The following is a 72,089-nucleotide window of genomic DNA, read 5'->3' on the forward strand; positions in this document are numbered from 1 at the left end:
AAAAATTTTTTTAAAAGAAGGGGGTGGGCCATGGTGGCTCAGCAGGCAGAGTTCTCGCCTGCCATGCAGGAGACCCAGGTTTGATTCCCAGTGCCTGCCCATGAAAAAAAAAAAAAAAGAAAGGAAAAAAACATCTTCCATCCCTTTACTCCACCTGCCCCATGGAAAAGGTGATATGAAGTCAGAAATCTGAGTTCCTGGGAAGACAAGATTGAAGGCTTCACTTACATTTTTCTCAGTTTCACCATACCTTGCTTCAAAAGCCTGACTTTATAACTGCAGAGAGCAACAGAGCAGCTTTTTCCTATACTGAACAATTTTATTTTGAGACTGCTTTTGCACTGACTAATACTCTCTAGGATTCCAGTAAAATTTAAGTTTGCCAAATATCCCAAAGGTATTAAAGAGCTCGTTTTAGAGGAGATAGAAAGTACATTCTCAGAGCAACTGGGAGTTACCATCCTTAACTATGAAAGACAAGGAGAAGGCAGCAGTGGCCCATTTGCTCAGCCTCAAAGAGCAGTGTCTTTATGAAAAATGAGCTGGGCTGTAACAGCCGGTGGAGAGACCACTATCCACCACATCACAGCCAGCGCATAAGAACAGGATGTTATTAGTACAGTGTAAACCTCTGCACTGGAGACAAAACCATACTTGGTGCTTCTCAGATGTGCATTTACTTCTTTTCTTCTGTTCTCAAGACAGAACTCTTCTGTTCTATGTGTAAGCAATCTTACCTGAAGGAGGGGCAGTGCAGAACCCATAAATCTCTTCACTTTTATTTTATTAATGAAAAGAAAGCTCACTCTGGGTTTCTAACAACATATCACCAATGTAACCTTGTCTCTCTATCCTGATTCTTAAAGGACCTGTGCTTTATCTTCACATTTGTACCATTTGTAGCTGAAGTACATCAGGCAGCTTAGAGTTTCCCCAGACCTAGGTGTGTTCCACTGGTATAATGAAGACAGAGAAGTTGGTTGGTATTATTCTGTTAAGCACTATCTGGTGCTCAAAACGCAAACCAAAATAATGGCAGAAGTACTGACAAGGAAACTGAAGGTGAAGAGAGTTTAACTCCTAAAATTGGCCCTGCTGAATAAATAATCATGTATTATCCTTGGGGCATCCCTTTCTAAATCACAATTAAAAATGAATGCTTGTGATGAACAGTCCACCAGTTGTCAGGCTTAACTTTCATCTTGTATCATTGCTTGATTGATAACATGCTGGTTAAGAGCACAGGGTTTTAGAATCAGGCATAATCTGGCTTTGAACCCAAGATCCACTAATACTTGAGGGATCTTAAGTAAGTTACTGAATCCTAGCCTTCCCCCTGCACCCCCATCACTTGCCTTCTCCTGTTTCCTGACTCTGCATGGCTATTTTGTCTTCATTCTTCTACAGATTCTTTCCATACCATGATCATCAGCTTGGAAATCTTGGCTCCAGAAATCTCTATTAAAAGTTACCTCGGGTGCACAGGTGGTTCAGTTGTAGAATGCTTGCTTTCTATGCGGTAGACCCGGCTTCGATTCCTGGACCATGCACCCAAAAAAAAAAAGTCACCTCTTCGGTGGCAGCAACGACACTGGTGGGAGCCACTGGGAAGGCGAAGAAGAAGACGAGGATGCAAAGGATAACTGAGATGACCATGATGAAGAAAAAAAGAGGAAGCAGAAGTAAAAGTTTCCGAGAAGAAAAAAATAGTAGAGAAGATCAAAGCTAAAGAACAGCAGCAGCAGAAAAGGCAAGAAGAAATTAAAAAAGAGAGGTTAAAAGAGCCCAAAGAACCTTAAGTGCTAACACCAGAAGAACAATTAGCAGATAAACTGCAGCTAAAAAGTTGCAGGAAGAGTCAGACCTCAAATTAGCAAAAGAAACTTTTGTTGTTAATTATATAATTTATGGAATACATGCCATGAACCCGCCTTCAAGAGATGAATTCAGAGAGTTTGGAAAGTTACTGAAAGATAAAATTACACAATATGAAAAAAAATCACTGTCTTATGCCAGTGTTTTTGAAGCCTTAGTTCGAGATGTCTGTATGTCATTGGAAATTGATGATTTGGAAAACATTGCCAATTCATTGACGGTGCTTTGCAGTGAAAAATAGAAGCAGGAAAAGCCAAGCCAAGCCAAGAAAGGTGTGGTTCCTGGAGGGGGCTTAGAGAGCACCATGGAAGATGGTCTGGCAGAACATGGTGGTTATGTTGGAGGAGATGTACAAGACAATGAAGATTTCATGTGACATTTTATCTTCTCCTGATGTCTTCTTTCTGTTGCCCACAATCCCTTCAACATGTAGCACTTCCTTTCCTTTCAGTTCTGCCAAATGCTACAATCAGAAGTGCAGAATCTTTGTGCTGGTTATTCAACCCCTTGATACTTAGGTGCTAATTTGCGTAGTTGCTTCTAAATCATAGTAAAAAAAAAAAATCCTAATAAAGTTGACATTGTTGCTGTCTGATTCCATAGCAGCAGTCACTAAGTTGGAAACAAGGTTGCAACACGACAAAAAAATTGTGTAGTATGTACCAGCACAAATCAGTAATACAGCCTTAACCGTACCTCCTTGAACTACTTCATAACTTGTCAAGGAAGCAGTTTGCAGCAAGGGCATATGCTGTGCACTAGTATTAAAATTGTTTTGTTTTAAAGTTGAGTGTGAGGATATTAAAAATGCATTGTAAAGAGGACGGCTTATCTCAGAGTGAAGATCCTGAAAAACCATTACAAGTTTGAACTTAAAAATTAAATTACCAAAACCCTCCAACCTGAAGCTGAAGAAGGTAAGCCTCTCCATTATTGCATTACAAGTTGTGGAATCTCCTGAGTACACAGACTGTCCAGTTTATATTTATCAGAATCTTTCTACTCATGGGGTACTTCAGATAGGGGAGGGAAACTCTTTACCTGTTTTAAGTGTCTGAGAAACAAACCTTCTTTGTTCTCCTAGGCTGCCATGGAACAACTTTAACAGGGTTTTGGCATTTCTTTTCCTTTATAAAACATGATCTGCAAACTGCACCAGTTAACTACAGTTTGGTAACTCACTTTGTTAACAACTATGACATCTGCAGTGTTTTATAAAGCAACTAGTTTAATAAAATCACTATTGTGAGGACTCAAAAAAAAAAAGTTACCTCTTTGTATAACATTACTTGGATCACATGTTCACCCTCAAACCAAGCACTGTGGCCTAAGAGAGTAAACACTCTAACTGACCAGACCTGAGGCACATGTGCATCCTGCAGCCAGAGGGTCCTGCCAGTCCTGCTGGAGCCACAGAGAAAGGAGTTCCCTAAAAAAAGAATGAGGATGCTATGTTACCCAAGAAAAGAGTCATGGACACTGTGCTAGATTAGAAACACACCCCAGAAAACACATGTTCTTAATCTGAACCCACATCTCTGTGAGTAGGAACCCATTGTAAATAGGACCTCTTAAAGATGTTTTTTTTAGTTAAGGTATGGCCCAACTGCATGAGGGTGGGCCTTAATTGATATTACTGGGGGCTTTATAAAGAGGAGGAACCCAATGTTAGAACTCAGAGAAACCAACACATGAAGAAGCCAGACGTCACTGGAAGCCAGAAGAGTAGAAGAAAGGAGAGTCAGATACAAGCCAGTGCATGTCAAGGGTTTCTGGCAGCCAACACCAGAACATAAAACTCCAGGAGAAAGCAAATCTTGCTGATATCTTCATTTTGGACTCCTTCCAGCCTCAAAGTCATAGGCCAATAAATTCTTGTTGCTTAAGCCAATCCATTGTGTGGTATTTTTTTATAGCAGCCTGGCAAACTAAGAAACATGCCAAGAAGATATTTCCACAGTCTGAAAATTAACTTCTCTTTTCTAAAAGACACTCAGTAATAAATAGAAGAAATGCAAATTTCAGTCTCAAATGGAAGGAACAAGGACAGCAAAGGTGGCACAATTTCTCCCAGGCTTCTCATGAGGTAAAGGAAATAGGTCTACCACAGTCAGTCAGGTCCATGAACCATGGACACTGAGCCACCACAGACACCTGTGCAAGTTTGAAATTGTCATGTACCCCAGGAAAGCCATGTTCTTTAATCCTCATTCAATATTGCTGAGTGGGATCCTTTTTATTGTTTCCATGGAGATGTGACCCACCCAACTGTGGGTGGCAACTTTTGATTAGATGGTTTCCGTGGAGATGTGTCTCCACCCTTTCAAGGTGGGGTTGCTACTGGAACCCTTTAAGAGGGAGTCATTTTGAGAAAAGCTTAGGATCCCATGTAGCCAGAGACCTTTGGAGATGAAGAAGGAAAATGTTTCCCAGGAAGCCTTATGAAATGAGGAAAGAAAGCTAGCAGACATTGCCATGTGCCTTCCCAGCTGAGAGAGCTGTTCTGGACCCATCAGCCCTTCTTGAATCAAGGCAATCATCCTTGGATGCCTTGGTTTAGACATTTTCATAGCCTTCGAACTGTAAACTTGCAAATGAATAAATTCCCTTTTTTAAAAGCCACTCCATTTCTGGTATATTGCATTCTGGCAGCTTTAACAAACTAAAACAACACCCTAACAGTCCAAGAGTGGAAATGCTGTAGTGCTTGATAGCAAGCTAAAGGTTAGCTGTAGTTAAGCTTTTCTTGGTTGCCATGTATGGTTCTGGCATTTATGAATTGGCTCCAATTCATTTTGAATTTTTTATGTATATGTTTATCTACATTTCATGTTGAAAAGAAGTCTATTGATCCACCTTATATGGGATCCTAATTAAATCTCACTCAGAAATAGTGTCCCCTCATCCTAATGCCCTTCATCCTATTATTTCATCATTTGGTAACTAAAGAGGGGTGGTATAAATATCCCCAATTTCTGTAACACATTTGCCAAAATTGACCCTTTCTTTTTAGTTAAAACTAACTTGCAGGGCCAGTTACTTGTTATAAAAATGATTTATGCTTAGTCATAGAGAAGGTAGAAATACAAATAATCAAACCATTAAGGAAAAGAGAAGAGAGTGAAGAAGGAAGAAAGGATGGCAAGAAGGCAAAAGGAAAAGAGAGAGGAGGGAATGGGAGGACAGAAGAAAAGGGAAAAAAGAAGACATGCAGGGAAACCATCATACTGGCCCCAGAGAAAACCATTGTCAGTGCCTTTCCTTTACACATATGGTTACCTTTTTACAAAAATGGCATTTTATTGTTTTATCACCTACATGTTCTACTACTCAGTATATCTGATTATTAAACATAATTTTTACTGATTTCCTTAGTACAAAGTTTTCTTAACCCATGAGCGATCGACAAGTTCATGATGAGATCCTCTGATATTATATGGAAAGTGTTGAGCATAAAGGCATTTTTCTGGGGAGTTGATTTGACAGCTTTCATCAAGTTTTCCAGGAGCATCTATAATCTAAAATTTAAAAAAAAGTTTTACATTCTCATTTTAAATGGGAGATAAAGGTCTATCGGGTAGAGAGAGAAAGAGAGGGAGGCATAGAGATAGACCTACTGACTTATTTAACCAAATTCATCTTGTTGGACATTTAGGTCCACTCCAGTTTAGAGCTATTGTAAACAATATGCAGTGAACATACCCACCCGAAGCTTTAAAGCTTTAACCACGTAACTATTTCCCTTCAAGATTCTAGCAAGCACTGAAACTGCTGGGGCAAAAACAGTATGCATTTTCAAAATGGTGACTAACACAGATTGTCACAGCTCTTAAAAGGCAGCTTTTTACCCCACAGAATTCTCACTATTCAGGCACCATAACTGAAAGGTTTAGAACTGACAGTGGGAGCACTCATCTTCCTGCAAGTCAGAAATGCAGGTGGGGAAGGAATAACACTTCCTGCATGTGTTTGGGTTTGTTACTGACTCAAAGCTCGGCCCTCAGCCCTTAGGCAGAGTTGCAGGGCCTCTGTTTACATTTTTGCAAAGACACGTGGGCAAGCCCAGGCAATGGCGAACAGCTCACTGCACAGTGATCACAGTCCGAGCATCTGGTGAGATTCCCTTTGGGGAAATAGAATGATTCTGAGAGCTGGGGCTCTGCCAATGGGAAATTCACACAGTGAAAGCAACAGGTCTTGTCTGAGTAGTTTCAAGGCAGTGGAGGAGGGAAGAGAACAAAAGTGAGCAAGCAAGGAGATGACTGGAAATAGGGGTTCCACTGAGTTTGGCTTGTAGGTATGAAAAGGGTTAAACTAGTTCTTCAAAATATGGAAATGGGAAGCTGGGGAAGCAAAACTGCTGATTTCAGATGTGTTTCTATCCCAGGGTCTCTTTAAGGAGTTTATAGGAAAGTTTTCATCACCTGCAAAAATAAATACCGGTTACTTCTAGTCTGAGAGATCAAGGGCAATCTAGATCATAATGGAGGACTTCAAAATCAAAGAATTCTCACCTCCATGTTTTCAAGGAGTTGACAACATGTTCCTATTGCTAACACATAGTGTGTGAAAAGCAGCCATAGGCTGTCTTCAGTATCAAGCCCCCCCACCCCACCCTGAGCAAAAGAACAAAACTACCAAGATATTATCAGCAACCTAGAATCTGAAGTTGAGCACATAAAAATCTTTATTTTCATCTATAAGTAAATTAAACGTGGACTCTCAAATGTTGTTCTCATGATTTTAGTTTTCCTCTTAGATCAACTACAAAACTAACAAGGCTTTGTCAGAAGTTACCTCCAAATTGCATAAAATGTCCCCCAGATCTGTTTCTCCTTGGCAAGGATTTTTTCTGACTAATTCACCATGAAGTTGCTATAACACCTTAAGATTACACTCTTTCTAAAAAAAAAAAAAGTGATAAATAGTTCTTTGGTAAAAGTCTGAGTCCCTCAAGTGACACACTTTATACGTTCTTAATAGCACTTTCCTTAGAAGCCCAAAGTGTGTTATCATGCTTTCACAGATGGAGAAACTAAAACACCAAAGATTAAACGACCTATCTGAGATGACCTAGCAAATCATCCACCGAACGCATGACTTCAGATGCCTTGTGATACACAAATAATCACACCGACGACTAGACCTCACATTACTTATGTGCAGAATAACAAGGGAAAATGTTTATTGGCCCAGAAGACCTCACCATGTTTTGAAGATGGCAAACTCAGTCAGACCCTCATTCACTAGATCCAAATCGGGGTTTTCATTACATCTAAAAGCTCTGCCTGCTCCAGTTCTGTGTCCCCTGATTTGTTTATGTCATTGTAAATAGGCCACCAGGGCCCTCAACAAAATGCTTGAGGATGACGATCGGCTCATGTAAAATACAAAGGCAAAATTCCATAGGGTGGGAAAAGGCACCTTTTGAAATGGGTTGGAAATGGACAAAAGGAAAAACCAATTATTTAAACAAACTAAAAAAAAAAAAGAGGGGTAAGAGAGGTAAGAGAAGGGGAGGGCAAGAAGGAAGAGGAAAAGGAGCAAGAGAAAACATTGACCTGATTCCATCATGGAGTCAAATGTAAAGTTCTCTTTTGAAGCTAAATTTCAGGTCCGTAAGTTCCATTCATCAATTTTATGCTCCAGGTTAGAAATATGGTATCCTTTAGATCTGAAAGAATTCATCTAGCTCTGACAAACAATTTTCTTTTTCTTCTTACAATGAAATCAAACCCCATCCTTTTTTTTTCAAAGTGGTGCCAGCAAGACCAGCTGTTCAGATAAGCAGAGTCAATGACCATTAAGGTAACATGACTTGAGAGGTGCCAAACAGCATGTTTGCCAAGGCTTCTACCATTAAAGCCCCTGCAGTCAATGGGCATTGCACTTCCAAAATGGCCCTGTCACAAATGCTAATGGAGGCTTTGCCCAGTCCTCAGGCCATCATAATCATCCAATATTGGGTGAATAAAAGAATCATTGTTGCCTGCAAAGGGTAATAAATTGTGATTACACTGGTAAGATTTTATGCCCAAAATATGTAGGTATCTAAAACATTTCAAAGCATTTTCTCCCACTGTATGTAGTTGTGAAGTAGGTTCTCAGACTGACCATTTGCCAACAAACCCGAGCTGGCTCTTAAAGTCATGGAACACTGGAAAGGAAAGTCTGTGATGGGAGCAATGGGATACAAGAACAGAGTACTGGAAAGGTCCCGAGGTTCGAGGCATTGCCAGAGTGAGACAAAACCCAACAGGTAAGCTCAGCACTCTTGGCAGCCAGCACCATATGGAGGCTTAGATCATTCTCCCAGGGATCTGGAAGAAAAGTTTTCCCATCTAGAGGTATTACTGCTTAGTGGTTAATTACACAAGTTCGGGAGTTCAAATTCCTGCTCTAAGACATTTGACTTGGAGCAAAGTATTTAGCTTATTTCTGCCTTGGATATTGTTGTTCTGAAATGAGTGCAATAATAATAACTCTCACTTGGGCTATTGTGAGGGTTAGATAAGCAAATATACATAAAGTTCTTCATAGAGAGCCTGGCCTGGCCTAGGAAGCACTCTGTTAATGGTAGTTATTATTATTATCATTATCATCATTCATAGCTCCATTATTTACTATCTGTATAACCATGGACACATTGCCAGACCTCTCCTTGCCTCAATTGCCCCACAGAAAATTTGGATAATACCAGTAAGTGCATCACTCTATTGCTGGGGAGGGGTGATAAATGAGTTAGCAGATAGGGTCCAGAATGGTGCCAAGCACATAACTACAAATAGGATTATTGTTATTTCACATTATTGTGTGTATATGTGTGCGTGTTCCTCAGTTATTTTAGGGAATACAAAATTGACAACCAATTTTCAGTTGAAGAAAAAAGCTGGAAACACATGGGAATTGAGTGTACACGGTGCTTTTGCAGTATGGAGCACAGCTGCAACTGGCATGCTAAGGCTATGGAGACCATTTCTGCAGTTGTGCATTCACACTGATCCGGCCTGAGGACTAAGTCCCTGTCCAAACCACGGCTCTGTGGTGGAAGTGCCATTTAATGCTGTAAGGGTGGTTAGGACTACCTAAAAATTATTAAAACCATTATGCAGGGTTTGTCAAAGAGGATTAGCCGTGAGCTCTCAACAGGCCCTCAGTGGCCTATGGACCAGGGCATATAACATGCCATTCATTTCTAAGTCAGTAAAACAGAAGACCTAGCTCCAACTCCAGCAAAATGCATAGTTGGGGATAGGATGATAGACAGAGAAAACAGCCTTTCTTTTTCCCCTTTAAATGTTAAAGTCAGAGTTCCCCGTGTAGGCAATGCTATTTTTTCATTCTTTTTTAAGCCCACCTCATCCAATGCATCCAGCTTGGAAAACACAAAATGGTTGTTCATGGCATACTTCTGCAAGAGAAATATACACATATGTGTTCAAAAGACATCAGTGGGTGGGCAATTTATTTAGCCTCGCAATGTCTACAAATACACAATAGAGAACTGTCTAACTGCCTCAACAGCTGTTGCTTATGCTTAGAATATGTATGTCTGCATGAAGGAGATAGACATGTGCATTTCACATTTGCAGTTCTCAACAACAAGGATGCGCAAAAAAGACACATCTGCACATTGATATGCTAATGACAATAGCAGACATTCTGCTATATTTAAGGAATCCCACCACTGGTTTGAACACAAGCAGTTTTCACATGAAGCAAGGCCATTTTGTCCATTATGAAAAGCACAGACTTTTCCTAGTAAGCAGTAAATACAGAGCTACTTACATTTCAAAAAACAAACAATAGTAAGTCGACATAAACATTCCTTCCAATCCATTTTCTTTTTGGAAGAACAACAATTTGTTCAAAATCTTGTGGTTACACAAGAATCTGAATCAAGCAGTAATAATCAAAAATCCAACATTTGGTCAATCTTAAGTACATTATATCATTTATAGGTAAAACCTTCAGAACCTAGAGCAGTGTTCAAAGAAGCCTCATTTTGCAGCTCCAGAAATTGAGACTCAATGTTAGTAAAATAATAAGAACAAGAAGCTATATGGACTGAGTATGATTGTGTAATATATTTATTAAATATTCACTATGTTGCAGAAAATACCATGTGCAAGTATTTGCTATTGAGACATGCATATTGCATGCATTACATCATTCGATCTTCATGACAATCCAGTGAGGCACACACCCACTTTAAAGATACCTATTTTAAAGATAAAGAAACTGAGGTATAAAGATATTCAGTACCTTTCCCAAGACTAGAAGCCCAATACATGGAAAAGCCCATATTTTAATCCAGGATTCTGACTTGCATTGGAATAGAGTTTTCACCATCACCCACACCTCCTCATCACAGAGATTCAATAATGAAAACTGGATTACATGAAGTGAAATATCTTGGGGCTTCAGGCACAGTTTGTTCAAACTCTGGCTTTGGTTCTCTGAGATTCAAACTGGCCTTCTAAATTTTATATGTTGGTTTCATTATCTTGGTTTCTAGCATATTAATGTTCACAGGTTTCTAGCATGGTAATTATCACCTTCAGGGAAAGAAACAGGGAGGTCTTTCTTTATGCTGATTGGGCCACCCCAAACCAATCATTCTAGTCAGTGGATTTCTTGCTGGTTGGCCTAGGTCATGGTTAACTAAACCGAACATTGTGGTAAGGAGAATGGAATTTCACAAATTCCACTTGGATTTATGAAACTTTTGGATTCTAGACTGGGTCTGTACCATCCAAACAATATGACTGCTGAGCAAAGTTGGCATATACGTTGAAGAGGAATGGTGGTCTGCAGCTGCATATACTCCAGAAAAAGACGTTCTTAAATCTAATCCATTCCTGTGGATCTGAACTCATTGTCGTAGGACCTTTTGATGAGGTTACTTTAGTTAATGTGTGGCCCAGCCAAGAATAGATCTTAATCCTATTACTGGAGTCCTTTAGAAGAAGAATGCAATTCAGAGAGAATCAGAATCAGATACAGAAGGGAGAGGCCAGGTGACACTACCATGTATGTGCCTTGCCATGTGGCAGAAGAAACAAGGATTCCCAAAAGCCAGCCCTAGAATACCAGTCTTTGGGGTGAAAGCATCACCTTGACATCTTGATTTGGACTTATTTTTAGCTTCAAAACTATAAGCTAATAAATTCCCATTGTTTAACCCAACCCATTCTATGGTATTTGCTTGAGTAGACTAGGAACCTAAAACAGGAGGCAACTACAATTTCTATTCCAGGAAAAGATTATTCTGGTTGAAGAAAAAAATATGTGTGAAGAACCTCAGGAAATAAGATTAGATATTTGAAAATCTGAAGTCCAGAGTGAAATACAGAGAATGAAGAAGATAATGGGATGAAACAAGGTTGCACAGTCAGGGCGTGGCCAGATAAGGCAGGACCTGAAGTCCATGTTAAAATTTTTGAGCATTATCCCAAAGTTAATTCCGAGCTTCTGTTGCATATTACAATCCAATTTATATCTTTAAAACATACCTGTATAGAAGAAAACCAATATATCAAATATATGCATGGGCATATATGTATGTGTGCATATACGTGTGTGTGTGTTTGTATATATGCATTATCTCTGAAAAATATACAAGAAGTTCATCGATGTGGTGGCTTATAGAAAGAGGCCCTTGGGGACTAGAGGTCTGACACAAGAGAGATTTACTTTTCACTGCATGTCCCTTTGAACTGATCCTTTTTTTTTCTTACTATATTCATATGCTGTTTTTTTACTTTTAAAAATAATAAATTAACTGTTTTAAGTGATTACTCTATCCACTGTATTCAGAGAAAAAAATGGAAGGGAGAAAAGTTGCACAGATATTGCAACTGGCCAGGCAGGAGACGATGGTGGCTTGACTTTGGATGATGGAGAAAGAGGATTTGAATACCACTTTGCCCTCTTGGGAAAATAAAATAACCCTTGTCCTATTCACGCCTGGAAATGGAATGTATTTCAAGAGGCAAATACAAGAATTTCATGTGCTATAAATAGACTCCATCAATTCAAGGCGTGGGTGTTGAAACTGAAACATTGACAGGTAATTATCAAAAGTACCTTAGAAAAGCAAGTTTCTGTGGACAATAGCTGCAATTTGTTATTATTATTGTTGCTAGCCTCCTGATATTCTCCATTTATGATTCGAGTAATCTTGTCTTTTTTGATGAATCTACCTTTGATTTTTCATCAAGGTGTCAATGCATTAGACAAAAGGCCTGCTGAGCACGACAAACCCATAGTCACCTGACAGAGGAAAAACACAGCTTTAAACCGGTGAGCTGAAAAACAACTAGCCTTGCAGGAGGGAAATGTATAAGCACAAACACACGTGCATACACACCCGTGCACGCACGTAAAATGTTGTTGACAGTCCTGGAGATTCAGTTAGGAATCTTTTAGCTAGGTTAAAGGAGAATGTGTCAGAGCTGACAGTTTTAGACTGAGCTTTCCCATGCGTAACCGAGAGCAGCAACCCTGTGCTCCTACTGGCATCTTTATCCCCCACCTTTTGTTGACATCCTGCTCAGCTGAAAGAAGGAATGAGAATGTCTCTCCTTCAAAAATTCTCAGGCCCTTCCCTCCAAGCTGGAGATCTTGAGCTGCCTGTTCTGTGCCTCAAAGCACTAGATATTCCTAGAATGTCCACGCTAATGCTTTTCAAAATCTTCCCAGATGCTAAGGGGGGCAGTGATTGAGCAGTCCGAGGGAGGTGGGAGAGAGAGTGATGCACCATCTGAGCAAACCAGGCCTAGCTTTGTGTGTTAAGGTGAGCATGTCAATGAGCCGTTCTTAAGAAGTCAACCCACTCCTTCTGAGATGTGTTCGGTTTTATTAGCCAACCACCCAAGGTCAGTGACATAGTCCTGAAGTATTTTCAAGGGTAATAATCTTTTATCATAATGTCCTCATCAGGGAAAGGGGAATGGAATTTTTCCAGTCTTAAGGCCAAGTGACTGTAAAATAAATAAAAAGTAATAACAATTTTAAAAATACTTAGAATTAAAAGAAAAAACTAAATTATACTCCCCACACCTCTAACAGAGGAAATCTTTTAAGTCTATGTGTCCCAGAAAGGAAAGAAACTTTAAAAAGCTCAGATTTTTTAACATTTAGGAAGTAATTAGGAAAGGCTTTTTTCTATTTGTCAAAAATCAAAGATATGTGTATTCTGGGTTAAAATTTTGCTACCATACTATAAATAGCCATGGCATAAGATATTGCTACTGTTTCTTGATATTCATGTTATGTAGCTCTTTACAACCTAGCCAGTCCCTATAAAAAAGTTAAACATGGAAAATAGGTTTTAAAAAGAAACTGAGATTTGAGCGGCGCCGTCCCGCTCGAGGTTTGGCGGCCGAAGGCTGCTTCGCGGGCTGCCGCCGCCGCCGCCGCCCTCCTCACTCCACGGTCGAGAGAAAATGGTGGGTCGGAACAGTGCCATCGCCGCCGGTGTTTGCGGGGCCCTTTTCATCGGGTATTGCATTTACTTCGACCGCAAGAGACGGAGTGACCCCAATTTCAAGAACAGGCTGCGAGAGCGAAGAAAGAAACAGAAACTTGCCAAGGAGAGAGCTGGGCTTTCCAAGTTGCCTGACCTTAAAGATGCTGAAGCTGTTCAGAAATTTTTCCTTGAAGAAATACAGCTTGGTGAAGAGTTACTAGCCCAAGGTGAATATGAGAAGGGTGTGGACCATTTGACAAATGCAATTGCTGTGTGTGGACAGCCACAGCAGTTACTGCAAGTGTTACAGCAAACTCTTCCACCACCAGTGTTCCAGATGCTTCTGACTAAGCTCCCAACAATTAGTCAGAGAATTGTAAGTGCTCAGAGCTTGGCTGAAGATGATGTGGAATGAAAAACAAATATCGGCATAATAAAATCTCAATTTAAAATATTTTTAAGATTCTTAACTTGGAAGATGAACAGCTCTGGAGTTATAGGAGCAAATATGCTTTGAGATGGACTGTACCACACTGAAATCTGCCAAAGTTAATTTTTACTTTGTGTAGATCCATTTGTCTGTTTTATTTATTTTTCCCAGTGAAAAGTGTATTTTGATAAGTATTTTTCATTTTATAAATACACTATGAGTTAACTAAAATATCATGGATTTTGTTTCTTCCTAAAATGTACATACATGTAACAATACTTAGTTTGAAAGTACCCAGTGCTCAGTTGTTTTTTTTTCTTTTGTTTTCTTTTTTTCGCATGGGCAGGCGCAAGGAATCAAACCCAAGTCTTTGGCATGGCAGGTGAGAACTGTACCTGCTGAGCCACCATGGCCTGCCCCAGTGCTCAGTTTTTAAAGATAAGGCATAAAGAAGTATAGGAGAAAGCTGAAGAACGTGCATTTTTTAAAGGCTAATACCTTTTGCTGTATATCAGAAAATTGTATGAAAACTTGATTGTTTATCAAAACTGAGCATTAATCTTTGAGATGATTTTTCCCATTTAATCTTTCAAATATAAATACATATGTGAAATGTGCTGCTGTGCTATATTAACTTTATCCCTACCCCTTATGTCAATCTTGATAATACTGTTTAAATCAGTAGGCTTAGTAAAATGTTTTATTTAAATGGTGGGCTTAATATGTCCTAGGTATTTATCACCCTGTACTTTAGATATGTGTCGCAGTTGCAAATAGCACTAGCTGCGTGTGAGCTTCACCAAATCATGTCTGCTTATTTTCCTCATTTATAAAATAAAGGGAACTGATCTCTGAGGCAAAAAAAAAAAAAAAAAAAAGAAACTATCGGCAACAGGGGACATCATTCCCAGGATGAGCCTCTTGGCCCTGGTACCATGGGATTGACAATGCCTTCCTGACCAAAAAGGGGAATAGAAATGTAACAAAATAAGGTATTAGTGGCTAAGAAAATTCAAAGAGTCGAGAGGCTATTCTGAAGGCTACCCTTAATGCAAGCTTCAGCTAGATATTGCTAATTGCCATGATTTGACAAACCCGAACCAACATGATTTCTGTCAACCCTGAAGAACACCCAGGGCTCTGAGATCCTACAAAAGTTGCAAGCACTAAGCTTACTTTTCAGAAACCTAAATCCTTCAGATAGTTCTTAGTTTCAGATAAGTCCTGAAACCCAGAGGTGCCAGTCTCTCCAAGAACACAAACCAGTTCCACATCCCTTTCCTATATAGGGACAACACCCTTTTCAACATGAAAAAAGTTAAAATGGGAATAACCCAAATATCCTCAAAGATTGGGAGAAGGATCAAAGGAAAATGAGTTATAACAGAGAAGTTAGGATTTAACAAATGAATATGACTGCTGAATCATTATATTGATATTTCTTTTTTAGTCTCCAGTATCTTAACTTCTTTTTCTTTTTTTTTTTTTTTCACATGGGTAGGCACCGGAAATCAAACCTGGGTTTCCAGCATGGCAGGTGAGAACTCTGCCAGTGAGGCACCATGGCCCACCACAGTGTCCAGTTTCTTAGAGCAGCTAGAAGGAAAAACCTGAAATTGTGGAACTATAACCCACACCAAGTGTTGAAATCTATCCTAGAACTACTTTTTAAAAATGTACTTTGAAATGTATTACTCTTTTGTACATGTGTTATATTTCACACACACAAAAAAAAAACATTAAAAGAAATAAAAGTTATCAGCTTCTACTCCTTTGGAGGATACCCAGGCTTGTCTTCCTTTGAGCATGTACTTTCGCTGCACATTAAAGCTTTTCAGCTGCACACACTGGCTACCTTGGAGTCTTTGCCTGTGCAAAGTCCTCAAGTTCTTTCTTGTGGTTGAGTCTAGAACCTTCACAGCATCTACTCCTGTCAAGGTCTCAAATTCTCCAAGAACTCCCAGGGGTCTCGAGTATTCAGCCACAAATTCCCAGAGTCTCTGGCATCCAGTCAGGAATTTCCAGGGCTCTCCAGCATCAAGCTTATTAAACAATTTGCCTGTGCACACTGACTGGTACTTGAAGTTTTTTGCCTGCAACTCAGCCAAGAACCCTCACAACACCATCCCCTCACTGAGGTCTTGATTTCTCGGAGAACTCTCAGAACTATCTGGCTTCAGCTTGGCAACCACAAAGGTTGCCTCCTATGGGTAAGAATATTGTTCTCCATCTTTGTCCTTCTCTCTCCTCTGGCCACAAAACATAATCTCAGCCTGCTCATTTGACCATGGCTTCCCTTTCCCCAGCTAAGTGTAGTGGAGGACCAGTTCCTCACCCTGTATGGATTCAAGGGTTAAATGAGTAAGGGTTGATGCTGTTCTTTGGGGTTTGACTGGAGGAGCTCTCACAGCTGTACAGGAGGTCGATGGCCTATCTATGTTCTATGCCTGAGTCTCTCTTTACCACCTTAGCTGTCTATGATAAATATGTACTTTCTAAATACTGCAGCTTAAAGCCTTCATTTTGTAATTACTGTAAATAATTCTGGAACTGGAAAGAAACCCCTGTTTGGGTTGTTAAAGCTGCGAAAATGCAATGTACCAAAGATAGAACAGCTTTTAAAAGGGAATTTATTAAGTTACAAGTCTACAGTTCTAAGGCCATAAAAATGTCCAAACTAAGGCATCTAAGGAAAAATGCCTTGACTCAAAAAGGATGATGGGTCCAGAAAACCTCTGATAGCTGGGAGGGCATGTACTGATCCTTTGGCTTCTGCTTTTAAGCAGCCTCCCCCTGGACATTTTCTTTCTGCATCTCCAGACATCTGGGTCTCTTTTGGCTCTCAGCTATCTTCAAAATGTTTCCCCCTTTAAAGGACTCCAGTAAACTATTCAAGACCCACCTTAAATGGGCAGAATCATATATCCATCTAATCAGAAGTCCCCACCCACAACTGGCTGTGTCATATCTCTATGGAAACAATCAATCAAAATTTCTGCTTCACAATATTGAATCAGAATTACAGGACATGGCTTTTCTGGGATACACGGAAATTTCAAACCATCACATTGAATTCCCCTGGGGCTGCAGAAAGTCTGCCTTGGGAAAAGGGCAGGGAACTTTCCTAGTCCTCAGGGTCACAACTTTGAGTGAAAAATCTAACGAGGGTGTAAAAACCCTCACAGACCAGGTCTCATTCTTTCTGCCTCACCTATTCCTGCCATTGGCACCTCTTAAAACCTTGGCTGAGTGTGAATGAACCAGCTAAACGGTTCCCTGTAGAAAGATGGGTAAGTATAATTTTGGTTTAAAATTTTAAGTCAAAGTACAAGGGGATTCAGTTACCTAACGCCCTGCTGTCCTGCTCAAAGCTCCTTGAGGTGCTCTCGTGCCTGTGGTGATTACAAGACAGAATGCTTTTACAGGCTGTGTACATTGCATTTACAAGGCTTAAATAACCTTTTCAATACTTAGATGCTTCTTCTTTTTTTTTTTTTTTTTTTTTTTTTTTACTTTTTTGTTGTATACTGTAATACATGTACAAAACAAAGAAAGAAAAATGCAGCAATTTTCAAAGCACTCCTAAAAGTAGTTACCGGACAGATCCCTGAGTTTGTCATGGGCTACCATACGATCCTCTCAGATTTTTCCTTCCAGCTGCTCCAGAATATAGGAGGCTAGAAAGAATCAAAATTTTTTTTTTTTTTTTTAGTATTTAAAAATTGGAATTTTTATTTCTTTCAAAACAGTGAAAGCTTTTTTTATTAATTAAAAAAAATTAACTAACAACATTTAGAAATCATTCCATTCTACATATGCAATCAGTAATTCTTAATATCATCACATAGATGTATGATCATCATTTCTTAGTACATTTGCATCGATTTAGAAAAAGAAATAGCAAGACAACAGAAAAAGAAATAAAGTGATAACATAGAGAAAAAATAAAAATAAAAAATAAAAAATATATATATAAAAAACCAGAACAAACAAACAAACAAACAAAAAAAAAAAAGTATAGCTCAGATGCAGCTCCATTCAGTGTTTTAACATAATTACATTGCAATTAGGTAGTATTGTGCTGTCCATTTTTGAGTTTTTGTATCTAGTCCTGTTGCACAGTCTGTATCCCTTCAACTCCAATTACCCATTATCTTACCCTATTTCTAACTCCTGATGGTCTCTGTTACCAATGACATATTCCAAGTTTATTCTCGAATGTCGGTTCACATCAGTAGGACCATACAGTATTTGTCCTTTAGTTTTTGGCTAGTCTCACTCAGCATGATGTTCTCTAGGTCCATCCATGTTATTACATGCTTCATAAGTTTATTCTGTCTTAAAGCTGCATAATATTCCATCGTATGTATATACCACAGTTTGTTTAGCCACTCGTCTGTTGATGGAGATTTTGGCTGTTTCCATCTCTTTGCAATTGTAAATAACGCTGCTATAAACATTGGTGTGCAAATGTCCGTTTGTGTCTTTGCCCTTATGTCCTCTGAGTAGATACCTAGCAATGGTATTGCTGGGTCGTATGGCAATTCTATATTCAGTTTTTTGAGGAACCGCCAAACTGTCTTCCACAGTGGTTGCACCATTTGACATTCCCACCAACAGTGGATAAGTGTGCCTCTTTCTCCACATCCTCTCCTGCACTTGTCATTTTTTGTTTTGTTGATAATGGCCATTCTGGTGGGTGTGAGATGATATCTCATTGTGGTTTTGATTTGCATTTCTCTAATGGCCAGGGACATTGAGCATCTCTTCATGTGCCTTTTGGCCATTTGTATTTCCTCTTCTGAGAGGTGTCTGTTCAAGTCTTTTTCCCATTTTGTAATTGGGTTGGCTGTCTTTTTGTTGTTGAGTTGAACAATCTCTTTATAAATTCTGGATACTGGACCTTTATCTGATATGTCGTTTCCAAATATTGTCTCCCATTGTGTAGGCTGTCTTTCTACTTTCTTGATGAAGTTCTTTGATGCACAAAACTGTTTAATTTTGAGGAGCTCCCATTTATTTCTTTCTTTCTTCAGTGCTCTTGCTTTAGGTTTAAGGTCCATAAAACCGCCTCCAATTGTAAGATTCATAAGATATCTCCCTACATTTTCCTCTAACTATTTTATGGTCTTAGACCTAATGTTTAGATCTTTGATCCATTTTGAGTTAACTTTTGTATAGGGTATGAGATACGGGTCCTCTTTCATTCTTTTGCGTATGGATATCCAGTTCTCTAGGCACCATTTATTGAAGAGACTGTTCTGTCCCAGGTGAATTGGCTTGACTGCCTTATCAAAGATCAAATGTCCATAAATGAGAGGGTCTATATCTGAGCACTGTATTCGATTCCATTGGTTGATATATCTATCTTTATGCCAATACCATGCTGTTTTGACCACTGTGGCTTCATAATATGCCTTAAAGTCCGGCAGCATGAGACCTCCAGCTTGGTTTTTTTTTCCTCAAGATACTTTAAAAGTATCTTGAGAAAAGTATCTTGAGGAGAATCAAAATTTTTTATCATCACAATCGACTTTTTTTTCTTTTTTGTGTGAAAAATAACATATAAAAAATATATAAATGTCAAAGCAACACCACAATTAGTTGTAGAACACATTTCCGAGTTTGGCATGGGTTACAATTCCACAAATTTAGGTTTTTATTTCTAGCTGCTCTATGATACTGGAGTCTAAAAGTAGAGATACCAATTTAATGATTCAGCAAACATATTCATTTGTTAAATTCCATATTTTCTATATAACTCTACCATCACCTTTGATGCTTCTATCCCTCTCTGTACGGGTGTTTGGGCTATGGCCATTCTAACTTTTTCATGTTGGAAGGGGCTATCTATAATATGGGGTAGGGTGATGGAACTAGCTGATGTTCTGGAAAGGCTAGGCCCTCTAGGTTTCAGAACTTGTCTGGTCCAGGGACCCATCTGGAGGTTGTAGGTTTCTGGAAAGTTACTCTAGTGCATGGAATCTTTGTAGAATCTTATATAATGCCCTAGGTGTTCTTTAGGATTGGCTGGAATGGTTTTGGTTGAGGTTGGCAGGTTAAGGTAGGTAGCAATGTCTAACTGAAGCTTGCATAGGAGCAACCTCCAGAGTAGCCTCTCGACTTTATTTGAACTCTCTCTGCCACTGATACTTTATTAGTTACACTTCTTTTCCCCCTTTTGGTCTGGATGGAATTGTTGATCTCAAGGTGCCAGGGCCAGACTCATCCCTGGGAGTCATCTCCCATGCTGCCAGGGAAACCTTGGCACCCACATGGTGGGGAGGGCTAGTTGGGTGTTTCTTTAGGCACCTCCTACTTCACCATCAGGATCCCCAGTCTGGTCGGGGACCTAATTTTTAATTCACTTTCATGGTATCAGACTTCTACCTCTCACGAGGCACAGTCCCTCCAAACCTTCTATACTGTCTAGAGAACAACCCAAATACCTTTAAAACTCCCTTCAGCAACACGTTCTCCTGCCTGTGTTGAGAACATTCCACCCTGGGTTCATCTACTTATAAGCCCTAGAAATGACATTGCCTGGCCAGTCCAACAGACCTGGGGTGCTGATCTCAGAGAGGCTAAATCAGGAGCTTTCCATGAAGACTCCCACTTCTCTTTAATACAAATCCCTTTTCTATTCTTCTGTCTGCTTCTCCTTCTCATGGGCAGAGACACACCCTGAAGAACAGAAAACATGGGTGAGTCTCCTTCTGTTCCCCAACTCTCCCCTTGGATGCCTCCTGAAACACTGGGACACTTTCCAGCTAGATGGCCAAAATAGGAAGAACCTAATTTTTTTTCTGCAACACAACTTGGCCCCAGTATCAAATGGAGGATAGAGAAGTTTGGCAAAAAAAAATTTGTACCTTAAGGTTTAATGCCATATCACAACTAGATCTCCTTTGTAAGAGTCAAGGGAGTTCCATATGTCAAGGCTTCCTAACCTGTGAGGGACCTGTCACCTACATTACACCTAGCCTCTGATAATACTCATGTACTGATTTGAAAGATTGGAAAAGCCATGTTTTAATCCTGATCCAACCTTGTAGGAGCAACCTTTTTTTTAATTCCTATTCAGTAGTATAGGTTAGAAACCTGATTAGATTAACTCCACAGAGATGTGACTCACCCAATTGTGGGTAGTAACATTGATCAGTTAGAGATGCAACTCCACCTATTCCAGGTTGGTCTTGATTAGTTTACTGAAATCCTTTAAAAGAGGAAACATTTTGGAGAAAGCTTCAGAATGACAAGATTCCAAGAGAGCAGAGCCACAACAGGGTGGCGAGAACCACAAGAGCCCATGCAGCCAGATGAAGAAGAAGCATCTTCCTTTGGAGATGAAGAAGGAAAACACTTCTGGGACCGCGTCACGAAACAAGAAGCATGGAGAGAAAGCTAGCAGATGTCGCTGTATTCATTATGTGCCTTTCCAGATGAGAGAGAAACCCTGAATGTCATCGGCCTTTCTTGAGTGAAGATAAACTCTTGTTGGTGCCTTAATTTGGACATTTTTATAGACTTGCTTTAATTGGAACATTTTCATGGTGCTCGAACTTTAAACTAGCAACTTAACAAATTCCCCTTTTTTAAAAGCCATTTCATTTCTGGTATATTGCATTCCAGCAACCAGCAAACTAGAAAACTCAGGTGGACATTCTAGATGACCCCCTCTTAAGCTCACCTCCCACTAGCATGGGAGCTTCTCCTGCAAACCCCAAGACTGTCCCCTCTCTGGTCCATGAGGCTGCCAAGCACCCTCCCACTGGCCTGGTGGGTCACCATCTCTCACCTCCAGCTCTCCCCAGGGACAAGGTAGTCCTGCTGGAATTTCCTGGAGTGACGTCCTACCACCCTCCTCTCAACAAACTTTTCCCTCTCTGAGATGTGGAAAATGGAGACTCCGGGACCATCCAGGTACATGTGCTATTTTCTATGACCAACCTAGCCCAATATAAGCAAAAATTAGGGTGTCTTTTTGAAAATTCAGCCAAATTCACTGAGGAATTCCAGTCTCTCTCACTTTCCTTTGACCTTATCTGGGGAGACATTCACATTGTCATATCCACCTGCTGCACCCCAGAAGGGAAACTGCATATGGACAGAAGTCCAAGCCCATGCAGATAACCTAGCAGCATCCAAGCCAAACTGGTATCCAGTAGGAGCTACTGCAGTTCCTAATAACAACCCCAACTGGAACGACCAACAAGGGCAGGCAGATTTAAAACACTGAGACCATATTGCCTATCTTGTAGCAGGAATGAAAAAATACACCATAAACCAGTAAATGATGATAAATTAGAAGGGTAACCCAAGGGAAAGGTGAGAACCCTGTTCTATTCCAGAGACACTTAGTAGAAGCCTTGAAGACATAGACCAACATAGATCCTCACTCCCAGAAATGGCAAATATTAATAAGGACTCATTTTATTAGCCAATCAGACCCAGGTATTTGGAGGAAATTGCCAAAAATAGCTATAAGACTGTGAACCCCCTGTAATGAAATGCTAGACACTGCCTTTAATGTTTTCAGTAGTAGAGACAAAGCTGAAGAACTGGAGAAGTCCAGCGGGATCGGCAACGGGGCAAGAGACAGGCTCATTTAATAGCAGTCCCTGTAAGTAGCACCCTGCACCCTCAGGGCAACCCCAAAGGCCAAACGGGATGGAAAGGCAGCTGTTTCAAATGTGGGGAGTTGGGACATTGGAGCAAACAGTGCCATGGCCTGAATGCACCACCAGGACATTGTCTTCAAAGCAAAAAGGAAGGTCACTGGAAAAGGGACTGTCCCCAGCTCCAAAGGAAGAAAGGGGCAGATCCTACATGACCTTGAGTGAGAATTAAAAGGTCCCGAGCAGCTCCTACTTCACAGCTGGCTATCACCATGGAGGAGCCTCAGATGATCCTTGACATAGCAGGTATGATGTTTAACTTGTTAGTTAATACAGAAGCCATTTAGTCTGTCCTTAGCCACCACTCTGGAACTTTGTCCTCAAAAACTTGAACCATGGTGGGAGCTGATGCTGACCCAAAGACCCACTGGTTCACATCACCTACAAGCTGTAAACTAGAAGATATTCTTGTAAGTCATGTGTCCCTAATAGTTCCAGGGTGCGCAACCCCTCTACTAAGCAAAGATCTCTTATAAGCCTTAAGCTGCATATACATCTTCTTTCCTTTCACTCACATGCAGACTTGTCCTTACCCAAGTGTGGTCCAGTGTGCTGTTAATCTCTTTAATCTGTTCTGCTAAATATGGGTCCCTCATTATACTTAGTCTGAGATGTGGCCCACTGATAAAAAACTCTGGGCCTCTGTTCACCTGTCTAAGCTACAATACACCTTTTGAATCACTGAAGACCTCACCCCTGTCTGGACCTACCCAGTTCTGTCAGGATCAGTGTGGGAAAAGGTACAAATCCCCTGAGATTTCAGATTTTGTGTCCAGTGCTTGCATCAAACTCTATGACCAACTGACAGGAAGGCCAGGAATGGTGTGGGATAAAAATCAAAGTATCATGTTCAATTCTAATGACAACTTCCTAAGGCACTGTCTTTCAGCATTCAGTGGAGTACAGATCAACCATGACCAAATCAAATTCCTTGCAGTCACATCAACAACCAGAGACATGTTGTCCAGACCAGGAGGCAACCCAGCATTCACTTCTATTATGGACATAAAACTCAACTTACCCCGTGGTTGTCAGGGACGTGCATTTTAGTGTACATGACCCAGTACTCAAGCTAAAAAGTGGAAATGGGCCTTTTCCACTCCCAGCTTCCCCATCTGTCATCCAAAACTAGAATAAAAGAATATCCATTTCCTAATCCACTCCTAGCTGCCATTGAGATTGGGGGAGCTATAGTTTCTGCAGCTGCAAGAATAGCCCATGCCCTCTTTCTCTAAGCCAACTTGGCAGGTGAACTCACTGCCCTTTTCCCTATATGGGCCATACGTACCAGGGTATCAATTTCCCTGGCAACATAGGACAGAACTCTCAGAATTCACCAGAATCTGGCATCTTGGGATTCAGAAAGCCTTTTTGACCAAAAGGGAGATGAAAGAAATGAGACAAAATAAAGTTTCAGAGGCTGAGAGATTTCAAACACAGTCGAGGGGTTATTTTGGAAATTATTCTCATATATTATACAGATATCTCTTTTTAGTTTGTGGCGTATTGGAGTGGCTGGAGGGAAGTACCTGAAACTGCTGAGCTGTGTTCGAGTAGCCTTGATTCTTGAAGATGATTGCACAACAATATAGCTTTAATAATGCAACTGTATGATTGTGAAAGCCTTGTGTCTGATGTACCTTTTTATCCAGGGTATGGACAGATGATTTAAAAAAATATGGATAAAAATAAATAAATAATAGGGGGGATAAGGAGTAAAATTAATTGGGTAGATTGAAATACTAATGGTCAATGAGAGGAAGGGGCAAGGATTAAGGACATATGATTTTTTTTTCTTTTTATTTCTTTTTCTGCAGTGATACAAGTGTTCTAAGAGTAATCATAGTGAAGTATACACAACTATGTGATGATATTGTTAGCCACTGATTGTACACCATGTATGGATTGTATGCATATGAAGATTTGGCAACAAAAATATATATTAAAAAAAAAAAAGAATAGCCTATGCAAAGTGGGTCCACTATAATCTCTCCCTTAAACTATCAACTAGCATCAAATGAATGGTCTCCAGCTTTACCCTTCTCCAGTCCCAAGTAAATTCATTAGTGGGTGCTGTCCTACAAAACCAATGAGCCCTATATGCCCTTGCAGCAGCCCATGTAGATCATGTGCATTCCTGGGAGAGGATTGTTGTTTTTATATTAATCAGAGCTCAGAGATAACACCGGTTATTAACTCCCTTAAAATCCAGGCCTGTAAATTGTCCCCTGAGTTTTAAGATCTCCCATTTGATTTATTTGCGTTTCTGCCACCTGGGATAGGTGCCATTCTTCACTGCATCCTTTCTTATTTAGTGGGGTTAGCCATCCTAGCCCTCCTTGGCTTTGTGGGTTTCTATCTCTTTCTCTCTCTTAGAATGCTGCACCTCAACAGGAACAGCATGAGTCATGGTACAGATTGGACACATTTCTAAAACATTGACAGACAACCATGGGGTCACACCAGAACAAGAAAGATGCAAAAAAATCCATACTATCCCAAAAGAATCATTAGATCTAACAGCTAAAGTATTACAACCCCGCTATAAGCAGGGACAATGACTCCTCTGTCAGCAGGAAGCAATTACAGAAGACTGACCTTCCCCATTCAGCACCCTTAAGATTAAGGGACAAAATTCTCTGAGAAGGAATGAGGCAGGTTAGATAAGGGAGGAGAGAGGGATGTGACCCTAAGACCTATAAAAAAAAGTCCCTTATGGCATGCACACCTAGCCCCCACTCACCTAACCCTCACTAAGGGCAGCACCTGAAAAGAACTAATGAAAAAGGAAACTCATCAGTCTCTTATTAGTATAGCAGAGGGGGAAGGGCCCCTCGCAAGTCCTTATAATGCAAGGACTCCAACCTTAGGCTGCTTCTCTGGAGAATAGTGCTCATCTTTCTTCCAGCATATACTTATGCCATGCATTAAAGTTTTTCAGCTGAACCCACTGGCTAGTCCTTGGCTTCTTTGGCTAACATACTGATTAGTCCCAGAGTTCTGTTCTGGAGTTGTCCTTCACAGCATCAGCCCCTGGTGGGGTTCTCGACATCTCCAAGAAATCCCTGAGTTCCCCAGAATCCAGTAGAGTCCCAGGACTCTTAAGCATCCTGCCAAGAATTGCCAGGACTCTTTGGCATCAAACTTATTATCCATATGTGTGCGCGCGCACACACACGCGCGCACACACACACACACACACACACACATACACAAAGATGTTATCTGCTTCCTCTATGAATCCTCCACTCTTATCTCTATGTACTCACTCAAGGAAAGAAAAAATGTAAAACAAAAAGCAAAACTAAAAGTTGCATCTATTCTAATAGCTCAGCTTTGGTTTTGTGAAGACTGTTCATTCATTTGTTTATTCATTTACTCAATGGGTATTCATAGAGATTTCCTTTTGGCCAAGCACTATATAGGAAGTAAAAAATGAGTAAGTTACACAGAGCTCCTTACCCAGAGAAGCTCCCCTCTTAGTGAAAGGACATACAAACAAACAAACAAACAAAAAAATACACTATAAGTGTGACATAAGGATGGCAAAATGCTGAGTGGCTAAAATGGGAGACTTGAAAATCTAGACAGAGAAGATGACATTGAAACTGAGTCTTAAAATATAAGAGTTGGTGAGACAGACAAGATTGGAGCTTCACATGAATTTCAGAGAGGATGAAGCATTTGCTTTGATTAGAATAGAATATGTAGGATGATGGAGCAGTAAGGTGGTAGGGAAGAAAAAAGGTAGGTGCAACTTTTAAGTGACTCAAACATCATGCTAAAGTATTTGAACCTTACCCCACATGCACTGGAAGGCTACCAGGGAATTCTGAAGGAGGAAATGTTTATTTTTAATCTCAAATAACTCAATTGTTATCATACATGGCAGATGGCAAGGTACAGTTAGAATCAGTATGTTTACATGCCTACCCATAATACCCCCACTAGACCAAGCATAGTTTCTGCACAAACTACGGTTTATTTTATATATTTCAACATCTCCTTTTTTTATAGTCTCTATCCCATTTGCTATTATTTATCCTTTGCCAGTCATTCATTCATTCAACCATTCAACAAATAATTTTTGAGTACCTACTATATGCCAGCAAATTGATGATGCACAAGGAAGACAGTGTCTGTGCCCTGGCAAAACTTATAGTCTAAGCAGAGCAGACAGATTTGTTTAAATACAACTAATTACAAGGTGTGTAATGTAATGAGCAAGATGATGGGAAGCTATGGAAGGCAGTGGTTATAGGGGCTTCCCTAAGGAAGCAATGGTTAAGTTCTGTCTGGAAAGATGAGTAAGATTTAGCCAAAAGGCATTTGTTAGAAGTAGGGAGGAGAAAGAGCAGACACTGTCTAACAAGTGTGAAATAACCAGAGGCAGGAGAAAGCACAGCACCTTGGAAGAAATGGAAAGTGTTCTGCATGCCTGGAGAACTGAGCAAGCTGGCCTAAAGTGGATTAGGGTTAGAGCCTGCAGCACTGTGTTGACTGTGTACCCTTACCAAGTAGACTAGGCTGTGCTGCAGAAATAAGACCTCAGAGCTCTGTGGCTTAACCAACAAAGATTTATTTTTCCATCAAGTAAACTGAATGCAGCTCAGATGTCATTCCAGGGCAAAACTTCTCCATAGGGCAACTCAGGCGCCCAGGATCCCACCATGCTTTGGTGTTGTCTCTCAACATGTGGCTTTTAGGGTCACCATAACAGGGAATCGAGTGTGTGGAGATAGCACACCAGCTCCTAAATTCTTTGGCCCCAAAGCGGCATGCTCATCCCCTCCCAGTCAGAACTAGTCATTAGGACCCAATTAACTGCAAGAGAGGCTATAAGATGGTGAGTGGGAGACACGTGGATCATTTAATGAACACTACTGTCTCTGTCAAGGCATGCAAGCATCAGCAGACTTTATCCTAAGTGTAATAAAGAACCATTGAAACCTTGTAAGCAGGAGATGGACAGTATCTTGTTGGAGAAATTATCCTGACTATGCTATGTAGAATGAGTTGGCCGGACAATAGAAGATCAGCTAGAATTTTCCTGAGGTCCAGGTGAGAGGATGTCAGCTTGGAATTCAGCGGTGCCAAGGCACCAACTTAATGAATGGCTAAATACAGATATTTGTATAAGAATACTAACAAGGGATTGGTTTGAACTGGTACTTGTAACAAAAGAGGATTAGTTTAAGAATAACAATTACAGAATGGGTCAACCATTGGCTAAACTGATCTAGTAGTTTAACAAATTCTCTTCCTATAGTGGGTGGGTGGATGGGAAGTTAGATAGCAAAGGTTCTTTTGGGCTGGATCTATGGGATGATAAATAAAGAATACCTGATAAAATGTAATGGGCTATCTTGAACTTGAAACTATTGCTAAATTCAAGAAAGTATGCATATAGCTGAGAATCAGATGGGGAGTTAGGTGTTAAATAAGAAGAAGAATAAATGAGATTCTGGAACTAGGGAGGTGGGTCAGAAGCCAGAGTACAGATCTAGGGAGCAGAGAGTTGGCCAAATGAGAGAGCAAATGGTGGGTGAAGTCAAATAGATACCCCAGATTGATTTTACATTCTTTCAGAACATGGAGCCTCTGAGTTACAGCTGCAATTATAGAGCTACCAATATGGTAGACAATAAACATGTTCCTCTTAGCCATTCCTTCATCAGTCATCCCCTTACCATGTCCAATGTAGAACTACTGATTTACACATGCCCTCCAATCTTCCCCCATCTGAAAAAAAAAAAAAAAATCCACAACCATTCAAGTCCTCTAGTAGTGAGCCATTCTCAATCCCTCCTTCCTCTCAGACTCCACCTTCCCACATCCAATCCACCAACTTGTCCTTTGAATCAATTCTATTCCATACATTTCTCATCACCTTCACTACTACCACCCTCACCCAAGTCATACCATCTCTCATTTTGATTAAAGCAATAACTTCTTAAAGACTCACATCTTTGACTGGTTCCTCCTAAAACATATTCTCAGAGCAGCCAGAATGATCTTTTTTAACATAATCATATTGCCCCCTGCATAACACCTTTTGACCAGACCTACAATAAAACTTTGGTATACAAGGTCCCTCAAGAGCTGCCTCTGCCTTCCTTTTCTGATCATATCTCCAACCCTTCCCCTTGTCCATTTACCTGGCTTTCTATTTCTACAGATAATGCAAAGCATTCCTTGGAGCTGTGACATCATCTCTTCCCTCTACCCAGAACTTCTTACTACTGGTTTGGTGCAACTGTCATGTCATACGGGCCTCACACCAAATACCACCTCCTCTGCCAGGCCACCCCTTACCATCCAGTGTAAAGTTGTCACTCACTTCAGAGCAGTGAAGCTATTTTAATGCTTCATATACAATTTTTGCATTATAATACTTTTTTCCTAAATTACTTTCATGGTTGTTATTGTGTTCTTGTTGTTGTTTATTGTTCTCCTCTCAGTATATGCACTATAATGAAAGCAGCACCTAGACCACTTTGATCACTACTATGTAGAAAGGTGGTTAGCACATGTAAGTATTCTATCCTTATTTGTTGAAAAAATATATGAATCAAGAAAGGACTAAATGAATGAATTCTCCGTTCTTTCCTGTGTCTGTAACCTCTCCCTCTCAATAGTCTTCTTTCTCTCAGTCTAAAATCTTATTCAAGTCTCTCATATCATTTCAAATAAAGAATCCCCCCCTTGACCCCATATTCCCCTTTAGAGTCTCTCCATCCTTTTTCCTCCCTGGGTATACAACTGTTTTAGAAGTACAATCTCCCATTACTGTATGTCTTCCTGTAGCTCTGACCCTCTGCTCCGTGGAAACTGTTCCAGCTGAGAAAACCAAAGGCCTCCTAATTGCCAAATCAAATGGACATTTTCAGTCCTTGCCTTACTGGAACTTTCTCTAAATTTGTCACGGCTCTCCTGCCTCTCTAGTCTTCACCTCCCACTGACTCCCTTTCTACTTGTACATCTCTGACCACTCTCTCTTTAAAATAACTCCCTAGGCTTTTTTTGGCAGTATTTCCTGCTTTCTTTTCACTTGTCTAACGTTCACTCTTCATCATATAATTTCAGTTCACTTTCCCTCCACCTGACCTTCTAAATATTGGCATGTCCTCAGGTCATTTTGAATCCGTGGCTCACTGTCCTTCTCTCTCAGCCCCCTCCAGCACTTGATTTCATCCTTTCTTAGAATATCAACTGGCCCCTAAAATTGATTGATTCTTTTTTTCAAATATTTTCCAGTCTAGAACACTCCTCCAATCTGTGCATGCTTGGCTATCCCGTAATCACTTCAAACTCAGCAAGTCCAAATCTGTAAGGTACTCATTAGTACCTCCTTATAATAAGGAAAACAGGCTCAGAGAGGTTAGACATTTTACACAATAGCACTCAACTAGGGAACTGTAGAGTTGAAATTTAAATACAATTCTCCTAGACACCAAAGTCCATATTTGTTCCAACTTATTGCCTTGTTATAGTCACACAGCAGTAACGAGCTGAAAACAGCTTAAACGTCTTTCTAGAGAAGAACAATTCAATATATCATGGAACAACCAAAGATGAAATTTTATGATGCTATTATAAAGAATGTTTTCAAGGTATGTTTAATAGGGAACTGTGCATGACATATATTAACTTCTAAAAAAAAGTGGGACAAGAGTGATCCCCCGATGAATCCCAAAATGATTTGATCAGTGACTGGAAAAGTATGTGGAAGCCCCCTTCGGGGAATGGTGAGAGTGGGGAGAAATTCAACTTCCCCAAGTTGAATTCTTGATATTCTCACAAGCAGTGTGGACAGCCAGAGCTGTAGTCTGAGCCCCCAGTCTTGGGGTGTGTTCACACGAAACTTAACCCCACAGAGGATGGGTCAAGTCTATTTAAAATTTAGGCCTAAGAGTCACCCCCAAGAGAGCCTCTTTTGTTGCTCAGATGTGGCCTCTCTCTCCAGCCAATATGATGAGCAGTCTCACCACCCTCCCCCTCTCTGCATGGGACATGACTCCCAGGGGTGTGGACCTTCCTGGCAATGTGGGACAAACATCCTGGAATGAGCTGAGACTCAGCATCAAAGGACTGAGAAAAACCCTAGAATGAGCTGAGAATTAACATCGAGAGACTGAGAGAAACTTCTCGACCAAAAGGGGGAAGAGTAAAATGAGGCAAAGTGCCAATGGCTGAGAGATTCCAAACAGAGTCGAGAGGTTATCCTGGAGGTTATTCTTACACATTAAGTAGATATCACCTTGTTGTTCAAGATGTAGTGGAGAGGCTGGAGGGAATTGCCTGAAAATGTAGTGCTGTGTTCCAGTAGCCATGTTTCTTGATGATGATTGAACAATGATATAGCTTTCACTATGAGACTCTGTGAATGTGAAAACCTTATGTCTGATGCTCCCTTTAGCTACTATATCAACAGAAGAGTAGAACATACGGAAAAAATATATATAATAGGGGGAACAAATGTTAAAATAAATTCAGTTTGAAATAGTGGCAAATGAAAGCGAGGGGTAAGGGGTATGGTATGTATAGTCTTTTTTTCTCTATTATCATTTTATTTCTTTTTCTGTTGTCTTTTTATTTCTTTTTCTAAATCGATGCAAATGTACTAAGAAATGATGACTATGCAACTATGTGATGATATTAAGAATTACTGATTGTATATGTAGAATGGAATGATATCTAAATGCTTTGTTTGTTAATTATTTTTATTAATAAAAAAGTTTTTTAAAAAATCTTATGAGGTAGAGATCTGTATTTGGTATGTTACAGGTAGGGAAACTGAGGCTCAGGGAGGTTAAATATCTCGCACAAGGTCACACAGGTAGAAAGTATAACCAGTGAGATTTGAGCTCATTCATTTACTTATTCAACAAATATTTATTGACTGACAGATGTGCTGGGTCTATTCGATTCTAAAGCTAATGCTCTTTCTGCTCTCTAACTCTTTCCTGTCATGTATAGTCCTCTCTCTGAAAGTGAAAGCAATTTGGCCAGATCATGAGCTACCCATTGATCAGGAAAGATACATAAGCTGATTGGGCTGGCCAAGCCAGCGTCCACATGCCTCAGCACTGCTCCATGTATGTCCCTCCCAAAGCTGGATGTTTAAAAAGAATGATCCTCCACATTCAGAAGTGCCATCTTCCAACAAGTATATTTGAGCATTTGGACTTGACTGCGTGTAAACCTTTATAAGAATGATATACTTCAGAAGTTCTATTTCTTAGAAAATTGAAGAGAGGCTAAAACCAGTGCATGCACTCACTAAAAGAGGAAAACTCCAATTATAATAGTGTTTTACATTTCTATGGAGTCTGGTCCTTTTCAGTATACTGTAATAAAAATGATTTCTTTTGAGCCTCATACCAATCCTATGGATCAGGCAGACGATGAGACCCATACATCTCAAGAGGAAATGAGGTTCAAGGAGTAAAGATCATTGGTATTTTAGAAATATCCAAGTTTACATCACTACTTGGTGGCAGAACCAGGATTTGAATTTAGGTGTCTGCTCTTTCCAGTAAATAGTGGGTCAGGATAAGTTAAGTTCTGCCACAGTAACAAATGGCCCCCAAATTCCAGGGACTCACAACAAAAAAACATTCATTCATGCTCAGGTTGCATGTTGGCTGTGGCTTTACCTATGACACCTTTACTCCAAGGCCTAACTGACAAAACAGCCTCTACCTGGAACACTACTGGTCATGCTACAGAGGGAAAAGTGAGAGCAGTGGGCCCCACACGGGCTCATAGAGCTTCTGATAGAAAGTGAGTTTCATTTTCAATTCATTGGCCAAAGCCACATGATCTTGTCCACATACAATGTCAGGGATGTATAATCCTTCCACAAGGAGGGGCTCCAAATACGAGTAAAATTATTTTAGAGTAGAGTATAGCAATGTATAAAGTGCAAAAACCCTTCCTAGTACAGTGAAGCTATTTTCTATTAAATGTGGTAGTGATTAAGAAAATTTTCAGATATAATCAGCCAAACACTCATCTTAAATAATGAAATAGTTAAATAAATTTAATATTAAAAAAAGCAACAGCTCCAAAATATGCCTGTTGTGCACTGAAGCATTCTGCTTTTTCAAGAAGACAACTTTCACTTTGGGAATAAACTTTCCTTTCTTGGCAGGAGAATTGGATAAAACCCTGCAGTTAGCCCATAAATGGGTGTGAGGGTGTCATATCTGAATGTGTAATGAGTAAATATTGGCAGAAACCCCCCTTCGTCACGTGACTTCAAAACAAACACCAGTCAGTAGGGAACAACCAGCTGTGCTGAACAGAAAAAAAATGCTCAGACGTTCTCCCTCTGTGAAGCAAAAAATCCCCTGCTGAAATCACCTCCACCAAAAATAGGACACAAGTAGATTCTCGCTCATGTTCAGGTACAAAACCCCACCCCAAGAAACTCCTCCTAGCAAAGCCATTTAACAAAGTTCTGAAGATAGAAATAGGATTCAAAACAAAGTTCAGGCATTCACAGAGTCTTCCCTTCCTTAAATCAATTGGCAACTTAAAAAAATAATAAAACAAGAATCATTTAACAGGAGTCTGAAGTAGCTGATTTCTAATGTTGACCGACTTATAAATGTGTACCTTATAATTCTAAGATCCTATAATTCTGTAAGTTTACGTTGAGAAGAAGCAAATCTATTTTTTTTATTTGAATACAGAAAAGAAAGGGGAAAAAAATGTTGTGCTTTATATAATAAAATTTCACAGGGAACAGCTCCCAAAAAATGTCCTGGGAACTATAAACTTGCCTTGGGTTAGGAAATCTGCATTCAAACTCCTGTTCCTTAAAATTGTTGGCACTGACTCAGGGTTTGATTTGTAGAAATGACACTTCCGCAATACTTATTTTAGAGTAGTAAAGGGGAGGTAGAATGCACTGAGTTTGAGTTTTGTTTTAGACTTTTTATAAAGGTCACCAAAGGGAAAACCCATAAAAATATCATTACCATTTGGTTACTTACAAGCATGGGATACATTGTCCTAGGACAAAGAAGAATAGTTATTGTATTTTATATTTTAGATTAAATGATTAAATGGCTTTGTCTAGCTTTTTTTTATCATGAGTTTAAATACATTTCAAGTTAAAATGAACATGAATTAATGGGAAATGCTTCTAACTATAATCATGGTTTTCTGACATGCTTGATTTTTTTTTGCTGACAAAAAATTTTGTTGACATAATGGTTGCTGGCTAATTCCCCCCCCCAACGATATTCACACTTTTTGTAGATATAAATAAAATTGGGTCTTAGTTGTCAAAAAACTGAGATAGACTGTTTGAGGTAGAAAAAATTAGAAGAGGGGTTTGGCCACGACGGCTCAGCAGGCAGAGTTCTCACCTGCCATGTCGGACACCCAGGTTCGATTCCTGGTGCCTGCCCATACAAATAATAATAATAATAATAATAATAAGAGGGATATAGTTACTCTTTCTTTTCTGCTTCAACAACCATCTTGTTAATCAGCCACTCTTTCTAATTACTTGCTATAAAAGGAGTCACTGGCCAGAAGATGTGTATGTAGAATCTCTGGAAAGTCTAACTCTGCACAAAGGAACTTCCCTAATGGCTAATAGCTGTAAGCAGTACAAGAGACACATCCACTAGAAAAGACTGCAGTTCACTTTGAGAAGCAGGTATGGAGTGTGGTATCACAGGACCAAAATGCTTGAAACAGAAGATTCTGGATCTAGAATGTCTTGAACATAGCTTCCTTCCCCTCCACAACTAATTCAAATCTCTCTTTGACTCCTGAATCAAATGGCTGATGAAGCCTACAGGTAGAAGCTCAAGTCATTGAAACTAAAAAGAGAATCAAGAATTATACATAATTATATATAATAATAGGCTTATTATATATAATTATGTAACATGCACACACGCATGTGCATATATGGATTTTTGTACAAACACATATAAAAAATATCTGTATATACATCTATGAATATATATACAATTGCATATATGAGATATATACACATACATATATAGAGAAATGTATTTATTGATACATATGCATATATATGTATTTAACTGGTTTGGGCACAAACAGCTATTGAACTGGATTAAAAAATATAACTGAATCTCCATTTTATCCCATTTACTAGTTGGACTAAAAACAACAGTAAAAAAAGAACACTTTCAAGAAAATCTAACAGATTATATTCATGATCAATGGTAGAAGAGTTTCTTCACCAAAATTGAAAATGCTGAAACTATAAAAGAAAAGATAGACATAGATTAGATAAGAATTTAAAACTTTTGTATGGCAAAGGAATGATTACATAACAAGGTCAATGAGCAAATGATCGGTTTGGAAATACTTGCAGCATAGATGACAACAGTTTTGTTTTGGCTTATGAATTGACAAGACAAAAGCAAACAAGCTAATAGAAAAAGAGTAAAGAAATATATAGGATATTTGCAAAGGAGCAAAGTCAAATGACCAGCAGTCAAATGAAAAGATGTTTGCATTAAATCATAGTTAGGGAAATGGGATTTAAAGTAACAATCACCTAACTCTTTACACACATCAGACTGGAAAAAATTGAAAAGATCAATTGGTAGGTGTGATGGTTTGAAAGGATTTTGTGCCCTGGAAAACCCATTCTTTAATCCTGATCCATCTTGTGGAAGCAGCTGTTTCGTTTAATCCCTGTCCAGCACTTTAGGTTGGAGCTTGATTGGGTTATCTCCACAGAGATGTGACTTGCCCAACTGTGGGTATTAATCTTTAATTAGAGGGAGATGTGACTCCACCCATTCCAGGTATCTCTTAATCAGTTCACTGGAACCCTTTAAAAGAGGAAGCATTTAGGAAAAAGCTTTAGAGCCACGAGAGATATGAGAATCACAAAGCCCACACAACCAGAGACTTTTGGAGATGAAGAAGGAATACGCCCCTTGGGGAGCTTCGTGGAATAAGAAGCCTGGAGAGAAAGCTAGCAGGTGTCACCATGTTCACCATGTGCCTTTCCAGTTGAAAAAGAAATCCGGATCACTGGCCTTTTTGAACCAAGGTATCTTTCCCTGGATGCCTTAGCTTGGACATTTCCACAGCCTTGCTTTAATTTTGGATGTTTTCAGGGCCTTAGAACTATAAATTTGCAACTTAATAAATTCCCCTTATTTAAAAGCTATTACATTTCTGGTATATTGCTTTCTGGCAGCTTGCAAACTAGAACAGTAGGTATGTGGAGAAATGGGTACTCCTATGTTGGTAAGGAAAGAATTAACTGTTGAAACCATTTGGGAAAGAAATTTAGCAGCAGATATGAAAATGAAAATTATATGTGCCATTTATCCTTGTAGTCATTCTCCTTGGTCCCTCTCTCCGAGACACCAACCAGTGGCTAAGGGCATATGTGAAAGGACACTTTGATCTGATACATGTTACAACATGGATGAATCTTGAAGACATCTTGATGAGTGAAATACGCCAGCCACAAAAGGACGACTATTGTATAGTTTCACTTATATGAAATAGCTAAGATATGCAAATCCATAGAGACAGAAAATAAATTATAGGTTGCCAGGAGCCAGGGATTAAGGGGCTACAGAAAGGGGAATAATTGCTTAATGGGTTCAGAGTTTCTGTTTGGGGTGCTGACAAGTTTTGGTAATGGATGATGATGGTAGTACAACATTGTGAAAATAATTACCACTGAATTATGTTTGAAAGTGGTTAAAATGGGAAATATAAGGTAGTATATATGTTACCAAGAAAATGGAAGGGGGCAGGGATCACAATAAATACCCATCAGTAGGGAATGTCTAAATAAATGACACTGCATCCATGCCATGGATTATAATGCAGCCATTCCAAAGAATGAGTTAGACTTGTTAGAGATAAATTCATGCTTCTGAGCGATTTCTGTACAGTAACATTTTAAGTGAAAAAGAGCATAACAAGAACCAGTAAGTGCACATTATTCAAACAAGCAATGAACAAGCCTCCGCCATACATGTTCATAAGCACAAAAATGTGTATTTATGATTATGTGAGCAAGGAGAAAAATGTAAAAGGATACACCAGGTCTTTGACAATAGTTACATGGCAGAGTGGGTACACAGGGGACAAAAGAGAAAAAGAGAGGGAAGTGAAGCTAAGCATAATGGAAAAAAAAGGCCTTCCCTAAACAAGAGAATATATATATATGGGTATGAGTTATTAACATTTATGCATTTATGCAAAATTATCTTTGAACATATGAATTGTTTAAAAATTGAAGAACTGTTTCAAAAATACATAATGCTAATAAAAATATCTACTATTCATTGAGCTGTTACTACTAACAGCCATTCTAAGCATGTACAGACTCATTAATCATGACAATGACTCAAAATAGAGATAGTGATATCTTTATTTCCAAAAAGAGGGGAATCCTAGTTATTTCTCAGTAACTTCAGATCAGAACATTTGAAAAAAATTCAAATGAAATCAAGCATCTCAGTCAGCTTCTGTTTCAGTTTGCTAAAACTGCCAGAATGCAGTATACCAGAAATGGGTTAGCTTTTTCAATAGGGTTTTATTAGATTACAAATTTATAGTTCTAAGGCCATGAGAATGTCCAAAATTAGAAATTCAGAGGAAGATACTTTCTCAGAGGAAAGACTGCTGGCATCAGGGTTCCTCTGTCACATGAGAAGACATACGATGATGTCTGTTGGTCCTTCCTTCCTGGTTCTGGTTTAATGGCTTTCTCCAAATATCTCTGGGCACTTATCTCTCAGCTTCTCTGAGCTCTCTGAGTTTCATCTGTCTTTTATTCTTTCATAGATGACTCCAGCAAGGGGATTAAGACCCCCTTTGAATGGGCTGGGTCACATCACCATGGAAACATCCTGATCCAAAGGTCCCACCCAACAATAGGTCTGCCCCCATGGGGATGGATTAAGAGAGCATGGCCTTTCATGGGGTACGTGATAGTTTCAAACCAGCACAGATTCTTTAGTGATCTTTGTTTGTTTTCTATTGTATCTTGATCTAAAAACGAAATTTAACAAGTTGCCATAAATAAAGTTCTGTCTGCCCAACCAGTCAAGAATGATGTGAGTCCTTAAATCAAAACGGCAACTGTCTTCATAATTAGCCTCTTCCCTCATTGATTTGTGTAATAAGGCATCACCGAACACCCTCTACTATAGAATTCTAGGCCCTGGGGATTCAGTGTGGCTGTGACAGCCTCTGAAGTTTGGATGGCTTAGAGTGATCAAAAATTCACCCAACCCTATGCATTTTTACCATTCATTCTGAACTAGATGAGAAAAATGACCTGCCATTACCTTAACATCATGGGGCAGGATTCTGATGATTCCTGAGAAAATGGAAGATTCCAGAAGCACAACAACTCTACCTGATCAGAAGAGAAGTGTCCAGTAAAGTGAACAGTGAAAGGGCGATGTAGGTTGCCTTCATCTAGCAGCCCACTCATAACAGTGTTTTAGAAAAAAGTTAGGGAGTGCTAGAATGTTCTATTTTCTTATCTACCTTAAGCATTCTTTGGCACCCAACCTTTTGGAAGAGATACCAAGCAGCAGAGCATCAACAACAAAGTGATCTGTGCTTGAACTCCACTATTCTCAGCTCCATTTCTCCCCAACTGCTTCCAAAATCCAGTGCAAGACCACAAGGAAAGTTGTGATTGTGATTCAGGTAAGGCTGCAAAAAGTCACTACTTAATTTATTGAGTGAGTAAATGCCCTTGAAGAAACCCAAAGCCTGGTGCCACCTCTCTGACTTTGAATCTGAAATGAGATCTTGAATCGGTCAACACAAACACATGAAGAAAGTGAATCTCCCAGCTCTGTCTGTCCCAGAGCCAAGTGGTTCAATCACACCTATGTGTTTTTGCAGGCCCCTGACTTTCCCTTCTCTTCCATACTCTGGCTGACTCTCACACCATTTTTGGCAAGTTATACTCTGGAAAAGCCTGAAAAAGTTTCCACGCAGTCACTCCCTTTAGTTAATTATTAGCAGCTCTGGTAAAAGTTGTTAGTGTGGCCGTTGAAAAAAACAAATTAAAGAAGTTTTTAGTTTACCCATAGACTCTATTCTTTTGGAGATTTCAAGACTCTTGCCCTTTGAACATTGAAATAACAGTGTACAGAGGTAAAAGCAATGATCTAAGGAAAAGATGCCTAGTCCCTGCTCTGTGGTTAACTAGCTGAGTGATTTTGGTTAAAGGAGGGAAGGTAACACACAAAGTGACAGATTAGGAACTCTAAATTCTACCATTTAATCCCATAACAATTTATGGCCCAGGTATTATCTCTAGTTTACAAATTTAGAGACTTGAACCCAGAGACTCTAAACATTAAGCCATGCAGCCTTATGCTCTTTAAGCTACCCTTACCTAAAAAACCCAGAAATTTGAGCTAATTGCTCTCAAAAAAAGCTCTAGCCACTGTAAATCCCAATCATTTGACCTAGCAGGAAAGAAAGAATTTCTCTCAGATAATTCACACATAGCACTTCTCTTCTTGCCTTTTTTTTTCCAGTACACTTTCGGGGCAAATAAACAAAATTGTATTCTGCACATAGAGATGCTGAAATAGTACTTCACTCATTAGTTGTCAGTATTATATGGCCCTTTTTCATCAGAGGCTATTGCTTCACCCTTGTTTATATTGCTCAGTCCTGTCAGTTTAGAAGACATTCAAAAGCAGAACTGGTCTGGTGTTTTACGTTGGTGGTGAACTTTGTGCCTCAACAGTGTTGCAACCCCACAGTTTACTCAACTCCACCTGGCAGTTCAGCCCTTTGAGATAAAGTAGGCTCTCTCTGGGGAAAACAGTAGCAGTTTATGTTCTTACTCTGCGCCAGCATACAGCTGGTTGAGCATTTAAGAGACAGTTATCTACCTGTGGGGGCTGGGAAAAACAAGAGGAACATAAAGTGACTCTGCCATAGGAGAGCAATTAAAACTAATACCCATGTAGACTTATTTAGGTCTAAATTAAACTTATTTAGGTTTAATGTTAGGATTTCTTTTGGAAGACTGCATTGTATGTATGTGTGCATATGCATGTGTGTGAACATGTGTGTGTGAGACAGAGAGCCAGAGGCAGTGTCATTGCACATGTAAGCATGTGGGAACTCTGAATGAAAGGATCCCAGAAAATAGCCTGTCAGAACCCCAAAGCAACTCCTATTTCCTACATTCATAAGCACTATAAGGCTTGGGTCAATTGCTCAAGTTTGAAAATGAAAGTTTAATTTTACTGAACTTTTCCTGTCCCTACATGTAATGCGTCTTTTGGGGAAAATTATACTGATGGCAACAAAGTAAAAAAAAAAAAAAAAGTTTATATAAGAAAACAATGCAAGACATGGAAGAAAGCAGGATATGTATTGGTGGGTTGATGGAAATGCTAAACCCATAAAAACATTCGTATTGCAATCTGTACAATTCACTAACTGCAAATCTCCATGCCCAGGTTTGAATGCAGGAAGAACATAATGACCTTTTCCAGCTCCAGCTAACCCTGGGTATTCTCAAGATCACCTCCAATGGTGCATCTTTCCTCTCACTCCTTTATCTGCACAGCTTCTCCAAAAGAAGAAAGAAATATTCAAGGAGAGCTGGATTTGCTCCTCCATTTTCCTCTCTCTTTGAATCCTGAATTTTCTAATTTCCAAAGAGGTGTTTATATGAAGCTCCCTTGATAAGAAAAAGTGGCCAATTCTACCCAAGGTCCAAACAGAAAGTAAAATAAAGAATACTTGTTGAATTGATCTGAGATCTTTTTTCCCCAAAAAGTTTGAGCTAAGTTGTGTTTGGACAGTGAAACAACATTTGGGGAAGAGGAGACCAGAAAAAACTTTCATCTCTAAAGGGTCTTTCAATTCAAGTCTGATATCAAATAATCTAATTAGATTCAGCTATTCTGCTAGGGATATACACTTTAAGAATGCAGCACTATTTTCAAGCAGATGATTTGCTTGAAATACATTCAGAAAGTGTTGATCTTGTTTTGTTGCTCCTGTTTCTTGCTGGAGAATAGTGGGTGGATCCTGATACTTGGAATCAGCTTTGAATTGGCTGTTGTCTAAAGGACTAGTCAAAAGGATTGACATTCAGAAGAAGCACTTCAGTGAATTTAGGAAGAAGGGTGGATTCGAGCAGCTGACAGGTAAACAGATGGTAGTGCACGCCAGGAGTGACTGGCAAGGACTCAACCTCTAGAAGGACTGGTTGATGGAACACTTTTGTGTCCAGGTTGCAGGTAAGAATAGGAAGCTGGAACTGAATTTGGCAGCTTCTAATACGAAATTTATTAAAGATGAATGAATCTGACTATAATCTTAATAACAATTTATTTTTCTTATCTCTGCTCAATATTTTCAGGGAATTGAATCTTTCACATAAACTATTCTCAGGGCAAAGGATGTTCAAATATACAAAGGGGCTTCTACACATCTTTGTCAGTAAGCTTCAAAAAGATGGCAGAAACCTAGGAATAATATCTAAACACTGAGAAGATTTATTCCTTTCTAGCTATGACAAAATCATAGAAAATTGTCACATAGGCAGGGTGACGGTAAAAGGCTAGGATCTTCGATCTGTCAGTTAAAAAAACAGAGACTCTCAACAGTTCTAGAAAGAGGAACTAGCTCTTTGTAATGAAGGTTTCTTCTGCTAAACACCATGTGCTATTGAAAGGCAAGTCTTTATTGCTTGGTTGCTAACTCTAAGCATATCTCTGACAAGGACATTGTTGAGATAACCACTGCTTCCATTTAATCAAGCCAGATTCAATCACACTTCCATGCCCAAGAGTGGGCCACATTTCCTTATGCATTTAGAGACTTGTCCCCAGAAGCTGCCTAATAAGCCTTTTAAGAGATACTGAAGATGATTCAAATTCAGTTTGAATAATGCTCCAGAAGAACAGCTGCCACACACAGTGGTGAAATAGCACATGCACATTTAAAATAGCCAAGACGCTTTGGCAAGGCTTTAAAACCTCAGCTGCATTTTCAAGTGAAAGACAAATGAGTCTCCTGCTTTTTCTCAAGGTCATCATGTTGCTAAACCCAAGGAGAAAAATTCCGCAATGTCTGTCCACTCCATATTTGTCATCCACCTCCATATCCCCAGCATTTAACAGAATACCTGGCATGTGGTAGCTAATCATTGAAGAGGCAGAACTGAATTTATGGGACAGGGAAAACTGAGGCAGGTGGTTTCCTCCCTACTCCTATGGAATTTGCCAATTACACTCCCATAAACCTGGCCAGTGTAGTAGAAAAATATATTTATTGAATGATTATTGTATGCCAGACCCTAATAATAAGCAAATGCATGACTTCATTATTTTCCTTAAAGTGCCCTTTTATTTTCACCATTTTACAGATGTGGAAATGGATACACAAAAGATTAAGTAATTTGCCCAAGGATACACATCTACTAAGACCCAGAGCTGGGACTTGTACCCCAATGATGGACGCAGAAGATTAGCCATCTCCAGGGGTTCCTAATCAACTCGGTGCCCTGCTAACATTGGAGGCTGGAAGGGAGGACTAAATTCATTCTGATAAGAATGACATATTTTATTTAGCCCTTAGTGTGGAACCAGATAATTCTTCATTATGGGAGGGCCATCCTGGGCATTGTAGCATGTTTAGCAGCATGGATGGCCTATATCTCTTAGGTGCCCCCTACCCAGTTGTGGCAATCAAAAATGTCTCCAGACGTTGCCAAAATGTTCCCTGAGAGGAAAAATTAGTACACTGCAGGCTTATCAGCCCAGAGTATAGAATTTTACCTAAACCCAGTATAATTATTGTCTTGCAGTTTTCCACAAAAGCACTTGAACACTTTTATTCTGCATTCTGGTGGGAGCTCTATATGCAGCTAACCCTAAAGATGAGATTGTGCTAGAAATGGGTAGAGGCTAAGAGGGGAGGTGAAATAGCAAAATGACAAAAGAAGACACCAGGTGAATTGCCATTTTCCTTAATGATTCTCTTTTTCCTTGGACTTGGATCACAATGCCTAGAGGGCTTCTGTTTCCCTAGATTTGAAGAATACTTGACTGAAGGGCCCTGCCCACCTGGTGATGACAGAACATCTGCCATGATTTGCAGAAGCCACTTGAGGCTGATGAACAAAACATGGAAGCCAATCTTGACTGCTATTAGGGTTTTTTGTTGTTGTTGTTGTTTGTTGGGGGGTGCATAGTCTGGGAATTGAACCCAGGTCTCCTGCATGGAAAGCAAACATTCTACCATTAAACCACCCTACACCTTATTATGTTTTTCCAAATACTTTTTTCTCTGCCTGGGATGCTCTGCTTCCACCTCATCCTTATTTTCAGTTGTAACCCTTAGGTTTATTGTTTTCATAAGGCATTACCACTGGAAATAATTTCAATGATTTATTCACTTATTGGCTTGTCTGTCTGTCCTTACCACTCCCCATCCACCATAGAGCAGGGACCCATAACTCTGGCCCTAATTTCTAGAAAAAAATAACAGATACATAACAGGTGCTCAATAAATATTTGTTGAATTAGTTCACTAATACTAGAAATTCAGCTTGCACCATTTAATCTTTTTACATGTCTTTTTCTAAGATAGGAGTAAGTGGGTGATGAAATTATCTTTATGGGACAGAGGAGCATGAGTCAAAAGAAGAGTATTAAGAATTGACTTGCTGAATGTCCTATTCTTGTATGTCTGGAGGGAATGGTTTGGGCATCCCATTGACCTCAGGAAAGACATCCAGACTTTGGGTTCATCAGTTCGCCAACATTGTCTTACCCCACTGTGGGAGTACTTGTCCCCACATGACTCAGCAGCTTTTTGTTCTTACTGTGCACCCTACCCCTTCCTTCTTGTGAGAAGAGCTGTGGGACTTTCCCCAACTGACTCTACCCTCAGCACTTCATTGCTTTGCCCTCTCCTCTTCCCTATTCATGAACTCTCTTGGGGAATAGAAAATTTTACGAGGAATGCAAAGAAACACAAATATGATATAAAAACAAAACTGAAAAGAAAAAATGTTTTTAATGGAACTATGAGATGTCTACAGGTTGATTCATCCTCAGTGGAAACACATGGAACCAATTATCCCCAAACTCAATAGTTCTAAAACCTGAAACCCTCTTCAATGTTTTATTCAGAATTCTATGTTAATTGTCTGCTCAGATACCAAGGAAAACTTATAATTAGTCAGAAGTCATAAATAGATCTTCTGATGTCTTTTTTTATGAATTGACATTGGAGCAACACAAACAGGCCACCTAAAAGGAAAAGATATAAATTTAAACCAATGCCTCTGCAGCTGAGAAAATTCCAAATAAAACCTGTTTTGCATCCAACGGCTGGAATGAGGTTAATATGGAAGTAGAAGCAGGAAGCAGGTTACTATTCTGAACTCTGCCTCCTCAGCTTACTCTAGGCATGTCAATCACTTTGCTGATGGTCCTGTCATATCAGGTGGACAGGAAATGGATGATAACTCAGTTTTCTTCCCAGTTTTGATTTCTAGTATGTTATTCCCCTCCTTCCATAATGATCTTAATACCACATGTAAGGGCTTTACCTGTTTAGCCAATGATTCTGCAAACTATCCCCAGAGGCCATAGAGTAACCCCAACCCATCTTTATATATTAGTGGTGCATCACCAGGGTGACAAAATTTCAGGTCTCTTTGACATCTCCACAGAGGGATAGTGATGGATTCATCACCTAGTTCTGCAGCTTCCTGGCCAGGCACCTAATATACTTATTCCACTTCCAGTGTCTCTCTAATCAAATGAATCACTCTTGCCTCTAAGGTCTTTGAATTCCTTTGCAATCATGAGCTCTTTGCACATGATAATAGGTTCTCTGCTTCATTTCCTCCACCTGGATGTAAAAGGAGAAGCAAATTGCTCTCAGCCTATGTTTGTAAAATAAACTGGAATATCTGAAAAAATAATGAAAGCTCATAGACTTAGAAAAAAAAAACGGGATGTGAAATATTTCTGATATTATATTTTTGGGTTTAAACTTTTCTAGTCAAGCAAAAACCCCAAAGTCCTACTAGTTAAGTAAAAATTAAAAGGTGTATTATTTAATTTTGGTGTCACAAACAAAATTCAGGAACGTAAAGTAGGGATGAGCTTCAGAAGGCTGACCGAGCAGAGGGATCTAGGAACAAGTCTTTGAGAAGGGAAGAAAACAGCAAAGGAAGATGTGCAGTGATGGTTTGAAACCTAAAACCAAAGTCATTTGCACCTCACAAGCTTGGACAAAGTTCTGCATGTGGCCTGTGGAGTTTAGGGAGACAAAAAAGTAGTCTGTCCCACATGAGTGGGAATTCCAGAGTATCCAGAATGGAGTGCGACCTATTAGGGCACTGGAAAGTTCCCAGTGAAGGTGTCTCAATGGAGTGATCTCTGATTCACATACGAGACAGTAGTCAGAAGGTCAGGAATTTGTGGAGCTATTACTCCATCCACCCAACATTCATCCAGCATGTATTCACTGAGCATCTACTATGTTGTAAGCACTGTTCTAGATTCTAGAGACACAGCAGGGAACATAAAAAAAATCCCCTGCCCTCATGGAGCATATATTCCAGTAGGAAAGGGTAGACAATTTAAAAAATAGCAAATTAATTAAATATGTGCAAATTAGAGAGATGCTAAGGAGAAAAATAAAGGTGGGAACAGAAATAAGGAGTGTCAGGGATATGGTATAATTTGAAATAGGGTGGTTAGGAAAGACCTCAACGAGAAGGTGACAGCTGAGTCAAGACCTAAATGAAGTGAAGGAGTGAACCAAGTGATATCTGGGGGAAGAGGTTAATAAAAGCTGATTGTAGCTTTTTATTGGCTGATTTCTGAAACAATCCTTGAGTTAAGATTACGGGCTTAAATTTTATTAACTGATTACACATACCTCTTTTTCCTGAACTGGCTACCTCCTGCTCTTCCCTCACGTATTCTGGCTTATGTAACTTCCTTAGTGAAGTGTTCCCTGTTTTTTGGTTGTTTTTTTTTTTTTACCTAGGTTACAAATCTTTTCTATATCTCCACAGCATTCTACTTCCCCTATCAAAATACTTATCACACCTCCTGGTATAACTTGTTGAATTGTTTTTCTTTTGTGTCATTCTGAAAGGATGAAAAGACCTTCCTACCCTATTCATTCTATCTCCAAGGTCCAGCGTAGAGTCAAGGAGGCAACATTGTGTTGGAACTCGGACCACTTGGGTTCATAATCTGCCCTACAATTTACCTGGCATGTGCCTTTTACTTAATCTCTCTATGCCTCAGCTTCCTGGGTTTTTTTTATTGAGAGAACAAGACCTAGAAAATGCCTGGCTCATAACAGATTCTTGATAAATGAATCTAACAATCTCTGCTTTCTCCAGGAACATTTCAATCCACAGGGAGTGTTTCCTACTGTGATTGCATATCAGAGACCATGTAGTCTGCTGAAATGAGCAAGAACTCAAAATTCAGATAATTCTGAGCCTGCTTGCATATTGAGCTCAATATTCTTATAAGTAAATGAGGATCATAATTTCTCTTCCAAAGGATATTTAGAATCAAATGATACAATATGCAAAAAAGGCCCGACACATGTTTACTCAACAAACGTTTATTCTGCCATCACCATTACCCATACTTATTATTTATTATCCCCTTCTTTTATGTTTCATTGTCTGATATTTCATAAACATCTCTTGTAAGGTCATTTAATTTTTCCTTACACCCACACTTTGGTTTCCCAGTAGATTGCATGTATAGATGGAGTAGATAGGCTTGTTGAGGATGTGGTGTCATTTTGCATATTAAAGTCAATAATGTATTTTTTTAAGTTAATGCCACAACTTCTTTAAGGTGTACTTTATTTCTCAGTGATTCTTCCATAGAGCCATTCCCAGAGTGGACACTCAGTAGAAACTGAATGCATAATGAATGTGGGGTGGGTAGGAAACAGAGAGGAGAGGAGAAAGGTTTTGTTAAGTCAAAGGTTATGTGAAGAATAGAGACCTAGAAATGGTTCACGGAAATCAATGTAAATGACTCATGCAAACGAGCTGAATGAAACATATTTAGGGCTCCCTTAGGGGAGAAAAAAATTCCATTTCCATCCCTAGGACAGATATTTATCTTTTCAGAATCCCTTGGATAGAATCCTGCCTGAAGAAAGACGTGACCTCTCAAGATCCTTTCCAGACCTATATATGAGAGAGAGAGAGAGTATGTATATGCATGTGTGTATGCACCTCTCTCTGAGTCCAGTTTACTTTCTAATCAATTTATCAAGAAATTTAGAAAGAAAACAGTACTGTCTGAGATGCATATTTTCCACATGGCACAAATAATATCGTTATAGTTGAAATTATTACTAAGAAAAATCAGCTGTATTTTTATTGTATGACTGACTCACTGCAGCTACACCAAACTCTTATTTTAATCCTAAAAAAGACAACTTAACATTATGAAAAAAAATGATAATGCATAGTTTCTGGTAATTATATGCACAGAAGTCATTACTAAAGGCTATGATAAATTGTTTATAAGCTACCATAAATGCTGTAGGTTTAACTGTTTAAACCCATAAGAGAAAGTAGCTGAGTACAGATCTAATTTGTAAAATGAACCCACCAAATTATCAAGCAATTAATTAAGGAATTTACAAATCCACGCACCAAAAGCACATATGAAAAGAAATTATGGACTCCCCTACCTACTTCTCTTAAATATTTACATACTGCAGTTTCTCACTCTGGACCCAAGGAGGCTTTGGAAGTTCCACAGACATCTCAGGAGTCCATTAACTGTATAAAATTTTTAATTGTTTGAATTTAACTTTAATTAATATATTTTTAAATTCTTTTACAGTTTTAACAATAGAACTGCATTAGTTTTCTATTGCAGTTATAGCAAAGTACCACAAGCTTAGCGGCTTCAAAAATCACAAATTTATTATCTTACAGCTCTGGAGAAGTCAGACGTGGGCATTTCTTGGCTAAAAACAAGGTCTCAGCCAGGCAGGGCTCCTGTCTGTAGACTTGGGAAGAATCCGTTTGCCAGCCTTTCCCAGCTTCGAGAGGCATCTATATTCCTGGGATCACGGTTCCCATATTCTACCTCCATAACCAGCAACCTGGCTCTCTGAACACTGCTTTTGTTATCACATCCCTCTCTCTGACCACAGCCAGGAAAGCGTCAAGTTTAAGGAGACACAAGATTAGATTGGGCCCACCTGGATAATCTCCTAATTTCATGCTCCTTAAATTTAATCACATCTGCAGAGTCCCTTTTTCCAGGTAAGGTAACATATTATAGGTTCCAGGGATGAAGAAATGGAGGATCATTTTTTGGTCTAATACAAGATCACTTTTACACTTGCAATTGGCAAATGAAAAACAGTTTCTTGGAATAAGACTTCAGTTTCATAAATCAACATTTTACAAATTGGAGTGTGTGGCTACACAATATCTGGGTATCTACAATACATTAAGACCTTTCCTATTTTGAGAATTTTAGCTGTTCCTATTAGTCCTGGAGCTGTTTCTAATGCGGGTAGGACTCCTGCAGAAACCAGTAAACTTTGTTCAGCTCTGGCACCAAAGATCCCATCTGATAGAAAGGCCATCTTGCAAATATGTACTTTTAATTCAAGAGAATCCATCTAAAGTATAGAGATAGTATAATTTCAAATCTGGTTCCATACCTGGAAAATCATCTCAATAATCAGTATGGTATATTGGCATCATCATTATCAAGTAGAAAGAGCCATTAGACCCTTCTTCCTAAGATAACATAGCAGAAGCACTCTTGATAAGGAATTGTGGGCTTGAAGGAACTCACACTGCCTGCTCTCATCCCTCCACCACTTTACTATACAGAACAGGGCAACTTTGATCAATCAACATCAGGTACAGAAGCAGTTAGCTAAGGCGCAAATGAAAAAGTGTTTTGAAAAGACAAGAAGCAGTGGGATGGCTTCAGAGATAAGTGGGGGAGAAAAACAACCACGAAGAATAGTGATTCTTGACCAGCTGTCCATTGATGAGCTTAAGGGAACCTCTGAACTCTCTAATATTCTGAATATTTGTGAATTTTTCTGAGAAGATGATACCATTCAAAAATGGTCTGCAACACCAAAAAGATTGAAAACCACTGTTCTCACTTGAAAGAAAAATTAACCTGAGAATTTTGTGAGCTATGGCAATCAACCAATAAAATGGAAAATCTGATAGATTATTGGGAAGAGAAAAGTACAGGTTATACCTTAATATTTTCATATGAATAAATATTCATTAAACAACTGTTTCAATGATGAATATGAAGGGGCTGTTTTAATCTCCAGCTGCCTTTTTCTCTTCCCCGCATCTTTCCCCACAGTCCTGCCCACACCACCCACCTTTGCCTTCAGGTCTTGACACTGCTTGTATACAGTGGCTGCAAGTATGAAGTTACTGCACTTGTGAAACACTAGGCGCTCAAATGTTCTGAAGATATATTTAAACACACAAATGCACAAACAATCTTTTGAAATGGGGCGGGAATATATAAGAAACAATGCAAGGTTCCCCCACAGTTACCAAAATCTCCCCTTTCCCATCAAGTTACCCCAAAATAGAAGGAAAAAAGGATAATAGCATGCTGAGTTATACAAGCCTGACTTTTTATACAGCACATTTTCAAAGATGCAGTTTTGCCACAGCTACCACGTCAAAAAATGAGAAAGCACATTACCAGCAAAATGCAATGGGGCTCTACCCCAGAAATAGAAAGGATGCAGGACCAGTCCTCTGGAAATACATACTCACATTAACTTATGTTTAAAGTGTTGGATGCCAGACTCTACAACTGAGTCAACATACTCTGATCTCTCATTGTGTCTTTTTATCACTTTTTCTAGCATAAATAGTTTGGGTTTCCAAAACTTTGCTGTTCCATTATAAATACAGCTCATTCATGTGTTGTTAAAAATGCTCCATGTTGCTTCTTGGATTCCAATTACCCAACAGAAGGTGCATTGACTTTGCCTGGGAAACAGAGACAATGTCTGATTGTAAAAATTTATGGCATTCCCTGCCTCACCTCAGAGTATTTTAGACATCTAAGAAAGTTAAAGTTAAACCCTGGGGGAAATATAAACAAGCTGCTTAGAATGTAAGCATAATCACATGTCCTGTTTCTAAAAAATATTGCCACCATCTTGCCAAGCGTAGCCAAAAGCAAACATCTCCTCACTCACACAAACATTCTTTTCTTCATCCTCACCAATGCCATTTATACATAATTTGGCTTAAATATACCAGCTAGTAGTCCAGGTGGAAAATGGTGATATTGCATCCCACTTTTATTAATAAATGAAGCAGTAAATATTAGATAAGTCAATAAGCCTCGTAGAAAATGACAACATAAAAATTCTAAGAATAGTGGAGCAAGAGAGAACATCTGAATGATTCTTTCCAGTAATTGGAAAATGCATCTCATTCCCCAGAAAGCAATTTATATACATATATATATATATATATATATATATATATATATATATATATATATATACACACACAATTTCCCTAAAAAGCAATATATATACACACATATCACAAAGGACCTTGAATGTATAAGCTCCTCATAGGTTAAATAAAATTGATTATGTAACGTGGGCCAGAGGAAAGAGTTCAGGATTTGGAATCAAACAGTTCTGGGTTCTGATTCTATATTTGCTGTTTGCTAGCTGTTTGATTTGGGACAAAATATGTTCCTTCTCTGAGCCTCAGTTAGCATTATTTACTCAATTCATTCATTCTCCAAACACTGAGCTCCTAGTTTCACCCCAACAATGTACCATGATGGGATTCTGGACACTACTTTGTCTTAATATAATAGATTGACATTTCAACGCACTTTTCTTTCTATTGCTCAATTTAATTTATGTATTTTTTTAATTTATGTTTTGAACCCTCATTCTGTTTGTTGGTGGGTACCCTCACCTTTTCTTGGGTTTATGCCCTGACCTAGAGGGCACTAAAAGGAAAGGTACAAACTCAGAATCTAGAAAAGGAGAAAAATAAATTACCTATTCTTGAATAACGTGATGAGAACTATTGCAGTGGGATGATATTTTGAAATATTAATGATGATTTCTTCTCTGGAACCCCTTGACCTATCCCCATTTCAGCATTACAGGATTTGTTGCCAAAAGGGTATTACAGCAAAAAGCAGAGTAAAAGCTTTTGAGTTCTAAAAGCCTACCCTGAGGGAATTCAGGACTTAGAGAAGGCGGGATGGGGTTAGAACTAGACTTCTAGCAGCCTCCTCCCCCACTCCACCCAACTCACCCGCTACCAAATAGCATTTCTCCCGCAGAGAAGGGAGGAGGTGGGGGTGGGGTGGTAAAAAGAGTTAGAATAAACAGAGAACGAAGGAGAAGCCAAGTCTGTAAGAAGGGCCCCAGTGAGGAGAAGAAGGAATAACAGGACCCCCACACGAAATTGAGAGACTCCATAATAAGGAAATCTGTGCTCCAGTCCCTCATAGAGCCCTGGAGAAACACAAATCCAGATGAGAAATGTTAGCGTGCAGTATCCAGGGGGATTGGGCCTCAGCCAACCTCACTAACAGAATGTTCTCATGTTCCTGAAAGTGATCTAGAAGGAGACAGGTCTTGGTGCCCTAAAATTCCCCGTGGTCCAGCATGGCCTTGGAGCATAGATCTCTGTGTACTCAGAAAGTTGCCAAAGCAGGGAATTTTGTAAAGATTGGAATGAGAGTGATGTTGTAGCCATTCTTCTGGACTGACAACCAAAGGAAAAGAGAATCCAATGGACATCAGGTGGAGGCCAGCAAGGATAGCTGATGAATATATCCCTCTGTCATATGCTTTGGGTCTATGTAAGCCATATAAACCCCTTGGGATTTAGACAAAACCCCAGAGAAAAGATAGAGGAAATACCCTGATTTACCAGAGACTTAGGTATCCACCAACACACACACACAAACACACACACAAACTGAAACGTGTATCTAGAGCACATAAGTCAGGGTCCCACAATTCCAAAGAGGAGAGGCACTTGACCCGGGCAGGGGAAGCCAGTGAAGGCCAGCTTGGTTTTAAGATTGAAGAATGAATTGTTTTATCTGGGATCAAGAACTCTTGGCAGCGGGTGAGAGCTGTGCAATGGTACACTGGCAGACGTAGAGAGTTTGGGGAATGGCAAGTAACTTGGTTTAGCTGGTCCCAGGGAACAGGCAGGGGAGGAGTAGAAGGGGCAACTGGAAAGGAAAACCTGGGTCAGATCTTGTGGTGTGCTGCATTCAATTGCACAGTACTTAAAAAGGAATCAATTGTGTATTGAGTGATTTTGAAGCAAGGGATAAGATACTAAAATTAGAAGGCACAAATCCAATCTACCTCAGGTAGAAAACAAAAACAGAACTGACTAAAGGAGGAAGCAAGTAAGAAAGAAGCTAAAGAAGGATATGTACCCTGTATTTTCATAAATATGAAGAAACAGGCAGAAAAGCGTTTAGATGACATTTGGGTCACTTTGAGAGTCTGAGTCATGTATCTAATTTTGATTTTGTTTCTCTCAGAAAAATAAAGTCCTAGAATCAGACATCTTATTAGAAGTTATGTTATAAAAGACACCAAATTCTAAGGCAATAAATATTTACCTTCTGACTTGGTATCTCTAGTTAAGTATTAAGACATCCTCATTTCTGTTCATTTGTAAGAAAAATAGCAATGTGGTATGAGAGATGAATGTGGCTTGCTTTGAAATATCTTTCCCATTAACAGTGAGTCTTTACATAAGATCTAGCTAGATAGGCAATATTCTTTCAGGCCACAAGTACAAAATTTCTGAAGATTCCCTGTAATGCTGCCAGAGATATTTCTTGTTTGTTTATGATACTGTGGCAATGCAGGGGTCTGGACCCCCTCCCTTAGGGAAGCATGTACCAGCCTGCGTGACATTCACTGAAACTCTTCTCTTTAATCACTGTTGGCAATTAACTCTCACAGGACTCTGTTAAACATTATAAGCCACTCCCTTAGCCCTCCTCCCCCTTTTGGTTTTGGCAGAGTGCTAAATTTGATTTCCCAAATGACCACTATTGACAAGATCTTCTCCTGTTTGTAAGTCCCTAATTAAAACTCATAGGTAATCTTCTACCTAGCATGTTCTTTGGTCCTGGGATTGTGCTGGACTGGAACACATATTGTTCTCCCTGCTTAAAACTACTGTAATATACTCTTCTCATTGCACTAAAGTTGGATGAGGTCATGTAGTAAAAAGGGGAATTCAGTGTTTTCAAATCAGTGAAACATGCAGAAAGATGGATCAGAGAAAAACACCTCATTTGCTTATTTTAACTCTTTTCCATTTCCCTAGTTACATACTGCAGTTTCTCAAGTGCTTTTTAGTTTCCTGCTGGGTATACACAGAAATTGCTGTAATAAAAAAAAAACCCTTCACTTAGACAGTGAAATAAATATTTAAAAAGCAAAGTTTAGTTCTTCCATGTCAAAAAATAAAGTTTAATATTTTTGTTTTGCATTACTATTTTCAAATGCACAAGCAGCAACTGGAAGTGCTGGATTTAAGCACTACGTATTCCTTGATCACTGTGTCAAAGCTAAACAAAAGTAGGGAGGAGTAATGTAGTGAACTGACCAGACACTTCTAAGGGATAAGAATCTCAGTGGTACTTCCCTTAATTGTTGTTGGTATTACATTACTTTTTCCCTGTTATAACAGCAGTATAATCACATGACCCCAAATAAACTAGAAAAGAAGAAAAAAATGTCAGTTAAAGGATTGAAATGGTGAGAGCCTGGCCCCAGGCTGGCAAAACTGGGAGTGTGACTGATTGGAGGCATTACCCTACATAAGAAAGCATATGTTGTTTGGAATGGAGATGGAATAGCAGCAGAAGCAGAGAAAAGAAAAAGTCAGAGGAATCAAAACAATTCTATGGTTAGTGTGGCAAAGACTGCTGTTGTCACATGACCTATAAGCAAGGGTAAATTACCAAACTCTATGTATGCAGCATTAATATGGGAAGGACTCAGAGAGGTGGTGTCAATTGCAGGTATGCAGGACTCTTGATCACCATATTATGGACCAGTATATGACAAATTGAAGAACATCAGCCTCTAGAAGAGAGACTCCAACCTTGGGCTGCAGGGATTTTAATCTGCATGGTTAGAGTCTTGCAAGATCAGTTGCCTCAAAAATAGCTACATGAGATAGAACAACTTAGACTCCAGGCCTGTGCTGTCAGCTTAGCTTTTGTGACTTGAAGGAGAGGGTGCCCAACCTATTCTGTAAAAGTTGGGAGCTGTGGTTCAAACCTTGCCATTGTAGCTGTATGACATAGCCAAGGAGCAGGATTCGCTACATCTGTGTTCATAATTGGGAGAGAGCCTGTCCCTTCATGGATGGTGAGACCTAGGATCTAAGCTTTGGGAGTTCAGTCATGGACAATGAGCTCTCTTAAATATCCATTTTCCCAAATATCCATTTTCCACTTTGTCCATGATGATGGAGACCCTGGTGTCATGGTCAGGTTCATGTGTCAACTTGGCCAAGTGGTGGTACCTGTTTGTCTGGTTGGGCAAGTGCTGGCCTGTCAGTTGTGATGAGGACATTTCATAGAATTAAATTATGATCATGTTAGCTGCGTCCACAGCTGATTCTATTTGTAATTAGCCAAGGGAAGTGTCCTCTGCAATGAGTGATGCTTAATCTAATCACTGGAAGCCTTTTAAGGAGGATTCAGAAGAGACAGGCTCTCTTTCTGCTTCAGGAGGCGACCCTGCCCTGTGGAGTTCGTCAAGACCCTCCATTGGAATTGCTGGCTTCACTGCCTGCCCTGCAAGTTTTGGACTCTGTGTTCCCATGGTTATGTGAGACATTTTTATAAATTTTATATTTGTGAGTGTTTCCTGTTCATTCTGTTTCTCTAGAGAACCTTAACTAATAAAACTTGGTACCAGGAGCGGTTCTTAAGAAACATAATCTCAAAAATAGGTTTTTATGAATGGTTTTCTACTCTGACTGGACTCAGAAGCATTAAGGACTCTGATTCCCATAATCAGAATGACACTCCCAATTCATGGAGTGAGTTGGCAAAAGAGATAGTCAAAATATCACCATTCAATTCCCCTAATGTTTCACTTGTACAAAGCCAGGCTCTGGGGGATAATGTTTTTTACACCTTTGCAGAGTTTTTTGGAAATAAGAGGTATAGAGATGTTGGCTGGTTGTTGTGAGATACACTGGATACATTAAGGAGTGAAAGGGATGGACTTACGGATTCAAACAAGCCATTTAAGCACCGTCTGACAGATGTAGACGTTTCTATGAGTATCCTGAAGGAAAATCTTACTTCCTGTAGCCATAGACTTGAAACCTCTGAAAATCAGACTCAGAATCTTATTGTTAGAATAGCAACTTTACAATGTAAATTGAAACCTCAGTGTTGCATGGTGTCTGCCGTTAAAGTGAGGCATTGATTGGAAAGGAGTGGGACCCTGAAAAATGGGATGGTGACATATGGATTAATGATGATATCAGGGGTGAAGTTGAAACCTTCAATGCTGAGTCTTCTCAAGATAACCCTGTAATAGTCTGCCCTGAGGACACAGTCGCTCCACCTCCAGCCTGCCTTGAGGAGTTGGTCACCCAACCTCTTCCTGAAGTGATTAGCCCTAGAGTGATTAATCCTGTTTCACCAGATGAAACTGCAAATGAATGTCCTGAAGCAAATGGGTTGGGAGATATTTCTAATTCTTTTCATGACCCACTCCCACCACCCCTCATTTCTTCCAGACCTATAAGTAGGCTAAAGTCCCAACAGGCCCCTAAAGGTGAGGTACAAAGTATCACACATGAGGAGGTACATTATACTGCAAAAGAACTGTGTGAGTTTTCCAATTTATATGCCAGAAATCAGGGGAATATGTGTGGCAATGGATTTTAAGGGTATGGGATAATGGTGGGAGGAACATAAGGCTGGATCAGGCTGAATTTATTGATATGGGCCCACTAAGCAGAGATTCTGTATTCAATGTTATAACTCAAGGGGTTAGAAAAGTTATTAACAGTTTGTTTGAATGATTGGTTGAAACATGGATCAAAAGGTGGCTGACATTATCTGAGGTTGGAATGCCAGAATTGCCCTGGTATAATGTAGATGAAGGGATCCAGAGGCTTAGAGAGACTGGAATGTTAGAGTGGATTTATCATGCAAAGCCTGCTCTTACACCCCAGGAATGTCCAGAGGATGCATCTTTTACCAGAACAGTGAGAAATAAATTTGTGAGACTAGCGCCATCATCCCTGAAGAGCTCTGTAGTTGCACTTCTCTGAAGGTCAGATATTACTGTAGGAACTGCTGTCACTAAACTGGGATCCTTAAACACAATGGAGATGATGGGATCACAAGTTGGCATAATCCAGGTGGCAGAATTTAATCGCCAAAGACAGGGTAGATGTGGCTGTTATAATAGACAGTAAACTCAAAGCAGGCATCAAAATTATATGACTCACAGAGATTTGTGGCTAGTTAATCATGGGGTACCTAGAAATACAATAGATGGGGCAGTCTACTTAATTCTTGTTTGAGCTGTATAAACAAAAGAGTTCTAGATCAAGTGAACAGAAATCTAACTTGAATTACAAAAACACAGAGTCACGGCCCCTAATCAATTTCCAGACTTGAGGCAGTTTACAGACCCAGGGCCCCTTGAATGAATGGAAGGCCAGGTCCCTTTGGGGGAGAACCCTGTTATAATGCCACAAACTTATACTGTTAATCTTCCCCCAAGCCTTTCCCGAGGAGACCGACAGCCTTTTACCAGGGTAACTGTGCATTGGGGAAATGGAAATGATCAGACATTTCAGGGATTATTAGACACTGGTTCAGAAGTGACATTAATTCCAGGGGATCCAAAATGCCACTCTGGTCTACCAGTCAGAGTGCAGGCTTATGGAGGCCAGGTGATTGATGGAGTTTTAACTCAGGTCCTTCTCACAGTAGTTGAGTTATTCTGTAGTGATTTCCCCAGTTCCAGAATGTATAATTGGAATAGACATACTGAACAACTGGCTGAATCCCCACATTGGCTCTCTAAATCGTGCAGTGAGGGCTATTATGGTGGGAAAGGCCAAGTGGAAGCCAGTAGAATAGCCCCCACCTAGTAAAATAGTAAATCAGAAGCAATACCGGATTCCTGGAGGGATTGCAGAGATTACTGCCACTCTTAAGGACTTGAAGGATGCAGGGGTGGTGATTCCCACCAAATCCCCATTCAACTCTCCTATTTGTCCTATGCAGAAAACAGATGGGTCTTAGAGGATGACAGTGGATTATCATAAGCTCAGCCAGGTGGTAACTTCAGTTGTACCTGCTGTTCCAGATGTGGTATCATTGCTTGAGCAAATCAATATATCCCCTGGTACCTGGTATGCAGCTATTGATCTAGCAAAGCTTTTTTCTCAATAGCTGTTAGTAAGGACCACCAGAAACAGTTTGCTTTCAGCTAGCAAGGTCAGCAATATACTTTCACTGTCCTACCTCAGGTGTATATCAACCCTCCAGTCCTATGTCATAATCTTGTCCACAGGGACCTTGATCGTTTCTCCCTCCCACAAGATATCACACTGGTCCATTTTATTGATGATATCATGTTGATTGGACCTAGTGAGCAAGAAGTAGCAACTAGTCTAGACTTACTGGTAAGGTATTTGCATGTCAGAAGATGGGAGATAAATCCAACAAAAATCCAGGGGTCTTCCACCTCAGTGAAATTTCTAGGTGTCCAGTGGTGTGGGGTATATCAAGATATACTTTCTAAGGTGAAGGATAAGTTGCTGCATCTGGCCCCTCCAACGACCAAAAAAAAGGCACAATGCCTAATTGGTCTCTTTGGATTTTGGCAACAACATATTCCTCATTTGGATGTGCTATTCTGGCCCATTTATCAAGTGACCAGAAAAGCTGATAGTTTTGAGTGGGGACCTGAACAAGAGGAGGCACTGTGACAGGTCCAAGCTGCTGTATAAGCTGCTCTGCCACTTGGGCCACATGATCCAGCAGATCCAATGGTGCTGAAAGTGTCAGTGGCAAATAGAGATGCTGTTTGGAGCCTTTGGCAGGCCCCTATAGGGGAATCACAATGCAGACCCTTAGGATTTTGGAGCAAAGGCTTACCATCTGCTGCAGATTACTACTTCCCTTTTGAGAAACAGCTTTTGGCCTGTTACTGGGCCTTAGTAGAGACTGAACGTTTAACCATGGGCCACCAAGTTGCCATGAGACCTGAGTTGCCTATCATGAGCTGGGTGTTGTCTGACCCACCAAGCCATAAAGTTGGGCATGCACAGCAGCACTCTATTGTAAAATGGAAATGGTATATATGAGATAGGGCTGGAGCAGGTCCTGAAGGCACAAGTAAGTTACATGAGAAAGTGGCCCAAATGCCCATGATTTCCATTCCTGCCACATTACCTTCTCTCTCCAAGACCAGAGCTATGGCCTCTTGGGGAGTTCCTTACAGTAAATTGACTGAGGAAGAGAAAACTCGGGCCTGGTTTACAGATGGTTCAGTACGATATGCAGGTACCCCCCAAAATTGTACATCTGCAGTACTACAACCCCTTTCTGGGGTATCCTTGAAGGACAATGGTGAGGGGAAATCCTCCCAGTGGGCAGAACTTCGAGCAGTGCACCTGGTTGTTCATTTTGCTTAGAAGGAGAACTAGCCAGAGGTGAGTTTGTGTACTGCCTCATGGGCTGTTGCTAATGGTTTGGCTGGATGGGACTTAGAAAGACCATAATTGGAAAATTGGTGACAAAGAGGTCTGGGGAAGAAGTATGTGGATAAACCTTTCTGAGTGGGCTAAAAACATGAACATATTTGTGTCCCATGTGAATGTGCACTAGAGGGTGACTTCAACAGAGGAAGGTTTTTATAATCAAATGGATAAGATGACCCATACTGTGGATACCAGTCAGCCTCTTTCCCCAGCAACTCCTATCATTGCCCAATGGGCTCATGAACAAAGTGGTCATGGTGGTAGGGATGGAGGTTATGCAATGGACTCAGCAACATGGACTTCCCCTCACCAAGGCTGACTTGGCTACATTCACTGCTGAGTGCCCAATCTGCCAGCAACAGAGACCCACACTCAGCCCCCAATATGGCACCATTCCCCGAGGTGACCAGCCAGCTACACGGTGGCAGGTTGATTACATTGGACCACTCCCTTCATGGAAGGGGCAGTGATTGGCTCTAACTGGAATAGACACATACACTGGATATGTTTGCTTTCCTTGCACACAATGCTTCTGCCAAAACTACCATCCATGGGCTTACAGAATGCCTTATCCCTCATCATGGCATTCCACACAGCATTGCTTCTGGTCAAGGAACACACTTCACAGCAAATGAAGTGTGAGAATGGGCACATGCTCATGGAATTCTCTGGTCTTACCATGTTTCCCATCATTCAGAAGCAGCTGGATTGATAGAACGATGGTATGACCTTTTGAAAACTCAATTATGGTGTCAACTAGATGGCAATACCTTAAAGGGCTGGGGTAATGTTCTCCAGGAAGCTGTATATGCTCTGAATCAGCATCTGCTGTATGGTGCTGTTTCTCTCATAGCCAGGATCCATGAGTCCAGGAACTAAGGGGTGGAAATGGGAGTGGCACCACTTGGTATTACCCCTAGTGATCCACTAGGAAAATTTTTGCTTCCTGTCCCTGTGACCCTGAGCTCTGCTGGTCTACAGGTTTTAGTTCCAAAAGGGGGATTGCTCCCACCAGGAGAAACAACGATTCCATTGAACTGCAATATAAGACTGCCTCCTGGTTACTTTGGGCTACTCATGCCCCTGGGTCAACAATCCAATAAGGGGATTACATTATTGGCTGGGGTAATTGACCCTGACTATTTGGGGGAAATGGGACTGCTACTACACAATGGAGGTAAAGAGTTTTCTTGGAATATAGGAGATCCCTCAGGGCATCTTTTAGTACTATCATTCCCTGTGATTAAAGTCAATGGAAAATTGCAACAAGCCAATCCAGGCAGGACTACCAATGGCTCTGAAATTTCAGGAATGAAAGTTTGGGTCACCCCACTCAGCAAAGAACCACAGCCAGCTGAAGTGCTTGCTGAGGGTAAAGGGAACATGGAATGCATAGTGGAAGAAGGTAGTGATAAATATGAACTATGACCACATGATCAGTTACAGAAACAAGGACTGTAATGCTGTTTTATTCATGTTATACTATTTAATTTATAAGATATCAAGTTTAAGAATGAATATTACCCAAGGACTTGCACCTATTCTGGAGAGATTAAATGTGTTTCTAGTTATATGCAGGACAGTTGAGTATTGTTAGGTGAAAGAAAAAATGTGCATTTTATTGTTTTTTATTTAGAAATTAGGTATGGTTTAAGGTGATATGTATAGCTGCCAAGTTGACAAGGGGTGGACTGTCATGGTCAGGTTCATGCGTCAACTTGGCCAAGTGGGGGTACCTGTTTGTCTGGTTGGGCAAGTGCTGGTCTGTCTGTTGTGATGAGGACATTTCATAGAACTAAATCATAACCATGTCAGCTGCATCCACAGCTGATTCTATTTGTAATTAGTCAAGGGGAGTGTCTTCTGCAATGAGTGATGCTCAGTCTAATCACTGGAAGCCTTTTAAGGAGGATTCAGAATGGACAGGCTCTCTTCCTGCTTTGACCAGCAAGCCTCTCCTGTGGAGTTCATCCAGACCCTCCATTGGAATTGTCGGCTTCACAGCCTGCCCTGCAGATTTGGACTCTAAGTTCCCATGGTTACGTGAGACCCTTTTATAAATTTTATATTTGCAAGTGTTTCCTGTTGATTCTGTTACTCGAGAGAACCCTAGCACCTGGTCTCCAACTGAACCTTGTGGCAATTCAGGACAGAAACTGTATTTTTTAGACCTCCATGTAGTTAGGTATAGCCATATCATTAAATTCTAGGCTATGGGTTTTAAGCAAAAGTGTCATGAGGTGGTCTCAAGGAGTCTTCCTTAAGAGAAGCATGTGTGTGTTCTCTGCTCTCTCTACCTCTTCCTCCAGTCTTCTTCCTAAATGCAAGCACCACTATAAGTCGAGACTATGTAGGGAAAAGTAATAGATATAAAAGGAATGTGAGGGCGGGCCATGGTGGCTTAGTAGGCAGAGTTCTTGCCTGCCAGGCCAGACACCTGGGTTGGATTCCTGGTGCCTCCTCATGTGAGAAAGAAGAAAGAAAAGAAAAGAAATGTGGGTCTCTTCCACAATGGAACATGATGTCAGACTTGGGCATCATCAGGAATAAACATGAATCAGAAATAAACATCTATCTGATTTTGGATTTTTATGTCATTTATACCTAAATATAGTCCTAATTCATAAGGGTAAGCCCTATCCAGGACAGTGAATATACTGGTCCAGTTTTTGACTAAAGCCCAAAAATTCAAGATTTTCATCATAGAGAAAATTCCCTTGACCTGATCCCATACTCACCAAGCAATGCAATTATAGTTTTACTTTTTATAGAGAATGTCTTCAAAGAGAACATGTTCTGACCCAAAGATAAGAGGACCTGATTTCCTGGCAGTTATAATTCTCATTGCATCTTGATACACTGGCATTCTGGATTTCACTGTTGTCTCTAGGAGCCTATCCTAGAGAGGCATAGCCTCCCAGTGCACTGAACAAATCAGGTTTCTCCAGACTTGTGACACAGTCCCTGGACTGTGGCAAATTGACCACAATTATAGCAACCTGTAAAGTCTCTATGACTAGCCACTCCACCTGTCCTGCCACCTTGTCAATCTTGCCACATGTTTTCTCTCCTAAACTTTGAAAGTCACAGTCATAGGGGGATGCACTACATGATCCCATTAGGTGATACTAAGCATATTGGACAGATTACTGTGCTAGCTCTCATTGGTGGAGATAAATGCTACACTAAGAACATGGGGGCAAACATGCATTCATAATATTTTATTCATAATAAAAAATGCAGGATTTTAGCTGCATTTTACTTTTAGAAAATATTTTAGCAATAGCTCAAATTATAATGAATCAATCCTGCACAACTACAATAAAAAATTATACTCTGAAGTAGGCTTTCCTTGAATTTGACTCCTGGCTAGATAATTAACAGCAGCATGACATCAGGTAAGTTCCTCAATTTCTCTAAGCCTCAGTTTCTTTGCTTTTAAAATAGGACTGATAACAGTGCTATCTCACTGGACTCTTGTCAGGGTTAAATTAGTATAATATTTCAAAAGTTCTGTCAAAAGTGCCTGTCATATACTAAGTATGACTGGCTACTATTCTTTTGAGGATTGAGACAATCCATGTAAAACACTCAGTGTTCTCCCCTGGCACAACATATACCATTATATTATGTTGGTCACTAACATAATTATTGGCTCAAGTCACTCAATAAACACACAACCCTTCTCCTTGTCCAGCAAGCAAGGGGCAGGATGGTAGCAGCAGGAGACAGGGCTCTTACTGCTGCAACAGCTGTACTCATAAACACAGCTTCGACTGTTATTGAGCCATCCTCTTGCATAAGGCTGGCCTTAGTTCTGCCCAACTCTGAAAAGGGAGGGAAATTATCTCCTATGAAGACCTTTTACTCAAAGTAGGAAGCATTCCTCTCTACTCTCCTTCCCTAGGCTTATAAAGAAAGCAGATACAAGTGTAGGGGAAGGGCCAGGAAAGCTTTCCTGCTTGATATTGCACAGACCTTATGGAAAAGCATTGGCAAGGGCTTCTCAGAGCCCCCTGGAGTCACTCGGGCCACCATGGTTTCTTCTTGTCTCTTTCATAAGCTGAAGGTCAGTTCTCACAGTCTGTGGTTATATGTAAATCCCCTTTATAATGTCAAAGAACTTCCTTCCACATGAGGGATCTCAAAAGCCCTTACAACTTACATTTTAATATCTGTCATAAATCTCTTTTTTTGCAACAATTCTATTACATTAGTTTCTGCCCGCCATAAAAAGAACACAAATAGCAGAAGAGAGGTTGTAGTGAAAGAAACAACAAACTCAAGTCAGGAAGTGCAAAATAGTTCTCATTGACTGAACTTGTATAATAGGACCTGCTGGGACAGCTGATAGCATATAACATTCAGGGTATGAAGAAGAATGAGAAATCGTAATGTACTGTCAAAGATCACCACCTACATTTATTTTAGGAAAACATTTCAGAGACAAATTAATTCTGATGAAACGACCTTGTAAAATTCATGAAAGGGAGAATATTTTGGATGGGTAGAGGGGGAATTTCAGGGACCCCAGCATGCCCTGAAGGATTGTAATTTTTTCCTTCCAAATTAAAGCAAAGCCTACTTGGATAAGAACAAGTAGTCTTCATTGGGGCCCTGGAGACTCCCTGAGGTTGGATAGGGGTTCATGTTGATTTGGATAAGGAAGCCAAGAGTTCAGAAATTCTTGAGTCCGTCACTGAAGAAAGAGGATTAACTGGGTCCAGTGTGGTCTTTGTGTAATGGACTGAAAGAGCAAGAAGTCCTAGAGACTTTTCACAGAGCAGACTTCGAGTACCTAAATGTATTGTTTCTGTCACATGGATGTTGTACACGGTGGTATTTTAGGTGATAACTGGAAAATGGGCAGCTTGAAGGAGATACTGGTCTCTCATATGCAATGCCGTCTCAGACATACATTTACAGATTTAATATAAAATGCTAAGCTCTCATATTAACATAGGGAAAACATTTATGGAGCCCCCTTGCCACTGTTGGAAGTATCAGCTGTTAAGAAGGTCTATGGCTTAGAGCTGCAGGAGTGGCCATTTATTTCAACCATTCTCCTTATACCCATCACTAAGAAAGGGTCATGCAATCCTCAAAATCGGAGAAATTGAAACCCAAGGGCTTTCTAGCTTCACAAATTCCTATGCTTGCTTTACTATAATGCAATAGGGGTCAATACAAAAGGGTATGTATGGGAGTGCATGGGTGTTTCACGGTAGAATACTTGGCAGTCATGCAGAATATCAGAGTTCGATTCCTGGCCCAGGCACAGGCCCTCCCCCCCAAAAAAGAGAGATGTAAAGAAGTATCTGGGCTCTCTACTCTAAGTTTCAAATATAGAAAACTGTGCTAAATATGCTTCTGGAGCTTCCCTTTCAACCGAGTTCCCCCACTGGAAATAGTCTAGAAATAGATACAGCAGAGCCTCTTGATACATGCCCTTCCTTTGTCCCATCTTCCTTTAGCTTAAAAAGGACAGAAAATTATAAATTAAAGTACATAGGCATTTGGGATTGATCACATCAGTTTTTAAGATTCTTGGGTTTTAAGCCAACATCCAAAGGTATGTGCTGCCCTTCATGCAAAATGTAACCAGCCAAAATAAAGGCCAAATACTCCATTTTACTTTCCTTCAACAGCTTGTTTTTGTAATTCTGGGGGAAAAAAGTAATTTAAAACTTTAAAACTAACTATATTTAGTCATAGAGTATAACTTAGGATGTGAACTTGCAGGTTATAAATCCAACCTTCTCATTGTAGAGAAACAGAAACTGGATTCAAGAGAGATGAAATGACTTTTCCCAGCAACTTTGATAGATTTAGTCAGCACTTTGTATAATGGACTTTGTTGTTTTTGCTATCCAAAATCCTTTTATCCTTCTTTTGGTGCCCCAAGTTTCCTCAGGGAATCCCCTCTCAACAGAAACATACATACTCTCAGTCTATATCACTCGGGTAGAACAAGGGACAAGCATAAATCAATCAGAAACTGTTTTGCTCTGACTACAGTAACTGATTCAGAAATGAGCACATGATTCAATCAGAAACAAGAATCAAAATGAGATTTTTGTTGGTAACATTTCCTCCTTCCACAGAGTTGAAGTATGAGGATATAAGAATGGGAGATGCAATGGCTATCATATGGCCACAAAAACTCAACCCATGCGTGCTGGTTTTGAGCAATTATGAACCCCAGAAAAGCCAAGTCCTTTAATCCTCATTCAATATTGCTGTGTGGAATGTTTTTATTGTTTCCGTAGAGACATGATGCACCCAGTTGTGAGTGATAACTTCTGATTAGATGGTTTCCATGGAGACGTATCTCTACCCATTCAAAGTGGGGTTGCTTACTGGAGCCCTTTAAGAGGGAAACATTTCAGAGAGAGCCACCAGAATCAACAGAGTCCACACAGCCAGAGACCTTTGGAGAGGAAGAAAGAAAATGCCCCCAGGGAGTTTCATGAAACAAGTTGCTGGAAGAGAAAGCTAGCAGATAGCTCTGTGTGCCCTCCCAGCTGAAAGAGAAACCCCAAACTTCACCAGCCTTTTTTGAATGAAGGTAACCTCTTTTGGTGCCTTAATTTTGACATTTTCACAGCCTTAGAACTTTAAACTTGTAACTTAATAAATTCCCCTTTTGAAAATCCATTCTGTTTCTGGTATATCACATTCCAGCAACTTTTGCAAACTAAGGCACTGTTTAAGATTGAAACATACAGGAAAGCAGAGAAGCAAATGCGTTGTTTAAATCCTCTATTAGACCATGTCTGAAGCTAGCCTGAGCCCTCGAGTTTTAAGGTATATTAGGCCAATAAATTCCCTTTATATGGAATTATAAATTAATTGGTTTGCTATTTGTATACACTTAATCCATTCACATAGAATCTCATGATTAATTCAATTCCTCAAAAATGATCCAGTGCCTACCAACCAAAACCATTCCTGCCAAACCTAAAGAATGCCTAGGGAATTATATAAGATTCTACGAAGGTTCCAGGCACTAGTGTAATACTCCAAAAATCTACAACCTCCAGATGCATCTCCAGACCAGTTAAGTCCTGAAATGCAGATGGCCAGCCCCCTATCCCATATTATTTATCGTCCCTTCCAATATGAAATAATTAGAATGGGTATAGCCCAAATAAATACCCCTAAAGATCAAAGGTGGAATTATACATAGAAAATAGGACTTAGCAAATGAATATGAATGCTGAATCATTAAACTGATATCTCTTTTAGTCTTCAGCATTTTAGAGCAGCTAGAAATAAAAACCTAAAATTGTGAAATTGTAACCCATGTCAAAGTCTGAAATGTGTTCTATAATTAATTGTGGTGCTGTGCTTTGATATTTATATCTTTTTTTGTATATATGGTATTGTTCACAAAAAAAGAGGAAAAAAAATGATCGTGATGATAAAAAAGTATTTAAGTCCTCTAGCCTCCTATATTCTGGAGCAGCTAGCAGGAAAAATATGAAAGGATCATATGGTAGCCCGTGACAAACTCTGGGATCTATCCTGTAACCACTTTTTGAAGAGTGCTTTGTGTTAGTTAGATTCAGTTGTCAACTTGGCCAGGTGAGCGTACCTAGTTTTGTTGCTACGGACATAAGCCAATGGTACGTGAACCTCATCTGTTGCTAATTACATCTGCCGTCGGCTAGGAGGCGTGTTTGCTGCAATGAGTGACATTTGACTTAATTGGCTGGTGCTTAAATGAGAGAGTGCAACGTAGCATAGCCTAAGCAGCTCAACATACCTCATCTCAGCACTCGCAGCTCAACCCAGGCCTTTGGAGATGCAGAAAGAAGTCACCTCGGGGAAAGTTGTTGGAACCCAGGCGCCTGGAGAGAAGACCAGCAGAGACCATCCTGTGCCTTCCATTTAAGAAAGAACCTCAGTGGAAAGTTATCTGCCTTTCCTCTGAAGAACTAACAAAATAAATCCCCTTTTATTAAAAGCCAATCTGTCTCTGGTGTGTTGCATTCCGACAGCTAGCAAACTAGAACAGTTTTGAAAACTATTGCTTTTTTACTTCCTTGCTTTGTATATATGTTATACTATACAATAAAAAAAAGTTAAAATGGACATAGCCAAATACCTCTACTGAGTGTAGGGTATTTCTCTGCTGAGTGTGAGAAAGATCAGAGGTGATGGTGGAGTTATACAGAGAAAGTTGGATTTAACAAATGAATGCTGAATCATTTTACTGATATTTCTTTTAGCCTCCAGGACCTTTGAGCAGCTAGAAATAAAAACCTAATATTGAAGAATTGTAACTCATACCAAATCTACAATTATTTGTTGCAATGTACTTTGAAACATATTGCTTTTAGGTATATATGTTATTTAAAGAGAAGGAATATAACAGAGAAGGCAGGATTTAACAAATGAGTATGACTGCTGAATCAATATATTGACATTTCTGTCAGTCTCCAGTATCTTGGAGGTGCTAGAGGGAAAAACCTGAAATTGTGGAACTGTAACCCATACCAAACTGTGAAATCTGTTCCATAACTACCGGTTAAAATGCACGTTGAAATTTATTGTTTTGTATATATTTCACAAAAAAGTTAAGAAAGTTATCCATACTTAAGCAATCATAGGTTCATGCCTCCTCTAGAAAACCCATAGTTGCTAAACACACACATGCACAAAACAAACACAACAAGAAACACACTATTACAATAAATATAAATGTCAAAAATATTAAGAAAAATAACACAAATCTTCTTGGAATTAGACACAAGCATGTGATTTATAACCTTCCTGCTGGACAATGGGCAGAAACCTACACCTAGTCCTTTCAGAGGTTACCCAGAGTATTGGACACCAGCCTACAATATATTTAATGGGTCTTCATCTAAATATTCACAAGATCTTACTACAGAGTGATTGAATTGCTAGTTCCTTTTTCTATTTCCTCCTTACCATGACCCCCTTAGATAAATTCCTTGGGTAAGTCATTTGTTTCTTGGTTTTAAGTATCTTCATCTGTAAATTGAAAAGGTTATTCTCACTATCCTGACCTGAAACAAACAGTCAAAAATCTCCATTTTGTGATATCACTCTCCCTTTCATCTTTCCTCCACCAAATTCTTACCAGGTCTGACTATTCCTCTACCTGTTTTGATGAAATATTCCCTAATAGAACTACACCATATATTTCAGTTACTCAAAAACACATACTGAAGATTTCCCAAGGTCTGGTCACTATGTTATGCTGGGAATGTGAAGCCACATAAGGTATACAAATGAGTGATTAAAGCTCAATGTTTGATGAAAGCAACAAAGAATAGCAAAGCACAGGAGAAGGACATCTAAGTTAGACTGGGAAATAAGGCTGATTTAACAGAGGCAATAATAAACACCAAATGATAAAGTGTATGTGAAGGGATGGCATTGCAGAAAGAGGGAATAACACTGAAGAGACACAAGGCATCAACTGGTTTGACTGAATGAAGAAATCATGAGTAGCTCTGAATAGCCAGAGAGAAGAGTTTTGAGGAGGAACAGAGGGGAAATGGACTAATTAAATTAAAGGAGCCTTATAGACTCTCTATATCAAAATTTCCTTTCCACCAACATACTGTTACATCATTTCACACACACACACACATATGCCTCTACTAATATTGTAAAGATAAGGATAAAAGTGACTATGGTTATAGGTTTGCTTTTTGGAATCCACTGTGACAAATAGTTCACATACATTTTATTTAATATTCATTAAATAAAATGTACGTGATGATGTATGTGTAATGAAATTTATTATTGCTTATATTATGGTAGTGTTCATATTTTGTAAATTTGTAACCAGAATTCAATAAGTTCTATTTTCATTCCTTCTCTTAACTTTGTAGGGGAGCCCATCAGCCTTTCCGTGATTAAGCCCTCGGGCAAGTTCTTAGACCCAGGCTGTCTCTCCTTGGTTTCCTGTTCTTCCTACTGCAGGTACTCAGCCCTCTTTCACAAATTCTTTTCCTTCAGGTTCCTCCTCAAGACAACCAAATTGTATATAAATCACCTAGAGCTTCCATCCTCACTCTTATATTAGTCAGGACTCAGTAGTGAAGAATGGAATCACTCTAAGTGACTGAAACCAGAGAAGATTTGTTACAGTTTAAAGCCATAAACAATTGTTGGAAAAGCTGAAAAGACAGACTTTTATTGAGATTGTTGAAATGACTACCAAGCCATTTTTCTTTCCAGCTTATTTCTCTGATAGCCCAACTCTAACACTCCTATGACCATATGGGAACTTAAAATCCAATGATCCTATTCCCTTTACACTGTCCCTTACTTGCCTCATTTCCTCACTTTTTTCTACACCCAGTTTAAATTTCATGGTCAATCATAATAAATAATCATATGCTTGCATACAGTCTCATCTCCCTGGCTCCTGTTTTCTCTGCCTTCCTTGCTTAGAAAACCTTGAATGGGTTTAAGTCCAATTCTCTGTCTAATGTAAACCTGTATGCATACAAGCTTTCCAATATTTCTTTCACTTAAAAAAATAAAAGCCCATAACAAACTCTGGGATCTGTTCCGTAACTACTTGTTGAAGAGTGCTTTGAAAATTATTGCTTTTTTCTTTCTTTGCTCTGTATATATGTTATATTATACAATAAAAAAGTTTTAAAAAATAAAAATCCCTCTCGACTTCACTTCCTCTTTCATCTTCCACCCCATCTATCTGCTATCCTTTAAAGCAAAACACCCTAAAAGAATGGTCTAATCTGCTGTTTCCAGCTCTTCTCATTCCCTTCTCTCTTTAAGTCACCAATGATGATTTTGTTCCTACTACTTCATCAAATTTTCTTTTGTCAAAGTCACTAATATCTTCTATATCACTGAATCAAATGGTCAGTTCTCAGACTTCACCTTGCTTGACTTCTTTGCAAAATTTAATTTAACATTCTCCTTGAAACAGCTACTTCGCTTCATTCCCAGCCTGTCATATTTATCTGACTTAGTTTTATATCACTGGCTACCCATCCCAGTCTCCCTTGCTGCTATTCCTCCTAATCTTCCTGACCTCTTAAATTTAAAGAACCCTACTGCTCAGTCCTTGGATTTTCCTTTCTTCATCTACTCTCACTCACTTAGTGGTCTCATCTAGACTCATAATTTTAAATTATCATCTACATAGTCATGATTTCAACCTTAAAATCCAAAATCAAATAGCCAACAGTCAACTGAACAACTCAACTTGGATCTCTAACAGAGATTTCAAACTTAGTATTTACAAAACCAAACTCCAGATGTTTTCACCAAAACCTGCTCTACCCACAGTCCTTCCAAACTCAATAAATGGCCATTCTATCCTTCCAGTTTCTTAAGCCAGAAATCTTGACATCATCTTTAACTCCTCTGCTTCAGTTATCTAAAACTATAAAATAAACCACCTCAAACTTAGTGGCTTAAAACAAGATCATCTGTTTTGCTCATGAGTATGCAATCAGGAGACACATCTTGTTTCTGTTCCACTTGGGATCAGTTAGGGTAGCTCAAAAGCTGAGGGCTCACTCATATATCTGGCACCTAGGCTGGAAAAACTGAAAGAGCAGGTGATGGAACAGTTAGGCCTTCCCAGCTATCTCCATCTCTGAGTGGTCTCTCCACATGGTCTCTCAAGCATGGCAGCTCCATAGTAACCAGATTTCTTATATGATGGCTCAGGACTGCAAACTCACACATTGAGAGAGAGAAAAAAAATGAGGGAGAGAGAAAGAGAGAGAGAGAGGAGGAGGAGGAAGCTATATTACCTTTTTAAAGCTTGTCTCAGAAGTCACCTTTGAACTTGCTATTCCTCTTCCTGGAACACTCTTTCTCCAAAAATCACATGGTTAGCTCTCTCTCTTTTCTTTCCAATCTTGACTTAAATGTCACCTTTTCAATGAAGCCATTTCCTGACTACCATTTTTAAAATTGCAACCCCCACCTTCAATATTTTCTATCTTACTTCTCTGTTTATTTTTCCTCTCCATTGCATTTGTCAGTAGTAAGGAAATTCTATTTACTTCCTTCGTTGTCTAGATGAAGACAGAATATCAGCTCAGTGGAGGCATGGATCTTTGTTTACTTTGTTCACAGCTGTATCCCAGTGTCTGGAACAGTCCCTGGAATATAATAGGCATGCAATAAAATTGGTTGAGGGAATGAGTTAATTCACCTTATTTATCACACAGCCCACAAGTGATTTTCATTTTCAGCATTTTGCTGCTAGCTCTCTGAGAACAGAGAATGACCACAAGAGCAAACATGAACAAATTACCAAAGTCCCAGAACCCGACAATGATCTCACTATTTCCTTTCTGGTCTATAGATCCTGGATATCCACAAGAGTTTACCTGAAATCTATTAACCTTAGCTTTATCTTCTACAGCACTGAATTTCATCTCTCCCTCCCATGACCCTCACTCTTAGGCAGACGAGAAGCATATCCCTATCTTCAGAAAGTCCTCTCTTTTTCAAAGAAACAAATAAGAAATACACTAGGTGCTATGTTGTTGAAATTGAGTAATTTGCATCTTTGAGCACCTACTGAGAGCAGTGTAACATTTTTTCTGCCAATCAGAAGAAGGATCTTTCTGAAGAATTTTCTCACATTCATCAAGGGCAAGAATAAAAACATGAGTGTATTTTATACTATGAAAGCCTGCCCTCAGTGCTCGCTTCAGCACCACATATACTAAAATTGGAATAATACAGAGAAGATTAGCATGGCCCCTGCACAAGGATGACAGGTAATTTGTGAAGCATTCCATATATTTTTTTTAATAAGAAAAAAAACAAAAACCTATCCTCAGTATCTTTCCAACGGTTAAGATAAGAAAATACTCAGAATACAGTCTTACAAGATTCCATTAATATCTACCTCCTCGGCCACTCCAGGACAGAATATAACCACAGCTTTTCCTGTCTTTTCCAGTGTTCTTTCCTGTGGCTTTAAATTAACATGTAGACCCCAGGAAATTCTCCAAACCCTCTGCAGCAGTCCAAATTTAATGGTGCTATATCACTTTTTGAAATATGCCATCTTTTAGCCCAAATGAAAGCTTGGCAAAAACCACGCTGAAGGACAACATGTTTTGTTCTAAGTAGAATTTGAAGATATGAACCTGAAGCCTATCCTTTGTGACAGTAGATTTAAATAGGCAAAAACTATATTTTTCCATTAGGTTTTATGTCCCCGGCCAGGGTACAGCTGACAAAGATAAACACAGATTAGTTATTCATTATTTTCTGCCATTTCCTGATTATCATTATCCATTAGAATTTATTAACAGGATTATCACAGTGAGCTTGCAAAAGAAAATCAAATAAGAATGTAAGAAGATGATATTATTACCCCACCACTACTAGGGCATGTACGGCTACTAATGGGTGTGAATTCCCACTGACCTCATCATATAGCCACTCCTAGACTCCCTAATTAACACCCTCACACATCTGTGAACTGAGTGCCTAAAATTAAGGTATAATTTGAGGACTCTGGTTCTTATGAGCTTCCTACCCAGACTATGGTTTCATTAGAAGCATGGTATATTTGAACATTTCAAATCTGATAAAGCTTTATTAGTCACTCCTATGACCAAAACCCTGTATTAGTGCTTATCCTTAAACACAAAGCCTTTGTAGGGTGGGCGGGATGGGGAGAGTGGATTTAACAGTTACCTATTCTTCAGAAGCCACCACTTATGGAGAAGAGGTGTTTTAGGGTTGAAGGGAAGAGAGAGATAAATTCAAAATGGGAGACCTTGGGTAGTTTCTGAGAGGAAATGG

The 72,089-nt window shown here is 39.6% G+C and overlaps 1 protein-coding gene, 1 non-coding gene and 1 pseudogene across 2 annotated transcripts; all 3 read left to right on the top strand.

The window, feature by feature from the left end:
• The first annotated feature begins 1,545 nt into the window (after positions 1–1,545).
• LOC143690722 (eukaryotic translation initiation factor 3 subunit J-like) lies at positions 1,546–2,251 on the top strand (annotated as a pseudogene).
• Positions 2,252–13,230: 10,979 nt separating this feature from the next.
• LOC143690289 (mitochondrial import receptor subunit TOM20 homolog) lies at positions 13,231–14,071 on the top strand. The gene has a single exon (XM_077168160.1). The coding sequence runs from the start codon at positions 13,326–13,328 to the stop codon at positions 13,761–13,763; it is 438 nt and encodes a 145-aa protein (XP_077024275.1). The 5' UTR covers positions 13,231–13,325; the 3' UTR covers positions 13,764–14,071.
• Positions 14,072–70,971: 56,900 nt separating this feature from the next.
• LOC143642951 (U6 spliceosomal RNA) lies at positions 70,972–71,077 on the top strand. The gene has a single exon (XR_013156010.1). It is a non-coding gene; the product is annotated as a U6 spliceosomal RNA (small nuclear RNA).
• The last annotated feature ends 1,012 nt before the right edge of the window (positions 71,078–72,089 follow it).

This window comes from Tamandua tetradactyla, chromosome 7 (genome assembly GCF_023851605.1).
Source record: "Tamandua tetradactyla isolate mTamTet1 chromosome 7, mTamTet1.pri, whole genome shotgun sequence".
NCBI classification, from domain to species: Eukaryota; Metazoa; Chordata; class Mammalia; order Pilosa; family Myrmecophagidae; genus Tamandua; species Tamandua tetradactyla.

What these genes read in the sequence shown, in the direction of transcription:
- LOC143690289 (XM_077168160.1), top strand. Translation starts at nt 13,326, where the DNA reads ATGGTGGGTCGGAACAGTGCCATCGCCGCCGGTGTTTGCGGGGCCCTT.